This window comes from Syzygium oleosum, unplaced genomic scaffold, assembly GCF_021117445.2.
Source record: "Syzygium oleosum isolate NSW1041296 unplaced genomic scaffold, Sole_v2.1 Sole_v2.04, whole genome shotgun sequence".
Taxonomy (NCBI): domain Eukaryota; kingdom Viridiplantae; phylum Streptophyta; class Magnoliopsida; order Myrtales; family Myrtaceae; genus Syzygium; species Syzygium oleosum.
In genome coordinates, this window is record NW_026607488.1 from 13,607,985 (window position 1) to 13,679,120 (window position 71,136).

At 39.5% G+C, this 71,136-nt stretch overlaps 4 protein-coding genes and 2 long non-coding RNA genes across 8 annotated transcripts; 3 read left to right on the plus strand and 3 right to left on the minus strand.

Annotated features, from left to right (window-relative positions):
* Positions 1 to 3,194: 3,194 nt before the first annotated feature.
* On the minus strand, positions 3,195 to 4,463 carry LOC115681830 (uncharacterized). The gene is made up of 3 exons (XR_004005826.2): positions 4,099 to 4,463; positions 3,900 to 3,988; positions 3,195 to 3,803 (listed from the first exon to the last, which is right to left on the minus strand). It is a non-coding gene; the product is annotated as an uncharacterized LOC115681830 (long non-coding RNA).
* A 5,126-nt stretch (positions 4,464 to 9,589) lies between these two features.
* Positions 9,590 to 40,015, plus strand: LOC115681848 (protein NUCLEOLAR FACTOR 1-like). Of its 3 annotated transcripts, none has more exons than XM_030605936.2 (26): positions 9,590 to 9,652; positions 11,488 to 11,541; positions 11,832 to 11,939; positions 12,393 to 12,510; positions 13,097 to 13,191; positions 13,604 to 13,790; positions 16,419 to 16,557; positions 17,109 to 17,232; positions 18,152 to 18,252; positions 18,373 to 18,504; positions 19,581 to 19,661; positions 21,525 to 21,712; positions 23,095 to 23,167; positions 23,693 to 23,752; positions 23,868 to 23,906; positions 24,007 to 24,095; positions 24,192 to 24,256; positions 24,767 to 24,813; positions 31,419 to 31,478; positions 32,464 to 32,535; positions 33,882 to 33,911; positions 34,932 to 35,026; positions 35,164 to 35,269; positions 37,774 to 37,836; positions 37,992 to 38,063; positions 39,641 to 40,015. In XM_030605936.2, the coding sequence occupies exons 2-26, from the start codon at positions 11,514 to 11,516 to the stop codon at positions 39,713 to 39,715; spliced, it is 2,247 nt and encodes a 748-aa protein (XP_030461796.1). In that variant the 5' UTR covers positions 9,590 to 9,652; positions 11,488 to 11,513; the 3' UTR covers positions 39,716 to 40,015. The 3 variants fall into 3 exon arrangements, with proteins under 3 accessions (XP_030461796.1, XP_056166676.1, XP_056166677.1); XM_056310701.1 differs by lacking the exon at positions 9,590 to 9,652 and adding an exon at positions 9,671 to 9,727; XM_056310702.1 differs by lacking the exons at positions 9,590 to 9,652; positions 11,488 to 11,541 and having other exon boundaries at positions 13,627 to 13,790.
* Positions 28,481 to 29,434, minus strand: LOC115681849 (uncharacterized). Its single transcript, XR_008816398.1, has 2 exons — positions 29,140 to 29,434; positions 28,481 to 28,823 (listed from the first exon to the last, which is right to left on the minus strand). It is a non-coding gene; the product is annotated as an uncharacterized LOC115681849 (long non-coding RNA).
* Positions 40,016 to 48,083: 8,068 nt separating the features above from the next.
* LOC115681827 (uncharacterized) lies at positions 48,084 to 48,842 on the plus strand. The gene has a single exon (XM_030605900.1). It carries the CDS (start codon positions 48,084 to 48,086, stop codon positions 48,840 to 48,842), a length of 759 nt encoding a protein of 252 aa, XP_030461760.1.
* An 11,617-nt stretch (positions 48,843 to 60,459) lies between these two features.
* Positions 60,460 to 62,215, plus strand: LOC115681896 (60S acidic ribosomal protein P3). The gene is made up of 2 exons (XM_030605997.2): positions 60,460 to 60,762; positions 61,854 to 62,215. Exons 1-2 carry the CDS (start codon positions 60,565 to 60,567, stop codon positions 62,016 to 62,018), a joined length of 363 nt encoding a protein of 120 aa, XP_030461857.1. The 5' UTR covers positions 60,460 to 60,564; the 3' UTR covers positions 62,019 to 62,215.
* A 1,234-nt stretch (positions 62,216 to 63,449) lies between these two features.
* Positions 63,450 to 64,246, minus strand: LOC115681878 (germin-like protein subfamily 1 member 7). The gene is made up of 2 exons (XM_030605978.2): positions 64,092 to 64,246; positions 63,450 to 64,003 (listed from the first exon to the last, which is right to left on the minus strand). The coding sequence occupies exons 1-2, from the start codon at positions 64,207 to 64,209 to the stop codon at positions 63,450 to 63,452; spliced, it is 672 nt and encodes a 223-aa protein (XP_030461838.1). The 5' UTR covers positions 64,210 to 64,246.
* Between the last annotated feature and the right edge of the window lie 6,890 nt (positions 64,247 to 71,136).

Here is a 71,136-nt window from a genome sequence, read left to right on the forward strand (position 1 = left end):
ACACTCATAACTCTCTGCTCTCTTATCTCTGGACACTCATTTGATGGGTACCCACTTGATTTATGGATGATGTGGTTAATAGAACCGATCATAGTATAGGAATTGTATGGAAAGTTATGTTCTTTTTTTTTCTTTTTGTTCCATTGATCCGATGTTGGTCCACATATTTTTTTTTATTTGTCAAGGAAAACTTGGTGGGACCGGTTCGGTCCGGTCCGGTTCCCGGGCGGGTCCATGGAACCGACGGGCGGTCCTCGGTCCCAAAATTGAGGACCAACACTATGCGGGTTGGTCCTAGGGTTAGGGGGTGGACCGGCCCAACCCGGACCATGCTCACCCCTAGTGGCCACCCACTTTGAGCGAAATTTTATTTTTTTTAGGTGCCGAAAAAAATAAAAAAATAAAAGAAAAAAATAAAAAATTTCAAAACTTCACAAAATGGCTTAGAATACCTGTGGCCATCCACTTTAAGCGAAATTTAAATTTTTTAAGGTGCCGAAAAAAATAAAAAAATAAAAAATAAAAAAACTTCACATAATTGCTTAGAATACCTGTGGCCACCCACTTTGAGTGAAATTTAATTTTTTTTAGGTGTCGAAAAAAAAATAAAAATAAGCAAAAAAGAAAAATTTTCAAAACTTCACAGAGTGGCTTAGAATACATGTGGCCATCCACTTTGAGTGAAATTTAATTTTCTTTAGGAACCAAAAAAAATAAAAATAAAATCAAAAATACCATTTGGGCATCTAAAAAAAATTAAATTTTACTCAAAGTGGGTGGCTAGAGGTATTGTAAGTCATTCTGTGAAGTTTTGAAATTTTTGATTTTTTATGTTTTTTTTCACCTAAAAAAATTTAAATTTCACTCAAGGTGGATGGCCACATGTATTCTAAGTCATTCTGTGAAGTTTTGAAATTTTTGATTTTTTGCTTTTTTTTTCACCTCCAAAAATTAAAATTTCACTCAAAGTGGGTGGCCACAGGTATTTTAAGCCATTCTGTAAAGTTTTGAAATTTTTGAGTTTTTGAATTTTTTTGGGCACCTTAAAAAATTTAAATTTCACTCAAAGTGGGTGGCCACATGTATTATAAACTATTCTGTGAAGTTTTGAAATTTTTGATTTTTTGATTTTTTTTGGGCACCTAAAAAAATTTAAATTTCACTAAAAGTGGGTGGCCACAGGTATTCTAAGCAATTCTGTGAAGTTTTGAAATTTTTGATTTCTTGATTTTTTTTGAAAAAATTCAACAAATTTCCTATTTTCCCGAAATCTAAATTTTTTTTATTTTCTCGACATTTTGATGATTTTTTCTGGAATTTTTCAATTTTTTGGGATTTTCTGAATTTTTTTAAAGATTTTTATGAATTTTTCGGATTTTTTATTATTTTTATTCCATTTCTAAAAAAATGGATTTTTGTTCCTGGAAATAGAATTTTCTGTTGTTTATCAAACGGGTTTTTATTTCAGGAAATAGAAATTTTGTGCTGTTATCAAACGGGTTTCTATTCTAGAAATAGAAATTTTTTGTCATTATCAAACGGGTTTTTTTTCTCAAAAACTCATCCAGGAACCAGAAATAGAAAAATCTATTTCTGGTTCAGGAACTCATTCTGGAACAGAATGATTATCATTCGCTACCTTACTGGCCTCTACAAACAGTAAAATCGAAAACATGCTATCGTAAAAGTTCATCAGAAACCTTATACTACAAATTTTCTAATCATATTGAACACACAAATAGAGCAGCAGAAATCTTGCCCCCAAAGAAAATAGCAGATTGTACAGTCAACATCCAATTCAATGGTCAAGAAATCTATTGCATATACCATAAGGAAGATCTATAAATTGAAGAGATAAAAAATTCTAGAAAACTTTCAGCAAAACCTACAAATCTACGTAACGCAATGCAATCTACGTCCCTGTGTGTGTGTGTGTGTGTTACGGGGGTTGGGGTGGATGATGGATATCTGGATCAATAATCCTTATCTATGCTAATTCCAGTTAACATACCTGTCTTTAATTTTTGGGAATACCTGCACGAAGAAACTGAACTTACGAGAATAACAAGCTTATGCCTGACTTCAAAAGGCATGCATATAAATAATGCAAATTATTTGATTTCTGTACAGAAGCTTCACTACTGTACCCTAAAGGTAATAATCTGAAAAACAATCACAAATGAACGTGGGAAGGAAAATGTTAAGCGAGCTCCCTTTCTCCACAAAACATTTGAAAGGTAGACAATCATCCGTAGGTTGTCCTAGCATGAACCTACGATCTTTCCGGAGTATGTGATACAACACACTTTCAAGAATTCAAAAAGAAAAGAAGCATCGACAAAACCCGTGACGTCCAGAAATAAGACTGGACTCTAACCGCTTATGCATTATTCCCTGCTTATGATTTCGAAGCCCCTTATCCATCATAAACGCTCACTCAGAAACTGACTTCCATTTGGAACCAATAATGGATGCATGCAAACAAGGATTTACGGAGAAGGAAGCATCGAATCAAACCCGAATATGGGCTACAGCTGTGGAGTCTAAGCAAGGAAATGAAGGGCAAGTCACAAACTTAAAGAGTCAAAGACAGAACTGATTATATTGCCAACATGATAAGAAATACATGTAACATATTTTTTTAGAAAACGTCACTGTTTTCTTATAAATTTCATCACTGCAGCCATGAAAGAGGAAGAAAGTCATTCAGCCTAGAGATAGAAGAGTGGCAACGGCGCCAACACAACTTTTTGCAATTTAAGGAGAACCTAGGGAAGTTGACCTGTCAGTCATAATTCCAGCTTTCTTTCTACTTGTTAATTGCTTAGATATGGGTCATTCAGTTCACTTGTTTGGACTTATGCCTCATTCATTTCAATGGTGAAACAAGCACTTGTATTTATTCTTCAATATTCTTCAACATATATTTCCATTGGGCATGGTTATGCACCTCTTTCGAAATACTTTTCCGACAAGATATAAATTAAATCATCTCAGAGAAATTTGCGTCTCCAAACATTTCAGTATGTTTGCTCCAAGAATTAGTAGAATGAAAGAGGGACCTTAAAAATTGCATTCATCTCACATCCCTTCTAAACATAGCATCAAATTAAATGGTCTAGACATAGCAAAGGCCATGAATGCTTTGATAAGCACCTCAAAGGTTTACTAAGAAAGAAAATCTACATACCTTTCCCTCATAATTAAGGCAGTGATGATTGAACAGGGCATTCATATCTGCAAGAGTATTGTCAGGTTAGATCACCTGATATACTTTATCGAAGAGTTAGCTATTCCTCATCCTGTGCATCTGAAACCCAAGAAGAGCGACAGCAATTTGATAGCCCCAAAAACCTCACCACCCAAAAAGAACAAAATGGAAAAGAGAAAGTGAAATTTAACCACAGTGCAATGACCATACAAGAACATATACACACAAGAACTCAACATCCGTATGCTGCTTTGTGCATGACCACAGTGATTGCAGAAGGCCCTGTGCTTCAAGCAAGTACGGGAAATTTTGATGAAGAAATAATAGTGCGGCTACAGCTACATAACACACATCCTTTGTTACTTCAAAGGTTGTTCTTTCACTGAATTAAACCTGTATATAACTTACCCCAATGGAAAAAATTTGCACACATTTTGTACCTGTTATTTTTCACAAGACTTGCCTACTGTGATGTTTGTGGAAGATGACATTTGACAGGGAAAAATAGGAATTTGGGGTCTGACTTTCCTGGATTCAAAACATACCCAGGTACTATTGATGATGATAGAACCTTGCATATCCATCCCAGTACCTAGAAAAGAAAAAATGCGAATGTCACATTTAGGCCAATTAAACGAAAGAAAGAAAAAACCATAAGACTGCACAATAAGTACTTTGCGTAACTCACCACTGCCTCGTGCGCGTAACATCCATTCTGTGCTGCTTTGAGGGTAAGCAGTTCAGCTGCTCAACCACACTGTTTACATGTAACCAATTCTGGAAATTTTAAGCCAGCATGGGTCAAGAAGAAATATAATAGCTAAAATCTAAAAGTTCTACCACAATACAAGACATATCGTAAACAAAAAAGCAGATGCAAGCTGTACCTGCGTGGCAATGGTGTCCGCATGATCTATGATCAGGATCTGCACAGTAAAACATCCTCACTCATTTAACAGACAAAAACTGTACTAGCCTGTTAGAAAATAATTAAATTAACCACCAACAGACATGCAAAATAGAATGTGTAAAATGAACAAAGTCTATAGAAGATAGGTGTAGTCAACATCTTTCTCCTTCTCTCTCTCAGCCTCCCCAAATTTCTGTCATTCACAGTTCTGATGTCAATTGCATGATTTAATTTATTATTAGCTCAATCATTAACATTAAAAATCCCATAAGAAATAAACTTTCAATCTAACACAACTAATGTTGCAAACAAATAATACTTTCTCTACAGCTGCCAACCCTGTTTGGCTGGCCAATCAGATGTTCCCCTCAATGTATTGTACTTTATCAAGTGATTTTCCCCTCAATATGTTGTACTTTATCAAGTGAACCATCTCAAACCAATTAGTATATGAAAAGTTATTATAGGACCCACAGTTATAAGTAGAAAAGAAGATGGTAGGGACTCTAGAGCTTCTTGGCTTCTGACTTTAAGCGAAGGTTGACAACATAACACCACCTTCAAAAAGAGCCAGTTCTCTCTCTCTCCCCCAAACACGTTATTTTGTAAGCCAGCTGAACTTTTGTAGGACAAATCATTTATAATTTCCCTCATATGATCTTGTAAAATAAAACCATTGTGATATAAATGTGAAGTGATTGAAATAATTTCAATTAATCTTTCCTCTCCTTCTCAAGAAACATCTGGGAAAGTCTGCATCAGCTAGTTACACAAAAAATGCAAGAAACACCAACAGCCAAATATCCTAACTATTATGCCAGCAAATATAGAAAATTCTTAGAAAAGCTAAATCAGCAAGCACTAAAGAAAAAATATTAGTGGGAGATGCGTCAGATTGGGTACCTTAAGGTCTAATCATCCAATGGTACTGTGGTACCTGAAATAATTTAAAGGGGCTCCTAGAGATAGTCTACTAAGAAACATGGCCATTTTCAAGTGGAGGCACTTGGATATCAAAATAAGACAAACTAGATAACCTTGCTGGCGAGGGAGAAGAATTACGGAAAAATTAAAGAGAGCTAAAGCCAATCACAGGCCAGCAGGTCAATGCCAAAATATCACTTTAGAAACTTGATTGACAACCCACTTTAAACAGCTCTCCTTACATATCTGTTATGTTGTTCATATGAGGCAAAAACTCCAGGTAAATTCATAGTGACAGCTCTTTCAGGGAAAAACTTGCATTACATCTGCTGGACACTGCACACAGAGAAAGAGAGCCAGACAGAGACCCAAAAAACCTAACAGCGTCAACACAAGAAGATTGATGCAAGTGAAGGCAAATAAGTCTTTATCATCTTTTACACCAGACAATATCAACCAAAACCTCTATATTTGCCCCATTGTGGGGTAGTTCTTGACAGGGGTATTGTGTAAAAATTCTTAACATGTAAGGCTCAAAGGGGCTAACTATGGTCACCTGTAGTGTGCAAGATAGAGGAAAGAAATACCTCTTATCATTTTGATCCATGTACCACTTGCGAATGAATCCCTCGTCCTTAAACGACGTGAGTTTTCTTTTTCGCTCAACTCTCGAAGTGTTTAAGGACATGTTTAGGAATAGCTTGCCTTTCTTCATTCTAAGTATTTCTCATTTGGCATGATTAACATCTATTCTTCATATTGTTAAGATCATCTAATTAGATTAATCTCTACAGGGAATTTGATTCAAGATGAATGATCCGTCAAGCAAAAGGACAATTTTCAGATAAATAAGAAATTCGAAATCATTGTAAAAAGTTTGTTTCCTCTGAACATTTCCATTTTTATGTTCATTTTCAGGGAACACTAAAGGTTTTTTCTTTATGATGAAATTTTTGCTATTTGAATTTCATTTTTTATAGGGAGAAGGGTACTTACTGGCGGTATAGCCACTCGGTAACCTTGTAAGAATCAACAAGAAAATGTCTTCCTTGTTAAGCCAAAATAGATGCTTCTTTCATGCTTTGTATGTGAAAATAACTTGTAATACTGATGTAGAATTTATTAGTGGTGCGTTTCTGGACTGGTTGGACCGGCAGAAGTCCAAACGGAAGGCGAAATGGTGATGCAACTAGAACCGGTGGACCCGGTTGACGACATCGGGTCGGGCTCAATTTGGTTGTTTGAAGCGAAACAGCGGTCTGAATACAACTCACCGCCTTTGGCTGTGACTAACGATAGATTTTAGTGATTCGGGATTGTTTACATGGTTTTTTCTATTATTTTAATATTTTTTATGGGTTTTAATTTTAAGGGCAGTTTTGTAATTTTGATATTTTATGCTTTATAGTCCTAGTAGGGTTTGGTTTAGGGATATATAAGCTTGTTTTAGGGTTCTTTTTGAAAGATAGAACATTATCATCAATATTGAATTTTGAGATTTCTCTCTCTAAGCAAGGTTTTGCTTGAATTACTCGCTAAATGCTGCATCAAATACCCCATGTATACATGCCTTGTGCCAACCCAAGCTGACAAATTCATCATTGGATAAGCCAAATCCTCAAAAATCAAGCATGAAAATGGTGATATTAGACGGAATCAGAATAACAACAGCTTCACTTGCATCTGCACTACATCCATTGCATGATTTACTATAGTAAGACACTGAGATTTTACATGCCTATTTGTAATACAGCTCATATGTATTTTCTAATTATTCTAAATAGCCATCAAAATTATTTCCTTGGAAAAAGAATGAATCTTTAACTCCCTTAATGATTCCTAGCAAAGAAAAGCCATGGCATAGGAGACGAACCAAATTAAAAGTAAGAAAAAATAGGGTGCAGGCACAAGACATCTAGTCCTCCACAACTCAAGAGGCAAACTAAGTACTAAGGTTCTCTTGAGATAATGAAATTCGTGTCAAATTTACGACATTTTCTACCTGTTCCCATGGTAGTAAATAACACAAGGAAGAGGCGTTTCCTCCGGGAAAGGTGAAGGAGCATAATGACTACACTTCAGAGTATGGCCTCTTTTGTTGGTAAGCTGAAATGGAAGCATCATGACATAAAAGATCAGAAACCACCGAAAAATGTGCATTAAATTGTAGCGAAAACGAAAAAAACAATAGTTATTTTGTTGGTATTGTGGTCCATACTTGCCTCCAAATCTTGTCTTTCATATGACCTGCCTGCTAAAGTAAAATCTATTTCCCACAAGTATTGGTCAGGGTTGTACTCTGTCCTGTATATAGAGCAGTATGTCATGTAACAGAGGGGGCACATTAACCGTCAACATATTTTTCAAATTCTGTTCATTATTAAAAGAACAAACGCACACAAACTATTGATTCTAACAGAAAAACAGCCATAAGAGCTTTTTTCTATTGAGACAAACCCAAAAGATGCTACTCTCAACTTGTAGACAAGAAGAGATGGAAATCGTAATGAGTTTCTTAGACCACACTGCAAAATTTTGATGAGAGGGGTTCCATGAGGAGTAACCCAGTGAAATACAATGTAAAGATAACTCTAAAGTAAATGATAAGAGCAAAATGAAAGGATCTAGAATTCATTTAAGAATATACTTTCAGAGGGGAACAAACAGGTGGACGTCCTCATTTTAATAATGTAATGGTCAATAAGTGAAGTAATCAGCATCAAAAGAAAGCAAGGTCCGGCTTCAACAAAATCCAGTAATCAAAAGAAAGGCAATGGCTATGACAAGCTATTTAGAAACCATGATGGCGTTTAAGCCCTAGAGAGATATTATGTGATTCTCCTCCAAAGAGATCGAATGTTCTTTTCTCCTAGTGCCAAAGAAAATGTTCTTTTTCCTTTTTGTACTCCTTTTCTCTTAACTCAACCCGTATTTGTCAATAAGGAAAGTCAATCAGGATAGACTTTGCTATACTGTAACAGTGGTCAAAACAAATGAATCCTATCTCCACCACTTAAAACATTTGACAGAGCTAAAGAACATTCAATGGGAACTTAAACTCCGAGTTCTATTGCATCAACAAAACTAACCTACAGGCTAGAGTCCACGAAGTAATGATAAGATTGACAAAAAAATGGCAGAGACAACAAGAATGACAAAGTACCTAGGAGGCCGAATAACCAAATTGATGAACTGATCGATCATGATTCTGTTTACTCTTCAATTCGAGTCCATTTAACTATTTAACAGAACACGTACAATCCTAACCCGAAGATCAAACAAGAAAGAACCATTTGCATATCTGGTCCGAATCATCCAGTATCCATGTAAGCGCAATTTTCGCCGAATCTGCTAAAACCCACTAACTTGTCCAAACTATTACACCTCTCTGCACATGCCATTCCGGTCCCTAGAATGTCGAAAGCTCATATCTTTCGCCTCAACAAACATTCCGCAACAAATAGAGACAAACCGACCAGTGTTGCCGTTCATCGTCCTCAGACGACATCCTCAGACAAACAATTCTCTCCCAGGTAAAAGAACCCACCACCAAATAACAAAACCAAGATGCGGTTCGTGAAACAATTGGACAGGAAGATGGATCCGTCGAAGAACCCATAAACGATGAGAGGAGGTGCTAAACCAAACACTACCCATAAGAAAACAGGATTTCTTCAACCAGATGCTACAAAAAAATCAGACCCAGAAAGCAACTCGCCCATCAACAATCAAGTTGCTCATCAACAATCAATCAAGAAACAAAAGTAAAAAGAAAGAGATTCATACCTCGCTGCAGAAGATTTTGAAGAGGCCGTCGTCACGCGATAGAGAACGCGAGCTCCCAACGGTCATCTTTCACCACGCCCTAAATAATTTAAATTCTTAAAAAATAACGGTCAAAATATTAAGAGACAACGCAATAATATTTTTTTTTAAAATATGGTAAAGAGAAAATACGATGGCAAAAAATACAAAAGTATCCATATTTACATAAATGTACAGGAGATAATTTGTTTCCGTTAAATTGGATTAACACTACGAAAATTCTCAAACTGGTACATTTTATGACAAATGAATGGTAAAACTCTAAACCGGTACACTTGTCAATTGCCACGTTTCATCCAACTCAGTAAGTTAGTTTGGGTAAAATTTAATGGAAACTAACAGAGGGTAGATTTGTCACATGTCTACTAGATTGAGATTTTTGATGGTCAAAAAGTTAGTTTGGGGTAAATTTATCACACGCGTACCATTTTTGAATTTTTCGAGGCATTAACCCTTGATTTTAGTCATGTCGGGCCGAGAATGTTTGCTTGGGCTTGGGCCTATCTTTTGGGCTTGATTTTATTTATGTACGGGCCGGGTTCAACCTCTCAAGGGGAGAGCTCGGGTTAAACACATAACAATCCTCTCATAATTCTTTTTTTTTTTTTTAAATTTGAATAAATTTTAAATGGTTTTACTTCTCCTTTTTTTTTTCGGAAAATTGTTCACTTCAAAACAGCGTGAACGAGTAGCTCTCTCTTCTTCTGTCTGCCGCCTCCTCGCCGCCGCCGCCGCTCTGCCGCTCGTATCCCAACCTCGCGCCGCCGCCGTCAGATTGAGAGGTTCGTCTCTCTCCGTCTCTGCGCACCGAGTCTCCACTTCCCGGCCAGATTGCAGCTCTGTCCTGTGTCGGCCAGGTTGTGCGCGTCCGTCGATTCTTCTTCGGTCCTTGGGTAGAGAGAAAGCGTCGTGCTTGAATGATAATCAGGGCGACGATTTCTTCTCGCGTGCGAAGGACTAGGATGTCTGCTCGGTTGCCCCGGGCTGTTGCTTTTTACTGTTTTTTATGTCCGATTTCGATGCTTCTCTTGTAGTACGAGGAATCTTTGGTATCTGGGGGGCATCAGTGGGGGGCAATGCAGGTCGGCCTGTTTTGCCCCGGGGAGATGGGGATGAGAATGTAATGCTTGCTCTGAAGGGTGTGCTGTGTGGGGGCACTAGTGATGATTTGCGCGCGGGGGCAGCGGCGGCGAGACTTTGCTCGCGGATCCTGACCGGGCCGCCCTGTGGCCGTCCCAAACTGTGTCTGTTCTCCGTTCGAACTGCTTCTACTCGTAGTGTACACTATGGCTGTTAATTTCATTGTTGCCCGCGTCTTCCAATATCGCATCTGCTGCTGATGTATCACTTGAGTGTTGCTGGCCCTGCTCTCGCCTGCATTTGTGGCTCTAGCAGTCGCAAGCAGCGTGGCTCGTTTTCGCTTGGCTAGTTTAAATTTTAGTTACTTGTCTTTGTTTTTCTTTTTTATAGTCTTAAGGCAATATGACCTATTACACAACATGAGGCAAGCTGGCGGATTATTTATAGAGGGGATTAATCACGTTTGGTTCGTCTTCTTTCTACCTGGAGTATCTATTATGGAAATTAAATGGATTTTTGTAGAAGAATGTGGCGGTTGGTTTGACCCAACAAGGGTTGACGCTGAATATTGTTGATTGCTTTCCGCCATGGTCAAGCTGTGGTTATTTTTGTCTCATTTGTGGTGGTTTTTGTTGGCAATTAGAATTTTCTTGGTTATGCATTTTTGTAGGAAGACTATTGCTTGGTTGTTACTTAGCGTTACTGAGGTATATAGTGGTTTCGCTGCCAAGCTGACTCTGCATTTTGTTGATTTAGTGGGCAAGTGCATAGGTTTTGTGAAGGAGGCGGACTTTGTGCTTGGAAAAATTCTATTTCTCCGGCATTCGTGCATTGCTGGTAGACATTCAGTATGTGGTTCTAGCTTAGAAAGTGAAGGCGGTGCTTATGATATTACTCTAATTGAAAAGGACAAGTTCAATGCTTGTATAGTATCATGACTATAGTACTAAAAAATGTACTGAGGTACTCCTAAGATTATATAATTCATGTTAACAGATTGTAATGACTAAATAACTAGTAGTGGCAACCATTAAGAAGACCATTGTTTTCACAAAGCGTTTCCTACGAACAATTGGAGCCTAATGACGGAATTTACGGCAATGCTAATCACTATGGATGAATAATCTAGAGCACCAAGGATGTAAAATGACCTAAGACATTAACAGCATTTTCTGCTCTATCTCTCTGATTTTAATGGTTGCCAAATGGACGAAAGTATTTATTTTCTTTAAACAAGGGAAAACCACCCTACTAAAAACCAAGCCCATTTTAGATGAGGATGCTATGATTTTTAATTCACTTCATACTATGGGAAGTCCATGATATTTCTTTCGGCATAAGTTGATGCTAGCCTGTCTATCCTAAAGGGTTGGGATTCAACAATTGCTTCCCCACATATTTGTTCCTGCAACTATATTTTCTGTCTTTCATGCTGTTGTTTGTATGGGGAATTTTAATTTATTACCAATGTGTTGTTTTCTTGAAAAGTAGTTCACTGTTGGTAAAATTCGACTGAAACTCTTTATGCATCTGTCAGTGATCGGAGGTGTCTTTCTGATCCCCATGGGCAAGAGAAATCGTCAGAAGCATGGTACATTTCTCTGGCTATATCTTGTTTTTATGCTTAACACGCTTTAAGATAGTTGATTGCCTACAACAGTTTATCCAAGAGAAGGTTTTCGATAAGTTATAGATTGCAATAGTCTGTTTGCATTACATTATTCTCCTTTCGGCTCTCCCTTATTTCTAAATTTGGTCTCACAACTTTAATCATTCTCTCTTTTGTCTTATTCACATTTAGTTTTCCTTTTATGTTTGGGTTGTCAAGTTCTTTACAGCGAAGCTGAAGCGTATTGTTGTTTACTTTGTACTGTAAAGCAGGATTTAAGAAACCCAAGACCCCTGAGATATCTGAAGATGGTGGAATTGTGAGAAAGAAGCATAAGGTTGAAGAACACACTTCACAAAGGATATCTCCTGATCCTGCAGGCATGTGAATGCAGCTTTATTACTATAATATGCATAAATAAACATCTTTGGAAGTTTTCATTATCAAACTATTCATTCTATAATGTGCTTTTTAATTTTCAGTCAACTACTGTTCTTTTCTTCTCTAACATTCTTTTTTAAGTAATTTCAAGGACTTGTTTAGATACGGCACTCCTCTATGTCATCTCATGAAGCCTTAGTAGAAATTATTCACACTTCATATGAGATTTAGTTGTAGAAATTTCCTTCATCAGGATATCTCTTACTTTTTTTTTGGTTGAAATAGGATATCTCTTACTTGATGACTCTATCTATGCTTGACATGAGATATGAGACCAGCATCCTTGAGGATCAGTTAGTAGACCTTCAATCTAGTTTAAATTGAATGGTTGTAAGTGAATTGGATATTCTACCTTAAATTTAGTATAATTATACTGCTATCACTTGCCGCAGAACTCAGTAATGTGGATAACGATGATGAAGCAGTTTATAAAGAGCCTTCTGCCTATGACAATTTGTTAGTGACTCTGGGGTCTAGCGGCAAATATTTCTCTGATGCTTATAGAAGAAGGTAATGGTACTATTCTTCCTTCCTCCCTTCTTTCCCTCGGTGGAATCAATTGCAAGATAGATGTTCTTACTACATTTTTGCTGAGGGCATCAGACAATATTGCTAGTCGTACTATCATATCGTAGTGTACATGGGTGATTATATCTGGGTAAGATGTCCGTATCTGTGGTTTTTTGTAGATTAAATGTCGCTGCCACTCGTGCAATGTGAAATAAGTTTCATTAGATATTTACTGCACAACAGCATGTCTTTCTGGTGAAAATATAGGAATAACCAAAAAGAGTATAGAAGATCACTTTGGAAATGACTTCACAGAAAGAGTGTTTATTAAACAGGTCTCAAGGAAAAATAGAAAAGAAAATATGGTGGAAACTTTTTTTATTTTTTTATTTGAGTTTTGACCCATGGTAACTCATTACTCGTAAAGCAAAATGTGTTTCATGCCCTCCTACAACCTAAAAGTTCACAATCTTTCATACAAGTGAACTTTTGGATGGTTTATAGCATTGGATTTATGTTCCTAGTCTAGTTGTCATTCTTGGACACTAACAGAGTTTTTGCTGCTGGAAACTCTTACTGTGAACAGACAGAGAGAAGAAGAAGGTAAAAGTGACAGTGAAGAAAGTGAGTATGATGATTCTGATTCACTTAGTGGATCTGGCCGGGATGATTCTGAAAGAGGTGAAAGCTTAAACTTTAAGTATTGCACATATTTATGAGAGTTCCATGTCTTTAAATTCCATAGCTTAAACTAACTTAAAGATTTTGAACTTGTATTTAAGTTCCTGGTTTTGATTTTTCTTGTACACATATATCTTACTTAACCATTTTAGAATTTAAAGCATGGACTTTAAGATTGTGCTAAACCCTGTGGAATAGTTCTCGACTCTAGACCAGGAATTTACAGCTCTGTTCTCTATGGCTTTGATATCATTACAATTTTTTTTATGTTTTAGGAGCGTAGTATTTGAAAGCCTCAAAACCAGCGTTCAAATATTCAAATTTGAAGGGTAGAAATAGCGGCACATGATGGCCCTAGCATGGGTTGCGAAACCTTTTCTCTTTTAACTTGTATTTCATGCTTGGCTTGTAGGAACTGACGATGAGTCCCCTAAGATTGATGCTAGGGAAAGTATAATAGAAAAGTTTGGTGTAGTTGGTGCTGGAGAGGAGGGTGAAGATGCTGAAATGGAGAATGATCGAGAGACATCTGAGTCTGAGCAAGAGCATGAATTAGACATCCATTCTAATGCTGCTGTTGAGGCATCAGGCATTGTGAGGTTTGTTGACAAAAAAGTCTCCATTCAATAACTGAATATCTTTGTTTGGTTGTATTTTATTTATTGGGACTTATAAGTGGTCACATGAATTTCGATGTACTTGTACGGTGTAGGCACCCCTTGGCCCCATATAATGATTCTTTCTGTAAAAATGGTGGTAACATGCCTGTACATTGTACAGTTTCATTAGTGAGCATTACTTTATATAAGTCATATGTTATAGGAGCTTTTGTCTTCCCAAATATGATGGCTTGTCACATGGACTTCTCATTTCCTCGAAACCACGGATTAATGCTTGTTGACTTATCTGAATGAAGATCATCTATTTCAGCTTTATTCTTGAAGCCCAGGTGCAATATTATGTATTGAATTTGAGCTAGCTGTTTGTGAAAAATTTTAATTTGAATATTTAGCTTCTGCTATGTTGCGGGCTGCTGCATGCATATGATTGATTGAAGTTGTGGTTTAGTGGGAAAAGGGGAAGAAGAAGAGTCATTGAAAAGTGAAGGTTGCAGTTTGTGCTAGCTTCCTGTTCCTTTAGTTATATATATATATATATATATATATATATATATATATATATATATATATCAATGTGCTATTAAATACGGGATATTTTAAAATATAATACCGGTCAGCACTCATAGAAAGAACAGGATACCATTATCAAGGAGCAATCTTGGAACTCTGTCGTCCAGCCAGGGATCAAACAATTCACAGTTTGGAGAACATTACTTTAATTCAGGTCTTGCATGCAGTCAAAAGTGATGTAAGATACAAAATATGTAGGGAGAAGAAGAGTAGACTTGCTGTTACTCCTTATAATTTTAATTTGTTGTAATTGGGGTATTCCTTGTTGACGTTTTATCTTTTACAGGGGCTTGTAAAGCAGTCTTGGTTACACACACACACCCCTCTCATGTGTTTCCTTGTCCAAGTGCTTATATGCTTTATGTGGTCGAACTTGTGCTAGCCTATTGTCTTTTCTTTAAATAATATAGCATCAGTCTGCGCTCAAGTAAATACAATAATAATTTCTTGTCCCTGTCAATATGTTTTCTTCAAGTAAATGCATCTTATATATGCATATGCTCAGACACATTCTTGCAAGTGTCTGTGTAGAATTCATATGTGATCTGCTTGCTATAAAAATAAATTCTTGAATTTCCTGAAGGTAAGGCAAGATACCAGATTAATTTTCTGGGTAGATTAATGGTTTTGTGTAGACAACATGGCATTTACCTGGAGTTTTTGCCTCGTATGAACAACATAACAGATATGTGGGGCGAGCTGTTTAAAGTGGGTTGTCAATGAAGTTGCTAAAGTGATATTTTGGCATTGACCTGCTGGTCATGATTGGATTTAGCTCTCTTGAATTTTTCCATAGTTCTTCTCCCTCGCCAGCAAGGATATCTCGTTTGTATTATTTGCAAAAATAAGTGCCTTCACATGAACATGGCCATGTTTCTTAGTAAACTATATCTAGGAGCCCCCTTAAATTATTTCAGGTACCACAGTACCATTGAATGATTAGACCTTGAGGTGCCCAATTTGGCGGATCTCCCACAAATAGTTTTTCTTTAGTGCCTACTGATTTAGCTTTTCGAAGAATTTTCTATATTTTCTGGCTTACTAGTTAGGATATTTGGCTGTAATTTTGGTGTTTCATATACTGCAATGTTCCATGGCCTGGTGTGTACTTTCCTGTGCTTTTTGTGTAACCAGCTGAGGCATAGACTTTCCCAGATTTTTCTTGAGAAGGAGAGGAATATATTAGTGAAAGTTATTTGAATCACTCAGCATTTATAACAAAATGGTTTTATTGGACAAGATCATGTAAGGAAATTTATTTCTGATTCGACTTACAAAAGTTCCACTGGCTTACAAAATAATTTATTTGGGGGAGAGACAGAACAGGCTCTTTTTGAAGGTGAAAGTTATTTGAATCACTCAACATTTATAACACAATGGTTTTATTTAACAAGATCATATAAGGGAAACTTATTTCTGATTCAACCTATAAAAGTTCCGCTGGCTTACAACAAAATTTTTTTTTGGGAGAGAGAGAACAGGCTCTTTTTGAAGGTGGTGCTAGGTTGTCAACCTTCGCTTAAAGCCAGAAGCCAAGAAGCTCTAGAGTCCTTACCATCTTCTTTTCGACTTATAATTGTGGCTTCTATAAAAACTCGTGATATGCTAAAAGGTTTAAGATGGTTCAGAAAAAGTCAAATATCTCTCTGTCTTTAGAGTGAGTTTTTCAAATTAAAGCATCTTCAAATAAGCCTTAGTTGCTCATGAAAGAAAAAAGTTACTTGAGCAGAAGTCGAGGCTACAGCCAAGTGCTGAAAGCCACATATAAACCAAAAAAGCTGCAACCAAAAGATCAAAATCCATTCCCAACTGGCTTAAGTGTCCGAAACTGACTTATCAGCAGCTGTTGGAAGGAGAGTTCATTTTGTGGATGTGTCAAATGTGACTAACTTAATGTTCTCTAAAAGATGATGCTGTAGATGTTGGCCGACTGTTATCTATACTGGACTTATATATGCTCATTTTGTTTTTCCCCCTGTTTGTTGTTATTTCTGACCTAGTTTGTTCATTGACCTTGAATTTTCTTTTTGGGTGCAGTTCATACGCTATGCACTTGGGTCATCAGATATCAAAAGGAGAGATTGATGAATTGTCAAAAAAACGATGGAAATATAAATGGGAGGTGTCTGCTGCTGAAAACTGCAAGTGGGTAGGAACTGGAGAGTGCTTTATGAAGGTGTGCCTTTTATATGACCTGCACATTTTTGCTTATTTCTGAGAGTTATAACCACCAATATATCTTTTTAAACTTCTTGTTGACAAGCCTACTATTTTAGACCTTCTTTGTTAAAATTCTGCATTGAGGTAAATGACATTAGTAGCAAAGAAGTGAAGGGGATAAAAAAGGAGTTGATTGCAAACCTTATTTATTTCTTTCATCGTTTCTTGCTTTTTGACAAGAGACAGCTTTGCCTAGTAGCTATAGGCCTGCTATGTTGAGACAGTATTAGAATTCACTTCATATTTCCCAAACGGAGAATTGATACTGAAAAGGCACATTCGAGAAGTCATTTGAGGATCACATCTCAAATGACATCTAGTTGCATGAGTTGTGTTGGTGTGGTTACTAGTTTTAACATTACTTTCTTCTTCTAATGTATTGTGTCGTTTATATGCATACATTTTCTGGGTTTTTGAACATTAATAAATTTTTAAGGCATTTGATGTTGCTTGTATGCGCTTTCTTTGCAAATTAATACACAACCTAATATAAATTTTGCTTTGTAGGATGACAACTTAAAACCTGGGTATGGTCTGAAGCCAAGCTTGTATAGATGCTGGTTAAATATCTATGAGATGTCTGGAGGCAGTGATTTTCATACGTCAAAAGAAAGATTGTTCTTTTCCCTCTGTAAGTTGGGATCCTGTAGTTCTTTTTCACTGTTTTTCTGGATTTATTATAATCATTGAATTTTTTTTATAATTCCTTCATGTTTGTCGATCTCTTTTTCCTTCAATGCTTTGTGTTTCTTTGGTCAGCTCCTTCAATGCCTTTTTTATTAATCATGGCTGTTTGCGGCAACTTTTTTGGTTATCCCAAACCTGATATACTATATAGCGTCCACACCAGTGGAAGAAGAGAAGGGGGGGGGGGGGGGTGGGGGGAGAGAGAGAGAGAGAGAGAGAGAGATGTGCTTGGTGGTGGTCTGCAGCATTTAATGCCAATGATTGTACAGCATAGTTGGGTTGGCTATTGTTACTGCAATTTTGTGTACTTGTATTTGCATTTCTTGTTTAAAAACTTTGCATTGTTTATTCTTTTGTTTGTACATTCTTTATTCTGAGTTTATGTGGGTGAAGATGATTAGCTTACCACCTTCTCATGCCCCTAAAATTTCTCAAAATCCTAAAAATCTCCCTGGAATTAAATTTTTTGCTTTGTGTTTTTATAGCCAAAAGTCACCACCATTCTGTTTGTAGTAAAGTTGAGGTTGATTGACAATTTAAACTCCTCGGTCTGGATGTGTAAGTCGTCTGATTGCCTCAGCACGTTTGAGTTGCTGGTCCATTTAATAACCTAGCAAATCCCTTTCTTGCGTTTGGTTATGTGTGGCGAAATGATAAGCAATCCCACTGTCTCCTTAGTTTTTTTTCTCTTTCTCCTCTCCTTTGTCATCTCTTGTGCTTTGTTTTTCAGTTATAACAGAATATTGTTTTGTTTACCTCCGTGTGTACTTGAATGTACCAGGCTTTTGTCTTCGATGAATTTACATCACCAGTGGGCAATAACTATGATAATTTGAAATACTCAAATTACTTATATATTTTAGGCAACAGCTATCGAGATATACTGAACTGCAACAAGAGGCCCTTTTATCACAAGGGCAATGGAGAAGACTCAAGTACCATGGACGCATACATCATGCATTCTGTGCGTGCCTACCTTCCCCGTACTCGATCTTTTGATTTTCTTTTGTTGAGAAATCGGTCTTTTTTTCCTTTTTAAGTCGTAGTATTATAACCTTTACAGTTTGTGGGATGTGTTTGACAGTTGAATCATATATTCAGAACAAGAGATATCGTGACTCGAAATGATAGAAAAATGGCCAAACACCAAGAAACAGCGAAGGATGAAATACTTTCTGGTGGTGAATTCCTTGATCATGGCTTCACTCGTCCCAAGGTATACTGACAAATGTCACTTCTGCTTTGCATGTTCCAGATTTAGTTGAGTTATTTATAGATCAAAATGTTGGAAATCCAGTCACCAAATGTGTATCTATTTCATTTTAGTTGGGCTTCGTTTTTTTGTGATATGACCTTTAGTCACTTTGACCTTCTTTAGTCATAGCTCTTAGTAGTAATGCTATGTATTGTGAGTTTACTACTAGGGACTTTTACTTAGGCTTTTTGAGACTAGTTTTGAAGGTTCATTGTACTAAGGAGGCAATTTAGGATATTTATACTTATCTTGGCATAAGCCAATGAGTTGGACACAAGTACTTTCAGGGAATCAACTACGGTTGGGTGTTCCTGCCCCTCTTGCTATGACTTGCTCATAACCTCTTAATTATACTACCCTGCTTGTGTTCGGATTTCTGGGTCTCTCTCTGTCTCTGTCTGTCTGGTTCTCTTTCTCTGTGTGCAGCATCCAGCTAATGTAATGCAAGTTTTGCCCTGAAAGAGCTGTCGCCGTGAATTTTGATGATTTGTGGAATTATTATCGAAATGTACCTTCTATTTTTAATCATTTTTCATGGTGATGCTTAAAATGAGTTGGTAGTAGTGAAATAATTGTTTTCGTTTGACATAGGGCAGTCTATAGGTACTTACTATATTTTATGACTGCCCTTGCTGCTTACAATGGCTCGAGCAAAATAACTTCTTCTGCTATATAAGAATCTTTTCCCCAGACCTTTCAAAATATCTTTGATATGCATTTCCAGATCCACCAAACTCTTATTTCCAACATGAATCTTGAGTTTGTCGCTGAAAATTCGGTCCTCAATCTTGGAGGCTCATGTGATAGAAATCACGCATTTTGCATTGTGCAAAGCTAATTGTGTGTGTTTCTTTGCCCTTTGAATAAATGGTTAGTTTGTTCGTTTCCTTTCTGTGTTGGTTTTGGTGAGCTAATGAATACAACTTTGTTTTCTTTCCCTTTAAGAAAACAAAACTTTGTCGTCCACTCACACATATACTTTGTCCTTATGTTAGGTTTTTAACTTGGTTGATTTGCTTTTTCATAATGCTTTACAGGTTTTGATCCTTTTGCCACTTCGTAACATTGCATTTCGAGTTGTTAAGAGGCTAATACAGCTGACACCTTCAAATCACAAGGTACAATTTAAGTTTGTTTATTGAAGTTGTTGACCTAGTGTTGAAAATTCTACAGTTGATTTTGCTGCATTGTATTTTATAAGTGACGAAAATTCAAACCATTGGGCCAAAAAATCAAAATATCTATTTTTGAATTAAGATCTAAAGATTGTTACCCTCTTACAGTTCACAGTATTATCCTAGACACGACTATAATGTGTCCATCACAATTTGGCATTTTGATACCTTATAAGTTTTTTGACAGTGATATACCAAGTTAAAGGTAAAAAGAGAATCATTCAAGTTCTGAACAATGACAATAGACACTCATGAAAATGTAAATGGTTTTAGTCTTCATTCAAGTTCAAACTGTCCTATTACTGTCTCCTGTAGTCCACTGCAGTTGTCATTTTGATTTTAGTTTCTTTGTATAACTCTCATCATAAACAGAACCATAGAGATTGAGTCTGATGCATCATTGTCAAGAACTATTTAGCTCCCCTCCCATCTCTTTTCTCTCACAATTTGAATAAGAGGAACTATGAGTTATGTTTGTCGTGTTTTATGTATTTTATTTAGAGTGGAGTTGGAATTTTGCTATGAGTACATTACACCCGGTCATGGAGTCAACAGATCTTTTAATGGTGGGATTTGCCATCGCTTAAATTTAAATAATAAAAAGAAACATCATAATCACTTTACATTTATATTTCTTCCTCATTGTCAATTATTCTAGCACTTTTACTTTTTCTTGATAATAATAATAATATTATTTTTATTTTTATAATAATAATATTACTATCATTATTATTAATGTGTTGCTGCATTACATGGGTACCTTGCTACTCCAAATGTTTAGTGGCTACTTAAACAAAAGAAGTTGAAACAACGAGGAAAGTGGTCAAACAGAAAGATAATCAGTTGAGTGAACATTTAAAATGGGCCAAAATTACACAATGCCATCAATACATAGAAAGAAATAAAAGGAAATGCACGTGAAGTATGGCAGAGCGATCAGGAAAAGATAAGGTTAAGGTCTCTATGAAGAGAAACAGCTAAAAAGAATAAGAACAAATGTCCAGAAAATCTCTACCTTAGTAGTTTTTATAACGAATATCCCAAACTTCAAAACTTAATTTTTTGGTATCAAATATAGTTTCCATTGCTTCAGTGAATAAGAGTGCTGTTAAATTGCTGATGTGGTGATTCAGGGCTAACCTGGCACCATGTAAGGCTGACGTGGAGCCACATCATACCTATATCTCACAAAATATTACAGAAATCAAAAAATTAACCTGTAGAATTTTGAAAATTAAAGAAAATAAAGCGAAAAGTATAGAGAGGGTAGGTGGTCCATTCAGCAAACATTGCTGCCTTGTCGAATCATGCCAGTCCATGACCAGGGTCACACCACCCTCACCTGGGCTAGTCAAGGCCTGATGTGACCCTTGTGAACTAAGGCAAGGCTTGTGCAGCACTTGCCCGGCCTTCTGCAGGACCTTGACTCAACCACAGTGAGGGTCGCAACCCTATCATATTTAAAAATTCAATAATATTAAAAAAATTTGTGTTTTTCCATGAAATATGACTGGTTTACCTTGGCGTCTGGCATGAGTCATTATCTTGCCTCAACCAAATGATTTACAGAAGCAGATCCCTATCATAGCGTGTGCTAGACAAGGAGGGGCTCCTCATTTCCATACTTCTTCCATTTGCCTAAGTGTGTCATGCTTTACATAACTTAGGGTTGGCATACCCTTGGTGCCACTTTGTTTTTAAAGTTTTTTGAAACTGGAAGAGTTCATTCAAGGGCCTTTTCCCCCCCTTTAAATGAAAACCTGTGTCACGTTCTGTTTGAATAATGGAAGCATGGATTGTCCACAGGTTAATGTGGAATACTTGGGACGGTTCTCTGATGATTTTGGTGCTGGAGAGGCTCATGACAATGAGGACATTGAGGTGTTTCAGGATGTCCATGGCTCTGGTCAGAAGTCTTCGAAACCTACTGACTTTCGTGCACTATTTGATGGAAATCCTGATGATCACTTTATGGTTGGAATTAAATTTACAAGGTATATATTTTTCCTTGTAGGGCCAGTTTTTTTTTTTTTTTTAAAGTTCCATACTTTTTCTATTTACTGTGATCATTGTTGATTTTATGAAGTATACCTCTCTGTTGTTTATTTTTTAACATAAATTAGAAAAATTATATGAAAGAGTTTTCCAATGAAAGATTATGATTTGATGACCATAGGGAGGATTTTGCGACATTTTCCACCAAATCATGAAAGCAAGAATATCAGAATGTAACCAAGCCAAGAGAATAAAAGAAGTATGCCAGAATGTAACAATTACAGCAATTGTGGTTTTGATGTTATCTATTTATTTCTTTTTCTTTTATGAGAACCTGCTGAAGGAAGAGCCACTCTGCAACTCATACTGGTCAGTTAACTCTGGCCCTTAGGAAGTACCCTTACCTTGGACTGGGCAAACTTTGCTGGTGTAAATCCCTTGGGCAGGAATCAAATACCTAACATCCAGCTCTTGGGACAAAGCCCTTGCAACCAGGGCAACCCTACAGTGCTGATGCTATTAATTATGTACCTTTTGTTTCAGATGAGGAAAGCCTAGTGGAGAAAAAACTTCTTCATGATCTTTTCCAGACATAAAAAGTGACACTTTTGCTAATCTTAAATAAATTAAAATGTGATACCCTGTAAGACTATTTTCTTGAACACCATTTTTTGTCATTGAAACATTGAGAGTTGGGGCTTGATAATTATTCAGCCTCCTAGGATTATTTTCCCATTTTAACCTATGACAGACATTAGGATCCGTCTTAAGCAGGGTGGTTGTATAGGCCATCTTTCATTTTATAGACTTGGCAGGGTTGTGTATTTTGCAGTTAATTCAACAGTTCATATAATAAAGAACTTCACATTAGTTTCCAGTAAGCAGATGTTCCTAAGGCATGCTAAACTGCTAACTAAACTGTGTCTATCTAAAATGCCTTCTGTTCAAGCAAACTAGAACATGACAATTAATGATTTTCTTTCTCCTTTTCAAATCCCACGGCATAGGATGAAGATCCTCTGTTCCTCTTTCTGGTTTTGGGTTGATTTGCAAAAGAGCGATATATTAGGGCCTTTGTAGGGGAAGAAACTTTTGTTAAGGAACTTATTGAAAATTGGTTAACTTTTTGTATAATGGGGTTTATTCTTGTATGTAAATGCTTTGATTAACATTGTGGATTCCTGGTCTTGCAAATTAGTTTTTTTATGGCTTTTAGCTCTTTTTTGGCTTTGGGCTCATTATGTAAATGAGTTGGCACGCCCTTGGTTCCTGATAGTGATATTTTCTTTACCTTTAAAGAGGAAACATTTTGTTTTCTTTTTAAAAAGATTTATCTGTTCTTTTGGTACTAATCTTCCTGTTTTCTACTAAATTACTACAGGAAAAGCATAAAGCTGTACAGCGACTTCTACACATCTGACATGATTGTAGCTTCTCCTCTCGGTTTGATTACAGTAAGCAAATATTCTCATGCTTAAGGATTATTAAGTTGTTGGAAAGATTTACATTTTCATTTTTTATCACTCCACACTCTTATTGATTGACAATGAAGTCACATACTAGCAAGCATATCAAATTAGAAGGCAGATTTTACTGTTGGCTAATTCTTATTGTCGCTATAAAAGAAGTTATTGCAATTTTAGAACAGCTCCTTTCATCAGATTGGAAGAGGATTGTTCAATTAGGATATGCTGTCTACAAAGATACACATCTAGGAGCCTGTGCTTACATGAGACCTTTTTTATTTCTGTTGGTGAGAATTTCACTCGATAAAATCCAACACATTGAGGTGAACAGCTGATTGGCCAGCCAAACAGGGTTGGCAGCTGTAGAGAAAGAATTATTTTTTAAAATGATCACTTGTGCGTTGGATTGAAAGTTTATTTCTTATGGAATTTTTAATGTTAATGATTGGGCTAATAATAAAGTTTCTTGCTTTTAATAAAGCATGCAATTGACATCGGAACTGTGAATGACAGAAAATTGGGGAGGCTGAGAGAGAGAAGGAGAAAGATGTTAACTACCTATCTTCTATAGAGGTTATTCCTTTTACACATTCTATTTTGCATGTTTGCTGGTGGTTAACTTAATTCTGTTTTTGGAGGCTAGTACAGTTTTTGTCTGTTAAATAAGTGAGGATGTTTTACTCTGCAGATCCTGATCATAGATCACGCAGATGTCATTGCCATGCAGGTACAGCAGGCATCTGCTTTCTTGCTTATGATATATCTTGCATTCCAGAAAAATCTTTAGATTTCAGTGATCTTGACCCATACTGGCTTAAAATTTCCAGAATTGGTCACATGTAAATACTGTGGTTGAGCAGTTGAACTGCTTACCCTCAAAGCAGCACGGAATGGATGTTATGCGCATGAGGCAGTGGTGAGCTATGCAGAGTACTTATTGTGCAGTCTTATTGTTTCTTCTTTCTTTCGTTTAATTAGCCTAAATATGATATTCGTATTTTCTCTTTTCTAGGTACTTGGATGGACATGCAAGGTTTTACCGTCAGTCAATAGTACTTGGTTATTTTTTGAATCCAGGTATGTCAGACCCAAACTCCTTATTTTTTACACTGTCAGATGTCTTCTTCCACAAACACACAGTAGGCAAGTCTTGTGTAAAATAACAGGTAGAAAATATATACAAATTTTTTCCATTGGGGTAAGTTAAATTTAGGTTAATTTCAGCAAAACAACTTTGAAACAAAGAAGGATGTGTGTTATGTAGCTGTAGCCGCACTATTATCACAGTTAGTTTTCTTCATCAGATTTTCCTGTACTTGCTTGGGTCACATGGCCTTCTGCGTTCACTGTGCTCATGCACAAAGTAGCATACAGATGTCGAGTTCTTGTGTGTGAATATGTTCTTGTATGCTCATTACACTGTGGTTAAATTTCACACTCTTTTCTGTTCTGTTCTTTGTGGGTGGTGAGGTTTTGGGGGCTATCAAATTGCTGTCACTCAATGGTTTCAGATGAACAGGGTGGGGAGTAGCTAACTCTTGGATAAATTATATTAGGAGATCTAACCTGACAATAATACTTTTGCAGATATGAATGCTCTGTTCAATCATCACTGCCTTAATTACGAGGGAAAGGTGCGTAGATTTTCTTTCTTAGTAAACTTTTGAGGTGCTTATCAAAGCATTCATGGCCTTTGCTATGTTTAGACCTTTTAATTTGATGCTATGTCTGTGGAGCATGTATATTCTGGTGCTAGAAGGGATGTGAGATATATGCAGTTTTTAAGGTGCCCTGTCTCTTTCGTTCTACTAGTTCTTGGAGCAAACATACTGAAAAATCTTTTGAGATCCAAATTTCTCTTAGAGGGCGATGTCCTTTTGCTGTGGGGATTTAAGTGGAAGTGCAAAGTCTCAATAGCTTTTCTCATAGCGTATTGTTAAGAAGCATGAATTGTCTTTGTTTTCATTTCTCTATCTCCATCAATGACTTGCTTATACTTTTTCCTCCGCTTACTTTTTTTCTGCTTTTATAAAGGTTTTTTAACATCTACTCTTTTAAACACTATGCAAATATTGAATGCATAATTGTGCGCCAAGGAATTAAATCTAGTCAAATTCACATGATAGTAACTTAACGAATGGCAAGAAGCAGGGTGACACAGACATTACATAATGCGTTGTGTGTGTCATAGCCATGAACTGATTCTTATTGTGCAAGAATCAGCGTCAAGCAAATACCACACTTCTAACTTCAAACATTTGAGTGCTAATACATAAGCAACAACGACAATAAACCAAGTCTCTGCTATATGAATACTTTCATACAAATGTTCGATCCTGTATTAGATCCTCTGTAAGCTTTAAATGCTCCATGTATTTGCTCATCTTCTGGTTCCACATCTTTCCAGATCTTCCCTTGCCCTTTTCAACAGTGTTTTCATCTCTTGCTCACCTCGTCACTGGAGCATTCGAATGTCTTTGTTTTAACATGACCAAACCATCTCAAAGGAGCCTCTATCATCTTATCTTCGATTGGGGATGTTACTAAGCTGATTAGAGAACCCGCAGAAAAATAACGAGAGAAAAGAAGAAAGAGAGAAGAAAAAGAGAGGAGAAGAAGAGAGAAAGAAAGAGATTGTAAAATCCAAGAAAGGGGCTTTTGGTTCTGTGTGTAACAGAAACCCTACACCCATCACGATATATTTATATTAAATATGAATTGTATATGATCATAATGCCCTTATATATGTAAAAAGGAATAAAACCTAGAAAATAAAATAATTCTACTCTAACACTCCCCCTCAAGCTGGAGCATATAGGTCACCCATGCCCAGCTTGGAACAACCAGCAACAAAGGCAGGACGAAACAACGCTTTAGTGAACATATCAGCAAACTGATCTCTAGAGGCAACGTAAGGAGTGGCAACCAACTTCTGCTTCACAGCATCACGAACAAAGTGACAGTCAACTTCTATATGCTTAGTTTGCTCTTGAAAAACAGGATTTCCAGCAATATAAATAGCTGCCTGATTATCACACATCATGTCAATAGGATGATTAATAGAAAATCCAAGCTCCTGGAGAAGAGATTTCAACCACAGCAATTCAGCCACAGTTTGTGCCATAGCACGATATTCAGCCTCCGCACTAGATCTGGCAATGGTAGTCTGTTTTTTGCTTCTCCAAGTAACCAAATTACCACCTAGAAAGGTGCAATACCCAGTCGTAGACCGCCGATCACACTTTGACCCAGCCCAATCAGCATCAGAATAGCCAACTAAGGTGGAAGAACCATTCGGTTTATAAATTAGTCCCTTACTAGGAGAGCCTTTAAGATATCGAAGAATGCGACAAACAGCATCCCAATGAGCCTTCTTGGGTGATTCCATAAACTGACTCACCACACTAACAGCAAAAGAAATATCGGGACGTGTAACAGTAAGATAAATTAGTTTCCCAACTAGACGCCGATACCGATGTTTATCTTCAGTATCATCTCCATCATCAACTCCAAAATTTTGATTTGGATCCATAGGAGTCTCAACTGGCTTGGAAGCTAGTGTACCAGTCTCAGATAAAAGATCAAGAACATACTTTCGCTGAGACAAATTAATACCTTTCCTACTTCGTAAAACTTCAATACCTAGAAAATACCTAAGAGCTCCCAAGTTTTTAATTTGAAATTGCTGTTGAAGAAAAGATTTAACCTCAGAAATTCCAGTCGCATCACTACCAGAGACAATTATATCATCCACATAAACAACAAGAATGACCACTCCCGACTCCTTGCGAACAAAAATAGAATGATCAGAATAACATTGGTGAAAACCACACTTGGAAATCACTGAACTGAATTTCTCAAACCATGCTCTAGGAGATTGTTTCAACCCATAAATGGCTTTATGTAGCCGGCATACTTTACTGCGATCCTCCCCCTGGGCAACATACCCAGGAGGTTGCTCCATATATACTTCTTCAGACAAATCACCATAAAGAAAAGCATTCTTGACATCCAATTGATATAATGGCCAATCAAAATTCACAGCAAGAGAAATAATAACACGAAGAATTAAGACGTGCCACTGGGAAAAAGTCTCAAAATAATCCACTCCATAAGTTTGAGTAAAACCTTTAGCAACGAGCCGAGCTTTGAGACGCTCAACTGAGCCATCCGGGTTATACTTGATAGTGTACACCCAACGACACTTCACCACATCTTTCCCAAGAGGAAGATCAACCAAAGACCACGTTTGGCGGGACACCAAAGCTTCCATTTCTACATCCATAGCTCTCTTCCACTCGAGATGAGACAAGGCCTCAGTGGTAGAAGTAAGAATTGTGTGAGTATGTAATGATAGAGCAAAGTCATGTAATGGAGGAGGAAGATGTGAAAGAGACACATAACGCTCGATAGGGTAAGCAAAAGAGGATTTTTGTGTACAAGAACGAGTACCTTTGCGAAGGGCAATCGGAAGATCGTCCGGACCAGGAGACAAGGAGGGAGATTGAACGGAGGGCACGGAAGAGCTGGAGACCGGTGGTGCCGTAGACTGCTTTCGCCGCTGATATACCTGCAAGGGAGGAGGTACGGAAGGACTAACGGAATCTAAGGGAATAAGTTGTGGAATAGGAGGATCAGCTACAATGTCAGTTGAAAATTCTTTACCCTCAGTAGAATAGTATGGTGTGCCCTCGAAAAAAGTAACGTCAGCACTGACATATTGAGTACAAGTCATAGGATCATAACACCGATATCCCTTTTGAGTACGTGAATACCCGAGAAAAACACATTTAGTAGCACGAGGGGATAGTTTATCATCACCAGGTCGTAGATTATGGACAAAGCAGACACACCCAAAGACACGCGGGGTAAGAGGAAATAACGGCTTGTCGGGAAATACAATGCGATTGGTATTGTTGATTGAGGACAGTGGAAGGCATACGATTTATGAGGTAACAAGCAGTAAGGACAGCATCACTCCAAAATGATTTTGGGACATGCATATGTAACAAGAGTGAACGAGCAACTTCTAGAAGGTGACGGTTCTTTCTCTCGGCCACACCATTCTGCTGAGGGGTATAAGTACAACTTGTTTGATGTATAATGCCAAGACTAGAGCAAAACAAAGAAATTGATTTTTGTGAGTATTCTAGAGCATTATCTGTTCGCAAAATTTTAAGGGATGTATTGAATTGATTAGTAACCTCACGATGAAATAATTGAAAAACATGTAAAAAGTCAGAACGATCATTAAGCATATAGAGCCATGTTAGACGAGAATAATCATCCACAAAAGTAACAAAGTACTTAAAACCATTTCTATTAGCAACACGGGAAGGTCCCCAGATGTCCGAATGAACAAGTTCTAATAAAGTAGATGCACGAGAATCACTACGACTAGGAAAAGAACTACGATGATGTTTCCCAAGTTCACAAGCCTCACACTCGAGTAGAAATTGATTTACACTCGGGAATTATTTGCTGTAACTTAAATAAAGATAAATGCCCTAAACGGGAATGCCATAATAGGGGGGGTAATAGGACTAGCAGCTAGACCATTGGCGTCAGCAGTGGAGACACCATCCAGATAATAGAGTCCATCATGTTCATGCCCTCCACCAATCTTCTTCTTTGTTTGAAGGTCCTGAAAAATGCAATAGGAGGGGTAAAATGTAACAGAACAACCAAAATTTTTAGTTAACTGACTAACAGATAACAAATTCAAAGGAAGTTGGGGAACATGTAAAACGGAGGACAAGAATAAGGAGGGTGTAAGTGAAATAGCCCCTGATCCAACCACTTGAGAAGAGGAACCATTAGCTAGAATAACTTCAGGTGAAGGACTAGAGTTATGGTGGGAAGAAAATAATTCTTGCTTACCCGTCATATGACTAGAAGCTCCTGAGTCAATGACACCCACGAGGTGCCAGGAGACAAAGTAGAGAAAAAGGCCATGTTACCTGTACGTGCAAGAGTGGCAGTGGATGAGAAATTGGAAGCCTCCAGTTGTTGGACACGCTTGATGAGTTGTGCGACCATATCTTCCCGAGACGCGGACTCAGAAGAACTACCCCCACTTGGGATAGATGGATTCGTGTCGCCGTAAGACACATTTCCAGCACTCCCTTCAGACATAGCAGCATTTGCAGTAACTAATCGCTGAGCCCACTCAGGCTTGCCATGCTTGGCCCAACATGTGTCAACAATATGACCAGATTTGCCGTAGTATATACACTGACGGCTATCTCGATCAGAATTTTGTCCACTACGTCCACCACCACGATCGCGACCTCCCCCTAAACCACGACCTCTATTAGAAAATCCACCATGACCACGAACACCACTACTAGCCACAAATGCTGAATTATCTTTAGATGATGTAGAAGACGGAGGGACAATGCGCTGAATCCGACAAAATGCTTCATTCATAGAAGGAGCTCTCTCTCCAGCAAGAAGCTGCCTCTTCATAGGCTGTAAGTCAGCAGTCAAGCCTGATAAAAACTTGGCCACCTGAAATTCAGCTCATTGTGTCTTTAGTGTCTCAAGATCAGTAGTGATGGGCTGATAAAGATTAAGTTCTTCCCACATGCCTTTCAAAGCACTATAATACTCTCCAAGAGACTTGTCCCCCTGTTTAAAATTAAAGATCTTCTCATAGAGCTCATAAACTCTAGACATGTTTTTGTCTTGTGAGTAACTCTCCATAAGATCATCCCACACTCCCTTGGCAGTTGTGTGGAACATGACATTAGCAAGCAATGGATGGTTCCATGCTATTCCATAACCACACCAAAAGTGTATCATTCTCTCTCATCCAGTCACTATAGTCTTTAGAGTTTTCAGCAGGGGGTTCTGTAGTAAGATAATTAAGTTTCCCTTTGGCATTAATATAAACCTTCATAGCTTGAGCCCATAGCAAGTAATTGGAGGATCCATTCAATTTAATGGTGGTAATCTGAACATTGACACTGTCCGTAGAAAACTTAGTGCCATTCATGGTGAAAATCTCAATATAAATACATCTACCACCGATCAAAAAGGCCGAAACTTCAGTGCAAGAAATAAAACAGCAATACCAACATATAATCAGATGCGATTGGCTCCATCAATCAAACAAAGGGATGCTGAAATCTTATAAATATAGGCTGCCTGATCCTTGAATCTGCTGATTAGGAAGTGTTGTAATCCATTGTCACAAACAGAACCTGATAAATCTGATTTCTCCTGATCTTATATGTATCGGGACTTGAAGAGAAAATAGGTAAAAATTGCAGCTTTAGGTGGCTACGCACCAGAGAAGGAATAGGGTTATTAGGGGACTCTCAAACCAGCAATAGGACTAGGGAATCAGATAGTCAAACCGTGCTCTGATACCATGTTACTAAGCTGATTAGAGAATCCGCAGAAAAATAACGAGAGAAAAGAAGAAAGAGAGAAGAAAAAGAGAGGAGAAGAAGAGAGAAAGAAAGATTGTAAAATCCAAGAAAGGGGCTCTTGGTTTCTGTGTGTAACAGAAACCCTACCCCCATCACGATATATTTATATTAAATATGAATTGTATATGACCATAATGCCCTTATATATGTAAAAAGGAATAAAACCTAGAAAATAAAAATAATTCTACTCTAACAGGGGAAACACTTACTTTTTCCTGGGTAGTTCATTTCTAGTCGTCTTTTCTCCGGTGCCCATACATCCAACAATACAATCTCATGTCTGCCACACTCATTTTATACTCTAGTTTAAATTTTTGTACTTGAGCAAATCTCATATTTAATGAAGTCATTAAAAATATTGTGGTACGGTACCTGAATAAACATTAAGAATAGGTAGTCTGTTGGTTTTCCTTTGTGTTACGATGTTCAATTTTGTGTTTCAAAGATTAAAATAAAAAGAACTAGGAATATTAACAGTATATGGGGGTGAGTTGGGGCCAGATCTTTGATGAGCCATCATGAGTAGCGAAGGAGGCGACATAGGGCTGGATTGGAGTTTTACTTTAAAGGATCTCATACGTGGGTTCCTATTTGAGAGAAGAAGGCCGATCTATGTCTAATCTTCTTGTGATAATGATGTGTGAGAGCCTTTCATTTGTTTTTGGTTCTTTTAGAATGCTTAATGTGGAAGGAGAGAAATTGTACTTTCCAATGTTCTCAGATGTTTCGCACAATCTTAACCAAAGAGTCTGTTCTGGCTCTCAATGACTAATTAATTTTCCAATGTGTATTAACTTGTGCAGGTGAAGTTGGTCTGCGAGTACAAAGGAATTCTGCCTAAAGTGTTAATCCAAGCGCGTCAAGTAAATGGCTTTGCTATACTCATTCTTGTGTGTAATATGCAATCAGATTCACCTATCTTACATTAATTTGATTGTGTTTGTACTTGGTATGACATCTCTGTTGCAGGGTAGACTTCGTCGTTAAATCAGAGAAATTCCTTTTATATTCCTTCCATAAACTTTGTCCTTCAATCCTAAAGATTCATTTTTATAGTCCCTCCATATGGTGCAGAGGAAGTGACCCATACTAGTCAATATACTTCAAGAGCCTTCAGATGACCAATTTAGTTTTGTAGCTACTGTTATTGGACATAATTAAATGGCTCTTTCCCATGAATTCTAAATACATACTGTTAATAGAGTAACCTGATGCAATAGGTATGAAATGTCACAAGTTCTGATTACTGTGAAATACTATCATATTTTGTTGAAATTTTTTTATTTCTATAGTTAGATATCAAATAAGCTAATTAGGGATTTGGTATTAAGTGGATTTTGTATATATATGCGCTACAAAGAGAGCCTCTACTTAATATCAAAATTACTCAAGTAAAGATGTATTTGGACAAAAGAAATGAGTAAAGATGTTGCCTTTTGTGTTTTCTCTCTCCTCTCTCTTGTGATCGCTAAAATCCTAACCAAATGGTTGTGAGAATATTTGTGTTGACTTTTACCATATTAATTGCAAATTTGATCGATAAGTGCTATGGCGTTAGTTGTTACTAGTTTACTCTTGCCGTTATCTGCTTGCCAGAGTCAAAATTATTTGTTTTTGGACAAAGTTTTGGATAATTAATAATTGCCTGACCTAAGTAGTCTTCATGAGAAGTAATGTTCCATACAATATTGGCTCTGTCCAACTTCCTGGTAGCCTTTCTTTTTAGATATACAGTTTTTGACTTTTGCTTATTTCATTTTTATAGATTTACAATGTTTCATATTCTTTTCTTTCATTGGATTAGGCGGGCTTCTTCCTCTGATATTAAAGTTTCTTCATTCCTTGCAGATCTATGAACGCTTTGATGCTGACTCAATAGCAGAAGCTGATGATGCACGGCTTGAATATTTTACTAAGGAAGTATGGGCGTGGTTATTTTGCTATTTTGTGAGCTATTATATTCATTTTATTCAGGACATTTAGTAAGCCGTGTAACTTAGGCCACGTCAGTCTGTCGCATTTATGCATCAGTTATATGTGCATTTTGCTTCATTGAGTTCTTTGTAGAGCAATGTCATTTGCTGAGTGGTTGTTTGTCCATGTGTTGGTTGAAGTTTGTTTTGGCCTTTCTCTTGCTGCTCTGATTCCGTCTTTTGGGCAAAGTTGATGTTGATCCATAATATTTTATTTTGATCTAATTCGTTTTATTAATTTGTTTTACATCCATCTCTGTATTTAAGTTGCATCTGAATTCCCTATTCCATCTTCCACCTCATTAAAATTGCATAATCTTTCCATTTATCCTATGATCTTCTGAATGTTCCTTTCCAAAACGGCCTATAATGTTGCTCCACAATACCTAGCCACCTAGCTAAGTTTTTGAAGATTACTTTAATGCACTCTGGAAAGTAACATTAAATTATGTGATATTTCAATAATGCTGCATATCCGTAAATGTATGTGATACTTCAAGTGTTTTTTTGGGTTAAATTTCTGGGAATTGTTACACAGTAATCTATGAGTTTCCTTTTGTTTTTCCTTGATGAACTGCATTTCATGCCGATATCTGTCTCTCGATACTGTGGTCAATTGATTTCTAATTTACGTCAACTTTGTGACTGTTAGGTGTCTCTAAATGTATGGCAAATTGACTGAGGTTACAAGTGAAATCTTGTGACTGTTTAATTTAAGACTTTTGTGCACTCTACAATCTGAATAATGAAATTTCACGTATGAATGTGTGCTTTATAATTTTCATCAAATCAATTGAAGAGGACAGCACCAAGTATGAACGTATTTGAGCATAATTTATATATAGTTGGAAAAGTAAATTTGAAAGAGGTGTGTAACCATGCCCAATGGAAATATACGATGAAGAATATTGAAGAATCATACGAGTGCTTATTATACCATTGAAATGAATGAGGCATAAGTGCAAATAAATGAACTGAATGATGCATATCTTAGCAATCAACTAGTGGAAAGAAAGCTAAAATAATGACTGAGAAGTCGATCTCCATGGGTTCATGCTAGGAAAATCTACGGATGCGTGTCTACCTTTCAAACGTTTTGTGAAGTTAAGGAGCCCGCTTAACAAACTCCTTCCCACCTTCATTTGTGATTGGTTTTCAGATTATTACCTTTGGGGTACAGTAGAGATGCTTCTGCACAGAAATCTAATAATTTGCTATATTTATTGGCATGCCTTTTTCAAGTCAGTTATATGCTTGTTTTTGTTATATTCTAAGTTGAGTTTCTTGGTGCAGGTATTCCCAAAAATTAAAGATTCAATACAGGTATGTTGACTGGAATTAGCATAGATAAGTGACAGGCATCCAGACATCCATCATCCACCCATACCCCCAAAACACGCACGCACATGTACACTCACACGTACCCGCGCACGCACACACCCGCGCACGCACGCACCCGCGCACGCGCACACCCGCACACATGCACACGCCCGCACACGCACCCCCGCACACGCACCCCCACACACGCACGTGTAGATTATGTCATTGTGGAGTTTGCGGTGAAGTTTTCTAGATTGTTATCAGATTTCTTCACAATAAATAGATCTTCCATATGGTATATGCAATAGATTTCTTGGCACTTGTACTGGATATGTTGACTATAGAATTTGTTATTTTCTTTGGCCACAAGATCTCTGCTGCTCTATTTGTGTGTTTAATTCTATTAGATTATTTGTATTATAAGGTTTCTGATGACCTTTTTCCATTATCAGAATATAATTTTTTCCCTCAGATTCAGTTTCCTCTCCGACTCATATTACTTTCATGACAAGAATGCAAAGCCAGAAAAAGACATTAATGACCTTTTAAGAAAGCATGTTTTCGATTTTAATGTTTGTAGGGGCCACTAAACCTACTTTAGGTCAAAATCAATCTCCTTTTTCTTGTACCTGATGACAGTTTTCTTTTATCTGTGTATGTTCTTTATCCTCACATTTTTCCTCTCCAGCTTAGACAACCTCTCATGGCAAAAGATGAAAAGACTTTGACGACCTCTTTAGATAGGATTTTCTCGAGGGTAATTTTATTAGGGGACAGTATAACCTTCTTTAGGACAAAGAAAACTTACTTTTTCTTAAACCTGGACCACTTTATATTTAGAGTATATTTTATTCGTCACATTTATTTTGCTCTTCAACTCAGATGACCTTTTGTGGCAAAAAAGGAAAAGGACTTTCATGATCTTTTAAGATAGCATGTTCTTAACTGTAATTTTTGTAGGGGCACTTTACCTATTTTAAGAAAAAACCCCTCGTTTTGAACCTGATGACTGTTTTTATGCAGGGTGGGATCATGCTTTTTATCAGTTCCTACTTTGACTTTGTAAGAATTCGGAACTTTTTGAAGGCACAAAATGCCTCTTTCTGCCTATTGGGGGAGTAAGGACCTTTCTACTATGTCATAATTACTATCTATGTCGTAACATCTTACCTCTTCTAAGTTAGAAGGCATTAAATTTGACAATGAGTTTTGTGCATTCATTTGAAATATGTGATCGAATTATTTCTTACTTTAGGTACACAAAGCAGAGTGATATTTCTCATTCACGAGTTTGGTTCTTCGAAGGTACGAGGAAGATTATGCTGTACACCGAAAGAGCTCACTTTTACCACAGATATAAGGTTATGTGACGCATGCCCTTTCATTTGTGTTGTATATTAAAAAATGACATGTCCATAGAAATCCATGTGGCACTTTTCACAAGTCAATAAAAGCCGCTGCATGCAAGAATAGGCAATGTATTTGGATCCAATATGAATGTAAAGTCGGCATTATAATCGAAGAAAGAACTGGTACTTGACTATGTATATTAATCTAGCCCAACATTTCAACTTCATTAAAATGATACATGCAATTTCAAATCCAGCTTATGTTAACCAATTGTTACTATATCTTTGAAATCGATGACATGATCGGATGCTCATTTTCTTGTTGCTGTGACTACTTCCTCCTCCTCCAACACCCCCCCGCAAAAAAAAAAAAAAAAAAAAAAAACCCCTCTCTCCTACCTTTCGGAACTTGGTCATTGGAACTTCAAAACGTCATTTAGTTCAACTTAAATAATAAGTTCATTGGGTTGGTTTGCAATGAGAGCTGGTGATAGATTGATGTGCCAATCAAGTTCTTGGTTTGTAAGGCATTTTGATTTAGTCTTGAATTGACATATATTTTATATCAATGATGACTCCGTTTGCCTTCAAATTTCCCACTAGATTTATTTTGGTTTCATCTTTTTAGAATCCAACTAATGTGAGAACTGATTATATTTTTTGAGTTAGCCTTTTGTTATGCTGCTGGGCAATTGCTGGGGTCATAAACAAATTATCTTAGTAAATATTGGAAAATATGTAATCTAGCAACCATAGCACCAAGAAATGATGTAAGAGCTTGCTCTCTTCCATCCTTGAGGACTAGGGTTTGCATCCCAACACTATGTTCCCTGCATTTTATCAAAGCACATGGAATTGATAGAGAATTGAGCTTGCAAAAGACTTGGTACAAAATCGCAACAGTGTAAAAGGATTCATATAGCCAACCCCGACCCACTTAATGGCTTAAACCTTGGCTTGGTGTTTTGTATGTGGAAATGATAAATACGTTAAGTTATAAAGCAAACGATATATGTGGTGGATGGAGTTCTCCACCCACATGTGTGCACAATGCTTGAGTCCTTCAACTCGAGCTTGCAGACATATATTTACAATTCACAATATTGCATGCCATTTGAATTTTTTGTTTGATTGTTATTTGCCTCGTTAAACGTCAACGTGGGTCCAATCCTCATTCTTGACCTCAGTTGACCCTGTTAGAATGTCTAATCGTAAAGTTTAAGCTTTTAGATAGAGGGATAACACATGTATATATGGCCTATATTGACCCCATAAAAAAGCATTATGGGATATACTTTCACACCCTTTCTCACATGTCGAGACGGATCAAGAACAGCATGTGGAATTAACGAATGGGGAGCCTCATGGGAGATAAATCTAGGGCGAACTTGGCTCTCATACCATGTTAGAATGTTCAACCTAAAAGCTTAAGGTATTGGGTGGAGGGAGACATTGGCCTGTATAAATCCCATTAACAAGCGATGTGGGAGTAATCCCAAATAATCAAGTTGAACCAGATTTGGACCTAGTTCCTGGACTGTCTGTTAGACCGGCAAGTTTGGTTAGTTTTGCAAAATTGGTTCATGAAGCCAATGTGTAGACATCTTTCCTCATCTGTCCACAGTCTATATATACCAATAGATATACATATACTTCTTTATAGTTGCCTATACACACGTGTCCTTGAGCATGTGGATGCAGTTCTTCGTGCCTATATACATACAGAGACAGTTGCAAATGGATGTACCATACCATGTCAAGGTGATAGCATTCAACGACAAACCCATCTGATTATCCTAACCAGAGAAGCGTGTCAAAATCTAAAAGTACTTTTTGACTGGTGGGATGTATTCCAACAGATTTTGGTACGAGCCATTGCTACAATACCTCTCTTCTCTTATGTGGATTGCGTGTGTTTATCTGTTAAAAAGATTGTGGCTGTCATGAGTCAATTACGACTTTTTTGGCCTATAAGGTTCATTGCCCGTTAGGCTTGATAAATAATCTAGGTCGTATTAGGGTAGGATTGTCTTCAATGCATTTTAAATGATTCTTCATATTGTGAGTGAAGATGCATCTGGTCGTAAGAAGAGGGTACTACAGAGAAACTCTGGAGGTGCAGTTACTGCATTGCTGCTCATAATAACAAAATATGCTAGAAAACATTTAAAATAAATGAGGCAAGCTTTTGCTTTAAATGATTGCACCAGCTGCAATTACTGATATAATACATTGGGCAGGCCCATTTGATGCCCTTTTTGCCAAAAACTTTCTCAAGAGAACCAAAAGAATTGCAAGTGGATGAAAAATTCTCTTCTATGCTTAATCTAGATAACTAATGTTTGGGGGACATACAATAACCTTTTAAGTGACAATTACATGCTTACATCGTTCTGCTTACTGGTTTGTAAAACTTCTGATATTACATTCTGAGTCCTCATTCATCGTCTCTCTTTTGATACTTTCGTTTTGTTGATGCATACTGTTGAACAATTCATCTATCTTTTGGTCCGCAGATCCGAGGCATGCAAAATTTAATAATCTATTCTTTGCCTGAGAGGAAAGAGTTCTATCCAGAGGTAGACATTTGTTTTCCACGCTGCTTTTTTCCCAGCATCTGATCATTGTACTGTATTGGGCATCATTTGCATACTATGGATGCAAGCTCAATATATGTTTTCTTTAATGATTCGCATTAGTTTTTTTCTGATGTGATTTTATTTTTTGATGACAGATTGTAAATATGCTTGAGGGGTCTCATGGCATGACATGCACGGTGCTTTTTTCTCGTTTTGATCAGCTCCGGGTAATGTGCTGTTCCTATACTGTCCTTCATTTTACTTTTTGTGAGATAATACGTCGAGGAATGGATTATAACTTTTTCTGGTCTTGCTTGTTTTATCATGTGATGGTGTGTTGGGTGGTTGTGGGTAGTGATTTCATATGTTGAGTTAATAGGAGTGTTTGTGCGTGACATTGATGTGTTATAATGCAATGGAATAAGAAGATTAATCCAGCTCATATAGCTTCCCCTACTCGGTGAGTAGGGAAGATTAATGCGTATTAACTCTATGTCCTCAAAACATAGCACTAGAACACAAGCTCGATTGTGTATCAGTTCATATACGTTTGCTCACTAAGTAGGGTACACTATATGAGCTGCATTTATCTTCTGATGACATTGCTGTGTTTAGCATGAGACGTTTGTCTTGATCCCATTACTCAAGATATTGTTATATGGACTTTCATGTGTTTCTCTTCTCTTTTGATATGCAACCAATCGTAAATCTTTTTCATTAGTGCATGTGATGGTCATCATTTTATGTGTTCAAATCAGCTTATTCTTGTCTTATTCTTGATCTAGCTATACACGTGCTTCCCCTCGAATATACTCCCATCTGATCCGATCTGTGACTGTCCACGCTTATTTTGTGCACAGATCGGTAGGGCTGGCTTTGATGGTACCACTTTTTCACAAGACACGTAATTAGTGTTCAAGTTGACGTTGATCATATTGGTTTTGCTTAACCCATCTATAAATTCCTTAGCTTAAGGTGTTGTGTATAGATCCCGCTTAAGCCATTTAACAGACGCTTGAGACAAATTTTGGTTCTCTAAGATCCTACTAGCCATTCCTTGAAGAGAACTAGCCGTGTATCTCCAATGGCGTGTGCTTCCCAGTAACTTGTTCCGATACCTTGTTTAACTACTTCCTTTCGAGAAAAATCAGCACTTTAAGGGTTTGTTCCTTCTTTTGATTTCAAAATTTCAAGAACCTATGCTGTTGGAGCTACATGGCTGAAATCAATTTGCAACGACCTTTTCTTCCCCTCGATGTGGATTTCTGAGGATTTTGGTGACATCTAATTAGTTTTTACATTGGTGTGTAGCAGAAAACTATTTAGCTCGAGGTTCATACCATGGCTAAAATTTCAACCTCAAGTTGGTCAATTTTTATTGTCCAGAAAAAAAAAAGGGGGTTTCACTTCTTTCACTTCTTGCGGATATATTTTACATTGGTGAGTAGCAGGAAACTATTTAGGCTTAGTTGTGGCTTAAGAGGTTCATATCATGGCTAAAAATTCATACCCTCAGGGATTTCACTTCTAATGGCCAAATAAAAAAAGGTTTCACTTCTTGCAGTTGAGTCAAGGACCAAGTGTTCCTATCAGTGCTAGTTCTTTGAGATCAGTGACGTTTTTATTATTTTATAATAGTACTTTATTTCAAACTGTTCAAATATCAGTATTTTTGGTGAACTGGAAAGACAGTATATTCTCGAGTTGATTCTTGTGTCATATTTAGTGTAAAGATAATGCTCATGTGCACTGTGCATTAGCAATTTGCTGCCTTATTCTTATTCTTTGTGGTGATTATATTCAGCTGGAGGGAATTGCTGGTTCCACCGCTGCGAAGAGGATGATAACATCAGAGAAGAGTGTATTTGCTTTCTATTAATTGATTATGGTCGATAGTAGAAGTGAGTATTCGATACCATTTAATTTTTTCTATTTAACCAAAAGAAAATAGTTTAGGATTCTAGGGTTCAAGGAGGCATATCAAGCCAATTTTGTGAAATAGACAGAAGAGAACGAAATGAAGATCCTGAGATGGATCAGCAGTTTTGCCTAGGAGTTTCCATGTCTTTCTTGTATGGAGCTACTTCAGAGGAGCCCTAACTTACAGCAAACGAAGTGTATTGTGCATATTTGGGCAGTTTTGACCTCGAGCATTGGAAGAATGTCAAATGTGTTGTTTGAAGTTCAGATCTGCAGGAATTTGTTTGTGTCGACTGTTGTTTTAATTCTATGTTCTGTTTCCCATTTAGCTTCTGCTATACTTTGCCAAGAAGCACCGGGCGTTCGACCTTGATCCTTTTGCAGGCATTAGCCGGTTACTTCGCATCAACGACTTGGCACTGCAAAAGTTGACATTACTGTAGAGGTTTGGTAATTTACTTCGTCTTCAAATAATGGTCGGTTATCTTAAACTCGGAAATATGAAACATTAGCAAAAGAGAAGATTTTTACCCCGAACAAGTCCACTGAAAAATCAAATTTGGCAAAGCAAACGGGCATGTAAGGAAGTGTAATGTCATGTTCCATGCTCCGAGAAAAGAGCCTGTCAAATTGCTTATGTAGAGAAATTGTCACCTATGCCCAACGCATTCGATCTACTGATTTTAGAAAGCAATTTCGGGGTACTTGTATCATTTCATTTCGTGTGCGTGAAAGTGAGCTTGATGATGGTACTGACGCCGCTGTCGCCTTCGAAGATGTCGATTTGGTTGACCAAATGGGCGAGCTCTTCCTTCTTCATCTGTTTCAGCTTGAGGGTGGCATGCACTTTGCTTGCACCCAGTGACAACTCTACCTGTCGTAACCTAAATGAGAATACTTGAGAGAGACTTCTGAAAAAAAAAAGGAGTTTTTCTAAGATCTTTCGAAGTTAGGTTCACGATTTAATGATGAAAAGGATTCTCTAAGGAATCGCTATCGATCAATTCAGAGCTAAGTCATGTAAACCTAATGTTCTAGTTCTCGATGCGACGGTCTAGTCATCTAGGAACATGTTAGCTAATAGTTCGCATATTGCCGCACGAGACTGGTTGGTTCGAGGGTTCAATTATGCACACGAGGAAATGTTAATCCCCCCCCCCCCCCCCGCGCGCCGCGTAGGACTACCATTATATATAGGCTACACAAATTTGCATGATTTAGCCCATAATCTTTCATTGATTTCTGGACAACCCGAATTTTGCATTGTAAATATTTAGCGATGACTCAATTAATAGTTGGGTTTATCTAGATAGATTTATTATTATTATTATTATTGATAACCCACCAATCAAGATTCATGGGAGGAAAACAATGAACCTTGAATTTCAATATAATTTGGTAAACATCAAACAATTTTAAAGATGACTCAAGAATTAAATTTGATCACACTCGGAAGAATTGGCCCAAAAATTCAGCCCCAGAGGTTGGGTACAAAAGTCACATGGAAATGAAAATTTGATAGGTAAAATCTCTCTCTCTCTCTCTCTCTCTCTCTCTCTCTCTCTCTCTCTCTCTCTCTCTCTCTCTCTCTCTCTCTCTCTCTCTCTCTCTCTCTCTCATGAAACTACTAAACGAAAAAAGTTTAAAACCTGAGCAAATATAGTGCTGGTTTTCCTTTAACTCAATTTTGTTTTGTAACAGCGATCAGATGGTGCTTTAGTCAGTTTTTTGTGCACATCTTTTCAAGGATTACACTTCTTCATATCAATTTAGTAATTTAGAAATTTACTCTTGAATTGCTCAAAAAAATTCTACCGAAAATTACAAAAAAAAGAGTAAAATCAATTGCCAACTAAGCAAACCCCAATTTAAGGCTATGTTGGTTTCGCGGAAAACATTTACCTTGTTTTCCGGGTTTTGGTTAGTTAGGAAAATGAGTCAATGGAAAATGTTTTCCTAATTAACGGAAAACCTATGCTTAATTCAAGAAAATGATTTCCTTTGTAAAAACCCAAAAACATTTTCCCAATATATGATTAGGTATTAGCGTTTGGACCCGAAACTCTATGCTTTGGCACGGAAACCCCAACGCTAGTGTGATATCCTGAAATTCGATCATTTTCGAGATATATGAAATGATTATTTTATCGATGCACTGTTAGTTAAATCTCGCTCTAAATTGATTACTCATGAGAAGACTAACCAATAGGGAAAGACGGTTAAGGAATTAAGTATGCACGACCTGAGAACTCGACCATGGATTGACAATTCGACCATAAGGATTGACGAGGGATAATTTTGAGCCATTATAGACCGATCAAGGAACGGTTATAGAATAATTCACTAATGGTATATAATCGGATTACAGGTGATTACGCCTGATCATTGTATAGATTGCGAACGACCCTAAACTAATTCTTAACGATCGTGTACTTTGGAACTAACGATTGACTTCTCGCAATTACATGACAATTGAAGTCACCCATGACTCGAAAGAGCTTAAATGTGGTTTGATATCAAATCAACCACGGGTCGAATACATGTAACTTCTAAAAGCTGCCCGTTAGTTTGAGATATACTAAAGTCGCAATTGATCGATTGTGACCATGAATTAGAATCCGAATTTGGATATCGAACTTTCAAGGATTTCAAGACTAACCTATTGGACGTTGCCTCGTTAATCCTCCGATTTATTGGTTTGCTCGAAATTCTCGGAAAAGAAATTTTGGGCCGAGAATTAGAGCCCACGAGGAAGTGGGCCGAGCTAAGGCCCATTGGGCCTCACGTCCAATGTGTGCTTCGGCCATTGGGCCCAAACAAGTTCAAGTGGGCCCAATGAGGCCCACTAAGCCCACTTTACCATTTTAAAAGCCCAATTTGAGCCTGTAAACTTTTCAAGCCCATTTCTATTCAATTGGGCCCATTCCAAGGCCCATATCTTGACTTTGGCCCAAGGGCAAAATGGGAAATTTGTGCAAAATGTGAAATGACCAAAATACCCTTCTTGCATTATTGAACAAAGAGACAAAGGAAGGTTAGGCATTGATGAGTGAAGACTTTGGGGGAGTTGTATTGATGAATGAAGACTTTGGAGAAAAGGATAGTATCTCCCAAACTCTCTCTCTTGTCTCTTATTTCCTTCTCTCTCTCTCTCTCTCTCTCTCTCTCTCTCTCTCTCTCTCTCTTTTCCCTCTTATTTTCTGCCCCCTCTCTCCCTCCTCTTTCCCCCCTTCGGCTGAGCTCAGCTTCACCGCCCCCTAACTGCTGTTTGGCGCCATGGAGCCACCCGCCACCACCAGTCGCACGCCGTGACCACCTGTCGCCGTGCGTCGTCCGTCCGAGCCGCTCCCTTCGTTGGTTCGTCTTCACCGCAAGCCAAACCAGCCCACAGAAGCTGCTGAGCGGCTGTCCATGCCATCGCCGCCACCTCGTGTCGTTTCCGGACAGAGCTGCGCGTAGCCCTCGCCGCCGCCGTCATGCCTGTGTCGTCGGAATCGTTAATGGGCGAGTTAACGCTCTAATCCCTCGATTAGTAAGTTAAACTTAATTATGATTAGTTTATATTAAGTTAATTAGGTGATTAGTGATTAATGATGATTAAATTAGGGAAGCATGCATTTTTAGGCATGAAAGTTTGACGATTCAATTGTGTGTATATGATCATGTGTGAATTTATTACTGCATTTTTAGGCATGAAAGTTGTAGTATTTTGATGTGTGAGCACAACCACGTTTGCATTGGTTAAATGAGGAGAAATGAAATTGGCTTGAGTGGTTTAGGTGCTTGCATGATCATATAATGAAAACCCGTTACACCCGATTGAGTGTGGGCGTGCCTTAAATGGAAGTGATGAAACCCCCGCTTAATTACGAGCGTGCCTTAAATGGCCGTGATGAGACCCTTGATGGATTTCGGGCGTGTCCTGAGTGGTCGCGAACAATACTCGGTTAAACCAGAAGACCCCATGCGAGGACGGGTGTACCCTGAGTGGCCGCGATAGATGTCGGTCATGTTGGAAGACCGCCAAACCGTAGGGTTGTGTCGTGGCCCTGAATGGTCTTAATAATTGGAACACGCATGGGTACATCGTGCATGGGAAAGTTGTTATGTGTTCTGATTATGTTATATGCTTATTCCATTATTATGGCACATAATGATTTATAACGTGCAGGGCATGTGCCAAGACAAGGTAAGGATGCCTGTGATTGTGTGATGACATGTTTGTGTATGCTGTGCTGAGTTGCTTGACACTGTGTATAACTAAGGCAAAGCAAGAGGTTGCATTGCTATTGATCTGCCATCATTATATCACTGTATGTTTTAGGTGCATCCGAGACGAGTTGACTTCCTAAACGAGGCTTAGATTGTTAACTTGTTGAGATTTATATATTATTTTGTTGTTGTTAACTGTTTTCCAGGACCTAAGCATGGTGAACCGCCTGGTGCGGTTTGGGGTGCCGCAAGATATGGATAGTGTGATATTCTGAAATTTGACCTATTTTCGAGATTTATGAAATGATTATATCATCGATGTACTTTAGTTAAATCTCACTCGAAATTAATCACTCTTGAGGAGACTAACCAGCAGGGAATGGCTAGCTAGGAATTAAGTACGTGGACCTAAGAACTTGACCGTTGATCGACACTTCAACCATAAGGATTGACGAGGAGATATTTTGAGCCATTATAGATCGATCCAAGGATGGTTATGGAACGATTTGCAAATGTTGTATAATTGGATCGCGGGTGAAGTCGATTGACCATTGTACGGTTTTCGAACGATCCTAAACCTAATCCGAACGATCGTGTCAATTGAAACTAGTGATTGACCCTCACAATTACATGACAACCGAGGTCACCATGGCTCAAGTAAACTTAGATGTGGCCTGATATCGAATCGGCCACGAGTCGATACGCGTAATTCCTAAAAATTACCCGTTAGTTTCAGACACACTAAAGTTGCATTTAATCGAATTTGACCATTACTTGGAATCCAGACTTGGGAATCGAATTTCTCGAAAGCCACGACTAATTCATTGGGCGACGTCACATTTGGCGAGGCCAACCTTAGGGCCACTCGGATTTGTCGGAAAAGTGAAATTTGGATCGGGAGTGGAAAAATGACTATTTTGCCCCTGGGATTATTAGAGTTCATTTGAAAAGTGGAAGGGCATTTTGGTAAAGATGCTGCTCCCATGCTGGCCGAAAATATTGGACCATAATGCCCCTCTTTCCTCTTGCTCATTTCCTCTTTTGCCTTTGGATATTTTTTGACTTTCTTCTAGAAGTTTTAATGTGAGCCATTGGATCTTTAATGAGATTGACTAGTTAATCCTAGCACTTGGTTGAGTCATAGTGGGAGTAGTTGACCCACTCAAGTCACTCAACTCACCATCTCACTCTCTCTCTCTCTCTCTCTCTCTCTCTCTCTCTCTCTCTCTCTCCTTCATTCCCTCCCTTATTCGGCAGACCATCTCCCCCCCTCCTCTCTTCACTTTCAGCGACCACTCCTCCCTTCCAGCCCGACTAGCAGCTTCGCCCGCCACTCTCAGCCACCGTCCGATCACTGTGTACGCCGCCGTCTGCCTGCCTGGTCGCTGGAGCCGCCGTCGATCGCTGTTGCTGCTCTCGCCTCACACCACCGCCATTCTCTCTCATTCTCACCCTCATCACCCTCATTCTCAGCCAGCTTCACCCCTCACCGTCACCACCACCACGTGCCCGTCCCAGCTGTGGTCCGCCAGTGACCAGCGCCGCAACCAAGCCACCCATATGTCTGCTGGAGCTGCTGCTGCTAGGCGTGACTTGTGCTGCCCTTCTTGCTTGGTTTTGCTTGCTTCGGCTTTGAGTATATGGCTTCCTAACCCTTGACTAGGCTAAGTGGTTACTAATGGACATATTAGGGGTCGATTCATGGCTGTGGATAGTTGGTTTAGTGGTTAGATGAGCTTGAATTGCTGAATGGTTCATGTTGGTTGATTCTCGGATTCGTTACTGCTATGCGTCTGTGTTTTGCTATTTTTGTAGAGATCTTTTTGGGCCAAATTTGAGGTGGTGTTCTTCATGAAAGTTGACCCAAACATATTGAAGTATGTCATATATTAAATTTGGAATTTTTGGAGACCTTTTTGGGGTATTCGGAAGTCCATTTTCGGACCGTCACCACTCTGCCGGATTTACTGTTCACCCGATCAGCGTGTCTTTTTGAATTTTTATCAAATTTTTCAGACCTCTATTCAACAAACTCCCTTCATGAAAGTTGTTAAGGAGACTTGTGTCTAGGAAATATAAAAATTTCAAGGTTTTCCAATGAGATTTGGGTACTGATTAAAAGGGATTTCTAAGGCCGAGCGGTCTGCCCAGGTGGACAAATTTTCAATCTGACTTTGAGTGACAAAAAGAGCTGTTTACAGTTGGAATTGGATTTCGTGTCCTCATGAAAAATGTTTATCAGGATGTTTTCAATGACATATCCAAAATTTATAATTTTTGGGGTTGAATTACTATTTATTTCGAAAAGCACAATTGCCAAATTTTAGCTCGATTTTGTGCAAAATTGGTTTGTCTCTCTCGGGAGCTTTTTGATGTTGTTGTTGCACGTGACGGCGTGGCTGGTTGTGAGCTGACCATGAATTGAATGACAATTGGCTAATCGAAAGATGAGAAATTGGTTTGAGTGTTGAATGCCCGTATGCTCACATAATACCCTGTGGCGTTTTACACGGGGTTGTAACTCGTCTTGATGCGTTTTACGCAAGATAATGCCCGATTTATTTGATTCCCAGCAGGTGACTGGATGCCAATCGCGGTGGAGGCCGGATTGATACTCCTCATGGAATGCCTTCTTGATGTGTGTGGCACGGGACGATGCCGTCGCCGACGTAGCGGGACGATGCCTGGTTATGCTAGAAGCCCTATAGCTTGATACGTTTTACGCGGGTTCGGGGAGCCCGAGGGGCCGCTAATAATCTGGACCTTGTGATTGGGATATATGCATTGTGGTATGCTATGTGAGATTATTATTGGGCATGTTCGGATTATTAAGTGTGTTGTGCATGTGCTTGCCCCGATTTGGGTTGTTATGTGCGATGAATGGTTACCATGTTGTGACTGTACACTAACGTGCAGGGCTTGTGCGTGTGCCAAGGCGAGGTAAGGTCGCCTGTGATTGTTGTGGCACGTTGAGTGATAATCTTGCATGCTCTGAACTGTCCTGCGATACGCGTTAGCCTAAGCGAGGCTTAGGTAGTGACTTATTAAGATTTATTCTCATTGTTGAATTACAAACATTTCAGAACCCCGAGCCTTATGATGATATGGAAGATCCAAGGATGCTACCATGGTTCCATGGGGATGATTAGTAGGTTTAGCGATCCCGTCTTTTGGAGTACCCCTTATAGTAGAGAAGCTAGGCTAACCAACCACCGATCCTTTTTGAATGTATGTGGTTTGTAGTGACGGCCTCTAGTAAGTTTTGTATGATGTGAATTTTGTAAGTAACGCTTTGTCTATAAAAATATTTTGTTGATGTGATTCAGTTGTCTCCTTACTACCCGTTTAATTGTATGTTATATGGAGAGTTCGATTTGCTTCCACATGTGCTGCTCTTTTGTTTGTTCGTGTGAGTTGGCGACAAAACCTAGGATGTTGCATTCTTAACGATCGTGGCGGGATGATGCGTGCCCGTGGGGATCGGGGCGTGACATCCCTGTTGAATTGGTATCAAAGCGAGGTTAGCTCGATCTAAGTTGGTCGGAGCCTAGAGTGATAAGGAGCGTTGACCTTTGGGATAGTTAGTTAGGGAGACCTTCGCTAAACGCATGTATAAGTTGTGCTATGAATGTTCAATGGGTATCTGTTTGTGATCGCTGGATGATTCTATGCTTTAACATTTGAAATGCAGGTGCGGCACTTGAGGTAAGTGCACGAACCCTGTTGATTATGACCTTATGCTGCTTGTGAATGGTTGCCTGCTTTGTGAATTGTTATTGTGATTCATTGCCTAGGACTATAGACTTGAATAGTTGGCCTAGATCTCTAATTCTTGGATGGAATTAGAGGAGGTAAGTGGGTGGTGAGAACCTTGTAAGAATGAGCAACCGAGGAAGATGGACAAGAGGTCGATTGGGTCCACGAGCTAGAGTTGCAGAGGATCCCAGAGTGGATGGGATATTGAGGGCACTTGAGGAAGTTGGAATTTTAATGGGTAGACAGACCCAAGAGCGAGCTGTTACTGCTACTGCTGCTGTAGAGGCTGCTGTTGCCGCCGCCAACGGAATGGAAATAATGGGAACCTTGGAAACAATGGGAATAATGGAAATCGCCAGATGCATCAGTTGGTGGAACATTTTTTAAAGCTAAAGCCTCCTAAGTTTGATGGGAAAGGTGATCTAGAGGCTGCTTCCCTCTGGGTCGAAGAGTTGGAAAAAGCGTTTGCGCTACTGAGGTGCACAGAAGAAGAAAAAGTGACCCTGGTGGTGTATCAACTTCAGGGGAATGCAAATGACTGGTGGAAGGCCACCCGGGGTAGAGTTTTCCCTACTGACACGACCCAGAACTGGACTGCTTTTACTGAGGCCTTTAATGGAAAGTATTTCTCGGAAAGTGCCCAGGTGCAAAAGATGGCTGAATTCTTGAGGCTTCGTCAAGGTAAGATGACTGTGGATCAATATGAGGCAGAGTTTGCAAGGTTGTCCAAATTTGCACTGAAGATGGTAGATGACCCATTGGATAAAGCCCGGAGGTTCCTAGATGGGCTGAAGCTGGAGCTCCGTAGTCAACTGATAATGTTGAATTTGAGGGATTATAACGAGTTGTACGAATGGGCTCAAGCGGTGGAACGAGATATGATGGAGAGAGCTGCTGCTTTTAGATCGCGGTACGCCCCGGCTAGGGAAAATCGCATTTTGGAAAGAAACCTATGGCGGGAAATAGGCGCTTTGTCCCTCCTGTCAGAAAGAATATCGGGAAGCCGGCTTACTACTCAAATGTTGTATGTCAGAGTTGTGGGGGTAGACACGGAAATGGACCTTTCCCGAGTAGGGGTGGAGCGTGCTTTGGATGCGGTAAATGAGGGCACCAAGTGAGGAATTGCCCTAACCGACAAGCTGGACCGCCTGTGCAGCCGCAACCGCCCTGGAATGGAAATCAGATTGGAGCTGTTCAGCCGGCTAATTAGAATAGGCCGTCGGCCCAAGGAAGAGTGCATGCTATGGCGAGAAGGGAAGCTGAGGATGCGCCTGGCGTGGTCACAGGTACAGTCTCTCTTTGTGATCATGCTGCATATGCTTTGTTTGATCCGGGGCCATCGCACTCGTTTGTATCTAAGTAATTCGTTAGATTGTTTGGAATTGAATCGAAACTGCTAGAAGTTATGTTGTGTGTTACTACTCAGTTGAATGATAAGGTGCTGATTTCGTTAGGATGCCCAGGCTGCAAGATTGTTATTGCTGGTAGGGAGAATTTGATTGATCTGGCTGTCTTGGCTATATTTGATTTCGATGTTATTATTGGTATGGATTGGTTGGTTAGACAGAGGGCTGTGATGGATTATGGCAGCAGGGTGATTTAATTTAATCCGATTGATCATCCTAGTTATAAATTTGTGGGAAACCGAGGAGAAACCTCGATTCCCTGGATTTCGTCGCTTGAGATGTCTAAGTTGTTAGATGAAGGATGCCAAGGTTACTTAGCGACTGTGGTTGGTTCTTCGATCGAGGAGCCGAGGCTAGAGGACATAGCTGTGGTATGCAATTTCCCCGATGTCTTTCCTCAGGAATTGCCGGGATTGCCACCTGAAAGAGAAGTGGAATTCGTAATTGAGTTGGCGCCTAGGACGGAGCCAATATCTAGAGCGTCCTATAGAATGGCATTGTCAGAGTTGAAAGAATTGAAGGTTCAGATGCAAGAACTACTGGATAAGGGATTTATTCGTCCGAGTGCATCACCGTGGGGAGCACCAGTGTTGTTTGTGAGGAAAAAGGATAGGTCATTGCGCTTATGTATTGACTATCGGCAGTTGAATTAAGTGACCATTAAGAATAAGTATCCACTGCCAAGGATAGATGACCCATTCGATCATTTACAAGGGGCATCAGTGTTCTCTAAGATCGACTTAAGGACTGGTTACCATCAATTGAGAATCAAGAAGGAGGATATACCAAAAACGGCGTTTCGGACGAGATAAGGGCATTATTAGTTTACAGTGATGCCGTTCGGATTGACTAACGCCCTTGCTGCCTTTATGGATTTGATGAATCGAGTATTCAAGGAATTTCTAGCTCAGTTCGTTATCGAATTCATCGACGACATCTTGGTATATTCGAAGAGTCCTAAGGAACATGAGCAACATTTAAGAATGGTTCTACGGACCTTAAGAGAACATGCACTCTATGCCAAGTTTAGTAAGTGCGAGTTCTGGCTGAATCGAGTGGCATTTCTTAGACATGTGATCTCCGGAGATGGGATTTCAGTGGATCCGACTAAGATTGAAGCAGTCACGAATTGGCCAAGGCCTATGACAGCGACAGAGGTTCGAAGCTTACTAGGACTTGCGGGCTATTATAGAAGATTCGTGGAAAGGTTCTCTGCGATAGCCACTCCTTTGACGCGTCTACTAAAGAAGGAAACGAGATTTGAATGGACGGACAAGTGCGAAAGGAGTTTTCAAAAACTCAAGCATAAGTTGACTACCGTACCCGTGTTGACAATACCATCGGGTCCCGGAGGATATGAGATCTACGGTGATGCATCGCTAAAGGGATTATGATGTGTTCTAATGCAACATGGAATAGTGATTGCATACCCATCACGACAATTAAGGCCTCACAAGCTGAACTACCCAATGCATGATTTGGAACTTGCGGTTATCATCTTTGCGTTGAAGATTTGGAGGCATTATCTTTGTGGAGAAAGGTTTCAAATCTACACGGACTATCAGTGTGACATCCTCAAATTCGACCCTATTCGGGATGTAATGAAATGATGATTTTAATCGATGCACTGTTAGTAACTCTCGCTCTGAATTGATCACTCATAAGAGACTAACCGATAGGGAAATGATGTTAAGGAATTAAGTACGCACGACCTGAGAACTCGACCAGGGATTGACAATTCGATCATAAGGATTGACGAGGGACAATTTTGAGCCATTATAGACCGATCAAGGGATGATTATAGAACGATTCGCCAATAGCATACAATCGGATCGCGGGTGATTCCGCTTGACCGTTGTATGTATTGCGAACGATCCTAAACCCATTGACTGATGATCGCATACTTCAGAATTAGCGATTGACCCCTCGCAATTACATGACAATCGAAATCATCCATGATTCGAGAAAACTTAAACGTGGTTTGATATCGAATCAACCACGGGTCGTATACGCGTAACTCCTAAAAGCCGCCCTTTAGTTTGAGATATACTAAAGTCGCAATTGATTGATTTTTACCACGAAATTGAATCCGAATTTGGGTGTCGAATCTTCAAGGATTTCAAGACTAAAATATTGGGCATCGCCTCATTGATTTATTTATTTAACGGTTTACTCGAAATTTTTGGAAAAGGAATTAGCGGGCCGAGAATTTGAGCCCACGAGGAAGTGGGCCGGACGAAGGCTCATTGGGCCTCAAGCCCAATGTGGTTCGGCCATTTGGGCCCAAGGCTAGCCCAAGTGGGGCCAATGAGGCCCATTAAGCCCAATTGCAATTGAAGCCCAAGTTTAAGTCCATTAGCATTTTCAAGCCCATTCCTAATCCGTTTGAGCCCAAATTTGATTTATACGAACCCATACAAAATTCTAGCTCGTATATGCTTATAAATATTTTTATACGTTGTGAAATTACCAAAATGTCCTTATAGCATTTATGATCTTGGGACAAAAAGGTTTAATGAGGGAGACTTTAAGGGAAATTGGCCATGATGAGTGAAGACTTTGGGGGAGAGAAGAAAAATCAGCCAACTCTCTCTCTTATCTCTCATTTTTCTCTCACTCATTCCCTCTCCTCACTCCCTCTTACGCCCACCCCTTCCTCTCTCTTTTCTTTATTTCATTTTCACCTCCATTTCCCCCTTCTCTTCCTTCCTCACGCCATCACCATTTCCAACCACCACCAAGCTACTTTCCAGCCCCTTTAGCTGCTGTGTTGCTGCCGTACCGTAGAACCACCAGCAGCGACGCCGTGACCTCCCGCCACCGTGAGCCACTCATCCGAGCCTTTTCCGCTGTTCAACCGAGCCTCGCCAAGTCAAAACAGCCGCCCACAGCTGCTGTCCAGCTGAGACCCAGCTGCCGTCGTCGTTCCGTGTCGTTTTCGGACCGTGCAACGCGTAGCTCTCGCCGCCGCCATCGCGCTCGTGTCGTCGGATTCGCTAACGGGTGAGTTATCGCCCTAATCCCTACTTAGTAGGTTAAACTTGATTAGAACGGATTAGTTTAAGTCAATTATGTTTAGTGTTAATTAATTAGAAATTAGTTGTTAAGCTGTTGGAATATTATATTAATTTTTGGGAATTAAATAATAATATTTTATTGATTTTCGGAATTAAAAATATTATTATTTTATTAATATTTTTGTGGAAATTCCGAAATTAAATTGTGTTTATTTTAGGCTTAAATTGTGATGCCTAAGCTAGAATTTGCCTTATATATTGGTTTGTATGCCAAATTGAATTGTTTGGTTATGGTGAAATATAGAATTACGGGTATTTAATTAATAAACCCTGAGGTGTCGGGTTTATTTGTTAAGTTTTATGTGAGAAATATGTTGTGGATACTTAAATATAGAAGCATGCCAAGTTTGGGAATTTATTGATATGTGCATAATCATGTGTGAATATTTTAGTACATTTTTACGTGTGGAAGTTGCGATATTTTAACGTGTTAGCACGGATCATGTTTGCATCGGCTATTGAAAATTATAATGATGGAACCTGAGTGTTGCTATGTGTGCATGATCACCTAAAGGTTCCTTTCGTGCCCGGTTATACCGAAAAACCGTATACCGGATGACCGCCAACCTAGGGTTTGGCCGTGGCCCTAACCGGTGTCCCAATTTGGTAATTGGAAGCCGTCGCTGGTAGCAGGGGAGACGTAGTCATTCGTGAATCGGATTCGGAATGAGCCCATTTATGGGATATACCGTCATTGTGGTAGGGTGAGACGATGCCGCGCTCGATGGGGCGAGGCGATGCCCGGTTATGCCGGAAGACCGCCAACTTGAGGCGAATATCGCGGGTTGTGCCGTAGCCCCTGGTGTGGCTGTAGTAATTGGAATATGCGTGAAAGATTGTGGTGGCATTGCGCTTGATTATGGGATGAAATTGCTAGGCACGGTATGGGACAGGCCGAAGCGGCTTCACTTTATAATTAGGACACGTGTGAATGCATTGTGCTTGAGAAGGTTGATGCGTATTCTGATTTCAATGCTTATTGCATTATCATGACATACGGTGAATTATAACGTATAGGGCGTGTGCATGTGCCAAGGCAAGGTAAGGCTGCCTGTGATTGTGTTGTGAAGTACCTGTATGTTCTATATTGAGTTGTCTACCATCGATGTATCGTTGCATGTGTTAGGTACATCCGAGATGAGTTGACCTCCTAGTCGAGGCTTAGGTCGTGAACTTGCTGAGATTTATCTCATCCGTTGTTGTTAACCACTTTTCAGGTCATCCGATATGAGTACACGTACCGTTCCTTGGGAGCCGGCTTTTTGAGGGAGAACACCTTTTAAGGTTATCCTCGTAGATAGAGGAGCTAGGTTAACCCCTACCTGTTCTGGTTGTAATCGGGAAGGTCCGTGTGGCGGACTTGTAATATATTAACCCGATGTATTGCTGATGATGTTGTTTAAATTGAGGTGTGTTTTCCTGACTATCCCTATTATTGTGATTGGGAGTTTTTAGTTCGCTTCCGCATGCATTTAATCGTTAGTAATTCGATTGGGTCGGCGATGCATCCTGGGACGTCGCATTTATAACGACCTTGGTAGGATGTTAGCGCGCTTGAGGTTCGGGGCGTGACAATAAGAGCTTAAAGTACTTGTTTTCCCAAAAGGAGTTGAATATGAGACAATGCCGTTGGATGGAACTTCTTAATGATTATGACTGCGAATCTTGTACCACCCTGGGAAGGCTAACAAAGTAGCGGATGCCCTTAGTCGGAAGTCGAGCATCGCGCACATGATAGTGGACTCTACTCGAAGGAAAACGGGATTCGGAATTCAAGTTTGAGGTATGACACCTCTCGAGTCTATTGGCTACTTTGAGGGTCGAGCCGGAAATTCAGGCAAGGATTAAGGTATTGCAATCTACGGACCCTGATATTCAAAAGATTTTGAGCATGGATGCAACTAAGAGGAAAATCAACTTTCGAGTCTCCGAGGACGGAATCTTAAAGTTTCGTGAACGATTGTGCGTGCCAGATGATGCGGAGCTTAAGGAGGAAATCTTAGCAAAAGCTCATTGAAATAACTATAGTATTCATCCAGGCAGTACGAAGATGTATCAGAATTTGCGTCAGCATTACTGGTGGAATGGAATGAAAGTGGACGTAGCCAAACACGTGGCAAAGTGTTTAACGTGTCAACAAGTAAAGGCGCAGCATTGCAAGCCTACTGGACTGTTGCGACCATTGGAAATCCCAGAATGGAAATGGGAGCATATCACCATGGACTTCGTCATGGGTTTATCGAGGAGTCAGAGATGCCACGACTCAATTTGGGTTATCGTTGACAGATTAACTAAGTCGACACATTTTCTGGCAGTGCGAAAGCACTTCGCAATGGATAGGTACGTCGAGCTGCATATGCGACAAATAGTCCGTCTTCATGGAGTGCCAGTGACGATTACGTCAGACAGAGACCCTAAGTTTATAGTCACGTTTTGGAAAAGTCTTCCGACTGCTATAGGAACGAAGCTACAATATAGCATGGCTTATCATCCACGAACGGATGGTCAGTCTGAGAGGACGATTCAGACACTTGAGGACATGTTACGAGCCTACGCAATAGATTTTAAAGGAGGATGGGAAGAACAGTTGCATTTGGTCGAGTTCGCCTATAATAACAGTTATTAGTAGAGTATCAGAATGGCACCGTTTGAGGTATTGTATGGCAGAGCTTGCAGAACTCCAGTTTGTAGGGACGAAGTTGGGGAACGAAGTATAACGGGTCCAGAGTTGGTATAGCAATCAGTTGAGGCAGTTAAGATCATCCGAGACAGGCTTAAGACTGCTCGGAGTCGTCAGAAGAGTTATGCAGATTGGAGACGTAGACCTTTGGAGTTTCAAGTGGGAGATCATGTCTTCCTTAAGGTGTCGCCTATGCGAGGAACGTCCCGATTTGGCAAGAAAGGAAAGTTAAGCCCAACGTATGTAGGTCCGTTTGAGATATTGGAACAGATTGGGACTTTAGCTTATCGACTTGCCTTGCCGCCGAATTTATCTCAAATTTACAACGTCTTCCACGTGTACATGCTGAGGAAGTATGAACCGGATCTGACCCACGTACTAAATTATGAAGAAATAGATGTGGGCGATAGGGTGTCGTATGTGGAGAGACCTATTCGGATAGAGGACAAAAAAGAACAGGTTTTGCAGAATAATACAATTCCGTTGGTTAAAGTACATCATGGTACTGAAGGAGCTACATGGGAAAGTGAAGAGATCATGAGGCGTCAGCACTTCCATTTATTTGAGTAGTGTAGTTGGTTGTAAATTTCGAGGACAAAATTTTTGTAAGGGAGGCAAGGTTGTGACATTCTGAAATTTGACCTATTTTCGAGATTTATGAAATGATTATACCATCGATGCTCTTTAGTTAAATCTCACTCGGAATTGATCACTCTTGAGAAGACTAACTAGTAGGAAATGGCTAGCTAGGAATTAAGTACGTGAGCCTAATAACTTGGCCGTGGATTGACACTTCGACCATAAGAATTGACGAGAAGATATTTTGGGCCATTATAGATCGATCCAAGGATGGTTATGGAATGATTCGCAAATGTTATATAATTGGATCGCGGGTGAATCCGCTTGACCATTGTACGAGTTTCGAATGATCCTAAACCTAATCCGAACGATCGTGTCCATTTGAACTAGTGATCGACCCTCGCAATTACATAACACCGAGGTCGTCATGGCTCGAGTAAACTTAGATGTGACCTGATATCAAATCGGCCACGAGTCGATACGCGTAACTCCAAAAGGCCACCCGTTAGTTTGAGATACACTAAAGTTGCATTTAATCGAATTTGACCATTACTTGGAATCCGGACTTGGGAATCGAATTTCTCGAAAGCCACGACTAATTCATTGGGAGATGTCACATTTGGCGTGGCCAACCTTAGGACCACTCGGATTTGTTGGAAAAGTGAAATTTAAATCGGGAGTGGAAAATGACCATTTTGCCCCTGGGATTATTCGAGTTCATTTGAAAAGTGGAAGGGCATTTTGGTAAAGTTGCTGCCCCCATGCTGGCCGAAAATATTGGACCATAATACTCCTCTCTCCTCTTGCTCATTTCCTCTTTTGCCCTTAGATATTTGTTGACTTTCTTCTAGAAGCTTTAATGTGAGCCATTGGATCTTTGATGAGATTGACTAGTTAATCCTAGCCCTTGGTTGAGTCATAGTGGGGGTAGTTGACCCACTCAAGTCACTCAACTCACCATTTCACTCTCTCTCTCTCTCTCTCTCTCTCTCTCTCATTCATTCCCTCCCCCATTCGGCACACCAGCTCCCCCCTCCTCTCTTCACATTCAGCGACCACTCCTCCCTTCCAGCCTGACTAGCAGCTTCGGTCGCCTCCCTCAGTCATCGTTCGACCGCCTGGTCGCCGGAGCTGCCGTCGACCGCTGTTGCTGCTCTCGCCTCACACCACCGCTATTCTCTCTCATTCTCACCCTCATCTCCCTCATTCTCGGCCAGCTTCACCCCTCACCACCACCACCACCTCGTGCCCGTCCGAGCTGTGGTCCGCTAGTGACCAGCGCCGCTGCTGAGCCATCCGTATGTCTGCCGGAGCTGCTGCTCCTAGGCGTGACTTGTGCTGCCCTTCTTACTTGGTCTTGCTTGCTTAGGCTTTGAGTAAATGGCTTCCTAACCCTTGACTAGGCTAAGAGGTTACTAATGGACATGTTAGAGGTTGATTCATGGCTGTGGATAGTTGGTTTAATGGTTAGATGAGCTTGAATTGCTGAATGGTTCATGTTGGTTGATTCTCGGATTCGTTACTGCTATGCGTCTGTGTTTTGCTATTTTTGTGGAGATCATTTTGGGCCAAATCTGACGTGGTGTTCTTCATGAAAGTTGACCCTAACATATTGAAATATGTTATATATTAAATCTGGAATTTTTGGAGACCTTTTTGGGGTATTCGGAAGTCTATTTTCGGACCATCACCACTCTGCCGGATTTACTGTTCACCCGACTGGCGTGTCTTTCTGAATTTTTATCAAATTTTCAAGACCTCTATTCAACAAACTTCCTTCATGAAAATTGTTAAGGAGACTTGTGTCTAGGACATATAAAGATTTTAAGGTTTTCCAAGGAGATTTTGGTACTGATTGAAAGGGATTTCTAAGGTCGAGCAGTCTGCCCTGGTGGGCAAATTTTCGATCTGACTTTGAGTGACAAAAAGAGCTGTTTACAGTTGGAATTGGATTTCGTGTCCTCATGAAAAATGTTTATCAGGATGTTTTCAATGACATATCCAAAATTTATAATTTTTGGGGTTGAATTACTATTTATTTCGAAAGGGTTTCGGTTACTGCGCAATTGCCAAATTTTAGCCCGATTCTGTGCAAAATTGGTTTCTCTCTCTCGAGAGCTTTTTGATGTTGTTGTTGCACGTGACGGCGTGGCTGGTTGTGAGCTGACCATGAGTTGAATGGCAATTGGCTAATCGAAAGATGAGAAATTGATTTGAGTGTTGAATGCCCGTATGCTCACATAATACCCTGTGGCGTTTTACACGGGGTTGTAACTCGTCTTGATGCGTTTTACGCAAGACAATGCCCGATTTATCGGATGCCCAGCGGGTGACTAGATGTCGATCGCGGTGGAGGCCGGATTGATGCTCCTCATTGAATGCCGTCTTGATGCATGTGACGTGGGACGATGCCGCGCCGATGTAGCGGGACGATGCCCGGTTACGCCGGAAGCCCTATAGCCCGATGTGTTTTACGCGAGTTCGGGGAGCCTGAGGGGCCGTTAATAATCTGGATCTTGTGATTGGGATATATGCATTGTAGTATGCTATGTGAGATTATTATTAGGCATGTCCAGATTATTAAGTGTGCTATGCATGTGCTTGACCCGATTCGGGTTGTTATGTGCGATGAATGGTTGCCATGTTGTGGCTGTACACTAACGTACAGGGCTTGTGCGTATGCCAAGGCGAGGTACGGTCGCCTGTGATTGTTGTGGCACGTTGAGTGATAATCTTGCATACTCTGAACTGTCGTGCGATACGCGTTAGCCTAAGTGAGGCTTAGGTAGTGGTTTATTGAGATTTATTTTCATTGTTGAATTACAAACATTTCATAACCCCGAGCCTTATGATGATATGGAAGATCCGAGGATGCTGCTAGGGTACCATGGGGATGATTAGTAGATTTAGCGATCCCGTCTTTTGGAGTAGCTCTTGTGGTAGAGAAGCTAGGATAACCAACCACCGGTCCTTTTTGAATGTACGTGGTTTGTAGTGACGGCCTCTAGTAAGGCTTGTATGATGTGAATTTTGTAAGTAACGCTTTGTCTGTAAAAATGTTTTGTTGATGTGATTCCGTTATCTCCTTACTACCTGTTTAATTGTATGTTGTATGGAGAGTTCGATTTGCTTCCGCATGTGCTGCTCTTTTGTTTGTTCGTGTGGGTCGGTGACAAATCCTAGGATGTCGCATTCTTAACGACCGTGGCGGGTTGACGCGTGCCCGTGGAGATCGGGGCGTGACAGATAGTATTATTACTACCCATCATTTTCCCGGCAAACCACATCTTTTTGAACGCCACCTGTTTACTGTGTGGGTGGATGAGGGCCTAGCTTTGTGGGTCCCTCATAAGTTTCAGGCATGGTTCATCCATGAGGGCGAGGGCCTGTATGGTGGTCTGAGGGGCTTCGATGGTCCTCCACATGGGAGCCTTAGGCAGGAGGTCTAGAACCCTATGGACATTGACCCACCTGATGGGTCAGTGGAAAATCCCGAGACCAAACCTGGTCCTGTGTACCCGCTGGATTACGAATTGTCGGAGCATGATCCTGACTTGCCCTATTTTGACTCGCCGAATCACTATGTAGGTAGTCCTTGAAGGACATGCCTGAGATCGGTTCTTTTTGGGATGGCCCACTTTTGGATGGAGTAGATTGACCCGCAGCCCAGTATCTTTTTGGTGGGCTTGTAAGGAAAGGTGCCCTTGAAGGGATTGTAAATGTGTTTCCTTGGGGTTAATCTAGTAATTAAATAAAATGGCATTTTGGCATGACTGTTGTTGATTGTTAGTACTATCGTTGCTGTTTACTGTTATGACTTGGTGATTGTTGTCGCTTTCGCTTGTGTAATTGAAAGATAAAATGAAAGGTCGGCGACGAGTCTTGGGACGTTATATGCAAATGACCTAAGTGAGTAGGGGTTGTCACGTGCTTGAGGGTCGGGGCGTGACAGTTAGTATCCAAGTCCTCGGCGTTCAGGACCAGGTTTCTAGGGCTCGGGCCTAGGTCCATCGGGGCCGAGCCTAGAACCCCAATGCCTAGGCCCGATGCCCCGGTGCCTACACTCGAGTCCATGGAGGATGGGCCCAAAGCCTAATGCCCGTGCACGATGTCTTGGCACCTGAGCTCAGGTTCATAAATGTCGTGCTTGGATCCCCGATGCTTGAGCTTTGCTCTTTAGCACTCAGGCCTTGATTCACAAAAGCCGAGTGTGAGTCATTGGCGCTTGGGTTCGAATACGTAGTTAACGAAACATTCATTCTCACAAAATATTTTTTTAAAAAAATAAAAAAATAAAAAATTTAAATTTTCTTTAATTTTTTTCTTCTTCCTCGACCGGTGGCCGGCCAACGAACAACAACAAGTGAGAAATGAGCTCTCGCCTTATTTCGACAAGGTTGAGCTTGCTAGAGGCCTCGTGAGTCACAGCGAGCTCGACCTTGCTGACCTTTGGTGAGGCTTAGCTTGTCGATCTAGCGAGGTCATGCTCGAGCCTTGTCAAGCTGGATCCACCTCGCTCAAGGCTGGCGAGGCTCGGCACGCCGGAAATTGGCGAGCTCAAGGCTCATTGGCTTTGGGCGAGCTCATCCCTTGCTTGTGGTCGGTCATTGGTTATCGTCATGGCCAGTCACTGGCCAAGGAAAACGAAAATAAAAAAAGAAAAAGAAAGAAAATAAAAAATCCAAAATTCAAAATGTTTTAGTAATTTTTCAAGAAAATCAAATTAGATTTTTTTATATCAAATGGAAGAAAATATTTTATAGTTCATTTTAAAGTTTCAGCGAAACCCCAAAAAATATTGTCAAAACGGCTTACTATAAAATATGTAATATTTTTCGCGAAACAAAGCAAACGTGAATTAAAAGTTTTTGAAAAGAAAAGAAAATTAGCATGTCCAAGCTGGGAAATACTCTAATTAGTGGAGGACAAAACCGTAAATTCCCCTACAACTAGGGTTTCGCCGCACTCTCCAGATATAACCCCCCATTCTTTCACCCACCCCCTACACACAAACCGCAAAGCCACCGGCCGTCTCCGATCTCCCTCCTCCGATCTCTCCCTCCGCCTTCTCGTTCGCTTCTTTCTTGAAGAAGAGACAATGGGCGTCTTCACCTTCGTCTGCAGGAGCTCCGGCGGCGAGTGGACGGCGAAGCAGGTCTCCGGCGACCTCGAGGCCTCCGCGGCCTCCCCTTTCGAGCTCCAGCGGAAGCTCGTCCAGTCCGCCGTCGCCTCCGACTCCTCCGGCGGCGTCCAGTCCTCTTTCTCGCTCGTAACCCCTTCCTCCGCCGTCTTCCAGGTCTCTGTCGGATTGTATGCGCGCTTGCCTTCGATTGGTTCATATCTCGTGTCGAAACTGCTGTGTTTTTGTAGCCGATCTGTACTTGAAGTGACGGTGCAAGTGTTGAGATGGTATTCGGTAGAGATTTGCGATTTTTCTTTTGGGGGGGGGGGGGGGGGGTTATATATGTTTTGATGCTCTTTTAGTGAGTGAAGTACCGGGTTGTTTCGCTTGTTGTTGTTTCTCGGATTGTTCGTGAAGGTTTTGCAAATCTTTACTGTTTCTTGTTGCCTGTCGTTAGATGCTCGTAGATGCTGTTCTGTTAGTAATCATCAAAGTGATTACTTATGTGTGTATATGCATACTGAACTGTTGTTAAGGAACTTCTTGAGCTTATGTACATTTGGGTCAATAGATAATTGTTTGAAGTATGGTTTGAAACGAGGAGATTGCAAGGATTTGCTTAGTCGAAATTACTCCGAGGAGTGAATAGTCTTTTGAGAGAATGGTGATATACTAAGGTAGTAGTTCTTGATATTGTGATGTGGAGACAGTTCATTGGGGTGTTTAGTTGGGCATTTGCTCTTCGTTTCTTGATATCGGAACAATGCGATATGTATTTGAGATATTAGATGCAACATGAAAGTTATTTTTGAAGAACATGGGTTATTGAGTTTTATTTGTTTTACATGTATACTGGGGCTATGGGATGTCTCTGTGTAACATATATGCAATAATTGGTTCATGAACGGTATTGAACGTTGTATGTTGGGGGTGCTTTGTCATCATGGGCGACACGTTTGTGTTTCTATCTTTCCTTTTCTGGGGACTTCTTATGTAGTCTATTGGGGCTATGGCTTGTCTCTGTGAAACATATATGCAATAATTGGTTTATGAGCGGTATTGAACATTGTATGTCAGGGGTGCTTTGTCATCATGGGCGACCCGTTTGTGTTTCTATCTTTCCTTTGCTGGGGATTTCTTATGTGCTAGAACTTTTTTAAGTATATGTTGGTTAGAAGACCACAACAATCATATTGACTTGTGCTAGCTCATCTTGTGCTGAATGCATCATTTTCTGTACTGATTCGAACTTGTTCTTGCCTCAGGTGATCATTGGAGGCGGTGGTGGCGGTGGTTTCATCGGAGGAGGTGCAGCTGCTGCAGCCCCTGCAGGTGGTGCAGCACCAGCTGCTGAAGCACCTCCAGCAGAGGAGAAGAAGGAAGAGAAAGAAGAGAGTGACGACGACATGGGATTCTCTCTATTTGATTAGGGCAGTTTATTTGTGCTTCCATCTTTACATTAGTGAATGCTTCTTTTTCATGTCTTGCTGGAAACCCCCATGTCGACCATATCCTAAATAGCACGAGAATTTTGTTTGGATCTCCAAATTTCTATATTTTTGTCCTCTTTGGTTAGAACGTTGGATCGCTGTGAACATTTTGGCAATGTGAGTCATATTTAATAGTATTTACTCAGAATTATCTTCCGTAGCATGTTTCCACGTCTGAGGCTTTTCAATTTAGTCCTCTCAAACCGAGTCCATCTGATGTTGCATTGTATTTGTTCGGCTTCTTATCCACTTAAGTTGTTTCGATCAGACTCATGTCCATCTCCATGATATGTCTCAACTTGTTTTCGGTTCAATTGCCATATAGTCTTAAATCGTTCCAAGCTAAGGTTGAGAAGCAACTTAGCTTTCTAGTTCTTTCGGAAACGGTCAAAATAAGTGCATAGGAAGTAACGCATTCGTGTCTCTTCCTTTCCCCGTTATGTCCATTGATCCGTTATGTCCATCGATGGTCTATTTGAGATTGTGACATTGATTGCTTCACGAAAGAGATCGATGCCTTCCATATCTTATTCAAGGTTTTGACTATGTCCATGCATACACATCTATAAATGATATTTGTAAGCTACGACATTCCTGAAAATAATTATCCAGCTGGACCTAACCCGACAATTCGAAGGAAAGGTTTTTCTTCTGACCATACGAATGAAAAAAGAATCATTATTTGTAGAATTTAGTATGGTGGTTATAAAATGTCATCATCTGTAATTTAACAAATTTGAATTGAATACCCTAAGGAAATTGACATATTGTAGTGCAACTTCTCCTTTCAGGATAATGATGGAAATATAAGCTGTTCTATTTTCTTTTTGGCCACCTGAGGGCCGGATGTATAAAAAATCGCCCTGATGATTTCTTTAAACAGTCTCTTACCCAATCAAAAGACTATTTCAAATCAGAATATTCACTAGGGGTGGGCATTCTTCACATGATACCCTTTTCAGAGTACAAATTCCTTTGATATGGGAAGCAATATTTAATCTTAGCTAACATCCTTCCAAGATTCGCATTCTACATAGCTTAATGTTATTGCACACTGATTTTCCATTTATGGACATTTAGTTGAGGCATGAATCTGGTTATCTTGTCGAGAGAGAGAGAGAGAGAGAGAGAGAGAGAGAGAGAGAGAGAGAGAGAGAGAGAGAGAGAGAGAGAGAGAGAGAGAGAGAGAGAGAAGTAACAATCTTTTATTAGAAATCAGTCGGGAGAGTTAACAATCTTTATTCGAAATAAGACATACATGTGGTACATAGTTTAGTTATGTGTCTAAAGCAACCGCTTATTGAAATAAGATTAATCTCGTAATTCTCATAATTCAATTATTTTGTGTAACTTATGATAGATTCGATTCATTTAGTTGTTGTCGTACCAAAACTGCGCCTGGAGGTAGTCGACAACCTTCTTGTCCACTTGGAAGGCCTTGGTGAGAACATCAGCAGAAATGGGTGGCTTCGCTCCGAAGACAGCATTAGCAATGGTAATGACTCCTGGGTTCTGGCCGCTAAGACCGGAAAAGGCCAGCGCATATGTGTTTCCGATATTCAACTGGAAGTGAATGAGACCAATAGGGAACACAAACACGTCCCCCTTGTATAGGACTTTGGTGAAGAGTGTGTTGTTTAATTGGTTGGATGTGACAAAGCCAACAAGTAGCGTACCCTCCACCACGACTAGAACCTCGGTGCCACGAGGGTGAGTGTGGGGAGGATTTAGGCCGCCGGGAGCGAAGTCAATGCGAGCCATGGATATCCCAAGAGTGTTGAGTCCTGGAAATTGGTCAACAAAAGCCTGTGTGACTTTTGATCCGAGCGGATTCGATGTGTTTCCAGGAGTTCTGAACCCCATAAAGAGGAAATCATCAGCTGTGGTTTGTTTCGGGTCCTTGCAAAACTTTCCATTCACAAATACTGCATAAGAAAAATAATCGGTGTTTCAGTTTCGGCATCATAAGCCAGAAATGAAATACATGACTAATGCAAGAATTGAGGAACCAACCTCCAGATTCCACGTCATTGGTTGCCACGCATATGTCCTGAAGAGGACTCGGGTCGTAAGCTAAAGCAGCGACAGTTGCTAAAGCCAAGATGAGAAAGCTAATGGGAAGAAACTTCATTGTGGTTGTGAACAGGAGTTGGGGCCTTGATCGCAAGTTCCAATCCTCGCACAGACTAGTATTGCTTGAGGGAGGAGTGAGGACTTGCATGGTAACATCATCTCTCTTTATAGATGAAAATGTTTGACTCAGTATTTAGTTTGTCAGCATGTTTTCATGCAGATTACCAAGTCTTCAGAGGTTTTATGTAATTTCCCCTTCTCACCCTATAACAACTACGAGGACTTGGCGATTTGTTTCATATCACCTGATATTGAAATGGTCTTTCATGAATTTTGAATTCGCGTGCCATTTCTTCTTCGTTTCTTTTACGACTCTTTTACCCCTCAAAGAAGACAGAAAATATCTAGAAATGCGCTCTTTTGTCGCACAAAAGTTGATGAGCTTAGTAATTCAGATATGATATGCTCATCGATGTTGATTTGATCATTTAATACAAGTTTTCTTATTTGTCATATAATACTTTTAGTAGAATTTTCTTTTTCCCGAGCATGGTTCGTGGGAGGTGGGAAACAAGATCCTGTTCTTTTCCCAAGCTGGCACTTCTCAGCAGCCGAATGAAAAGAAGGTTTTTAGTTCCACTTTCTTTATAAGACTTGACTTACTGAATGATTAAGAGTGCAATTATCTTGAGATATATAGTTTATTGAGGAAGTTACCCTGCATATTACCAAGTTTTTAGAAGTGGAATATATTGTTCACCTTCTCAAGTCCTAGGATGAACTGCTCCATAATAAATACAATGACTCGGTAGATTTGTTTGATTTCGTCTCCTCCAGCTTGAAGACGGCACGTCGTCTGATATGGAAGTGGTCTTCGATAACCTTTACATCCTTGTACTGTTTCTTCTTCACTTTCTTGTGAAAAAAGGTTAACTCTCTGGCATCATCAATGCAGCATGATAAAGTAAAGATCATTTCTTCCGAAACAATCAGATATCTCGAAAGGATTGAACTGGTTATCTAGATTGCAAAAGGAGAACAATATCCATATCCATCTTCATCCTGAAAATACTCTTGTTATCGATATCCCCCATCTTTGTTACCCAATACCAAAGTTCTTAACATTAACTTGGCTGCATTGCACTCTTTCATTGCACAAAAATGGATAAAATAAGCATTCCTGCATAAATGATAAGCTCATTACTGCGGTTTGGCCATTTGATGTCATTGGTGCCTTTTTTTCTGTTTTCCCGAGCATGGTTCGTGGATTGTAGGTAATAAGAGACTGTTCTTGTCCCAAGCTGCCACTTCTCTGCATCCTAATGAAAAGAAAGTCATAGTTCGACTTTGTTTGTGAGCATTTAATGATATTCCAGTGGCTTCTAGAGCTTATAAGTCATGGCTTAGTTGAGGATTAAGGGTGCAATTGTTTCTTTTCTGGGCTGGTTGCCATAATATAAAAACAGTACATTGTTCTGAAACTAAGATCGAGCAGTAACTGACTCTATTGGTTTTTTGTCTTAGTACGTGCACAGAAACCTGAACCAGAGTACTGGAAGTAAAGCATCGCATGAGTTCTAGTGGGCTTCCACTGATAAGCGCACTTATACCTCTGTTCACTCTCATCTTCCCTCTCTGTTCACTCTTATCTTCACCTTATTTATCAGAAAAAAAGGGGAAACATGTGAAGCATCCGTGTCCCCATATACCTCTAGTGGCCATTTGTATTCTGATTGGAGCCGTAATGGGGCAATGCTGAACGTATCTCATTCCAGGTTTTGATCGTGTCCTAAAAACATGCATGCACCTCAGTACGAGTTCGAGTGCGGGTTCAATTCGCGCTCCATGGTTTGAGAAATACCATGTGATGGTCATTTTTGAGGAGAACAAATTCAGCTGACTTTGAGAGCAGGTTTAGATTGGCCTTCAACCAGGCATTTCAATTCTCTACTGTCAATGAAAGGCCACTGTAGCAACACATTTCGTTCCTTTCGTCCTAATGAAGTACTTGAATCATAAGAGCTTCCACCAAATTGCTGCGGGAACAGTTTTCACAGATGCACAGAAGTCGAACTATGAAAGAAGTCAGCAACAAGCATTGATTTTGATGACAATGCTGAGTGTGGATTGGGACTAATGTGCTCTATAAGTTGACAACAACATTTTAATGATCATTTGGAGGCTGATCCGGTTGCAATTGTTTTCACTTAATTAATAGACGTATTATCGGAACCTGAACGACAAAGAAGCATGTAATTACTAATTTATCATGGTAAAACGAATGCAATTGCAGCCATTAGACGTGATTTAAGAATTGCGACAATTTCAAGAATGACAATCTTTACTTTATCGATATATCGAGAGAAACATAGTGGCCAAATCAAGCATTTCGATGTTAGTCCATTATGATCACAGAAGCTTATTAATATCGCAAGAACGATTTGAGGGGTTTGTGGAGAAAACCAAGAGAATGGGTTTGAATCCTTCCACTGCAGACTGCGTCGTGGCTATGGAGGCCAATATAAATCTGAAGCTTATAGCAAGTGGGGTAGGTCTAGGGAATCAATATTCAATTTGGTTCGGAACTTACCCATCACAACCAGTTTCCAGTTTTCTGAACCAAAAACCTACATGTAGACCTTGGAACCGACCCTAGAACCGAATTTGTCGGTCCGATCCGATTCTAGGGTCTATTGGGAAATCGGCCAATCCTTTGTTTTTTTCATTCCTTGAAAGGACCAACTTTTCTGGTTAGTTTAAAAAAGGACAAAATGGTGAGAAGTAAAACATTCTCTTATTTAAAACCGAGACAAATAGCAGTTATAGCAAAATAGTCGAGCAAAAAAAACGACGAGAAGTAATATATCGGTACAAAACAATGAGAAATATAAAACAATAGAGAAGTGTCCAGCTCACCCTAGCTCACCCCTTAGTCAAGCAGAATGGAAGTTAAAGCAACAACGGATATTCCCATCCACCAAGAACAACAATCCAAAAAAGATGAGTACGGAAAATAAAATGAACAATAAAAAGTTCAAAACACGTAACACAAAATATGAATTATAGAAAATTAAACATTGCCGTCACTAAATTGAAACTGATTAGAATCAAGAAAAGGAAAAAAAAAAAGAATTACCGAACCAAATATCACGAGAGAGCAATGATAATAATATTATCTTCTTTTTCTAACAAACCCCAAGTCAACTATACAGTACTGTCATTGATTATATTTTACGAATTGATGTAATGTTAATCAAATAAAATAATAAGTAAATACATTATTAAAATTAGCAAATTTAATATACTTTTTCTTTAATTTACACGAGTTGTCACGCATGAGCTACGAGCATGCGCGGTTATTTTTCATTCCCTATGGATCGTCGGAATGACTTAAATAAGAAGATTAATAACTTTACTTGGATGGAGAAATAGAATAATATTATCTTCTTTTTCTACCACTAGATAGATTCTTTTCTAGAAAGTAAATACTGAATCGGCATTTTGCTATTCTTCCAAATACTAAAGATTAACATTTATTCAAAATCTAAATAAAAAAAACTGAAAGAGCAAGAAGTCAGTTATTGCACCGTGTGGTCGATTTAGAAATTTCACTAAATGCAAGATTTAATAAAAACTGGGATTTAAAAAAAAACCTTTTTGTCCTTATTTCTGTGATCAATTTTACGTATTTGTCTTTAAATCTAAATTCCATTACAAGAATTAATACGTAGGTTGGGGCTAAATATGAAATGTAAAAATGAGACTAAATCTACTTTTCACTTAATATATTAGATGCAATTAACTGTTGAAAATGTGAAGTCATATTTTAAATTATAGAATTGAAGCTAATATGATATACATGAAATAGCTATTCTTTAGTCAACCCCAAGGACTGAAGGTGTGGCTTGAGTTCAAATGTGTAACTAGAGTAACGGATGCCTATTTCTCTAAAATTACTACAAAAGGAGCACATGCACAGCGAAAACAATGAAATTAATAAAATATGAAATAACATGTTAAGATTTTAATCTATTTTCCCTATATAATTTGTGTTGTCGATAAAAGAAAGATGAAAGATTTATGACATCTTTGATAAATATTTCAAATTCGAATACTTGCATCTATCTTGGTTATTTTATTTTATAGTTTTGTTCATCTATTATTATGGGAAAAATTTCAAATAAGGGCCCAAAGTGGATGATTTTTCTCAAAAAAGGGCTCAAAATAAACGTTGTCTCAAATAAGGGTCTAAAATGTTCATTTAGTTTCAAATAAGGGACTAAACTTGCCGACTGATCAAATCTTTGCTAGCTAGCGAGTAAATGCGCATTCCGATGAAACAACTAGGGGAATAATCGTCCAAAGACATTTCTTTTTCTTTTATTTATGTTTTCATTTATTTTATCTTCTTCCTCCTTCACCCATGTTTCTTTCCAGATCTGGCCATCTTCCATTGCCGTTGGCCTGCATTTAGGCGTCTTCTTAGCAGGCTCCTTAGATCTGGCTGTCAATGGCCACAAGCACCAAACGAGCCGTTGTTGCACGTGGCCATGGCTTGAGCTGATCTTAGTTTATCACGAACTCCTTCATGAACAGGTAGTCCTTCATCCGCTCTCACTTCAGCAGCCAGAAGTTGCACTTTGTCAACAGCATAACGGTCTAGCCTCACAGCAGCCTCCGGCCCCGTTTACTTCTGCCGCTTTCGGTTTGACATCCAAGGCTAGTGCCGCCGGCTCAAACTGTAATATTTGGTTTAAAAAAAAAAGAGAAAAGCCAAAAATGTTGAAAAGTCAAAAAGCAGCAACAGTGGACGCTCAGCTACTTTCTTTTTAACCGAGAGCTTGCGCAAAGCAGGGGAGAGAAGGGAGGAAAGAAAAAGAGAGAAAGGGAAAGAAAGAAAAGGGGGAAGAAGAAAGAGGAAGGGCTCACATCACGGGAGCCTCGCCAATTCTGATCAACTAAATATCGCAATGCCCAGTAAGTATTCTTATCTCTCGTTCGTCCAATCCAAGTATTTTTCGGAACTCGGGCATAATTTCGGAGTTTGGTGAAATTCAAGGCGCGAAGTCCGATTTTTGAGTCGCTGAGCAGCGTATATACATAGAATTGATAGTTTAGGGTGTCGTGGAGCCGTGGGCTTTTACGGAACTCGATTTGGACTTACCGTTTGCCCGAAACGAATATTTGAAGTTGAGCACGTGTGGTGAACAGTGCACGATCAGCGATTTTTAGGCCGGTTTTCATTATTTTTCGGCTCGATTTTGGGATGGCCAAGTTGTGGGTCTTCTAGTGCTTTGAAAGATCTTTCTTTTAACTGTAAGCTAGCTTGGAACGGGTTTCTGCGGAGAGAGTTATGACACGATCAAGTTTCGCATTCAAGCTTCGCATTACGGATGGCTTTGAATAATCGCTTTGGACGAGGGATGTGTGTGCCCATGGGAGTCGTTTTGTAGTGTAACTTAGTCGAGTCGTTAGTTAAAATAGTGTTTTACTTGGTTTTTACGTCAATTCTCGTTCAATTGGTAGGATTACGAGATTATCGGTGCGTTTAGCCACGTTGTTTGGTTTTGGGGCATTCCCAGGTGAGTGGTGCTATCTCTTTTATGGATTTGTAAACTCATACCTTGAAAGTAATAAGGATTTGAGTATCGTACAAGTTATTAAATCATGTTTGTTGCATAAAAGTTTGGATCGGGCAGTTACTACCTCTTAATATTTGATAATGGTTTTATGAAAGGTATTGTGAAAGATATATATGTATCGCTTTGCGAACTAATTTATGGAATGAGTTTTAGATGATTTGGAAAACGTTTTTATGAAAAACATTATGAAATGTTATATATATATAGAAGGAATTTATGAATAATTCTGAACTGAAGTAAGAAATGTCATGTAAAATGCGTTCAGTTTGACGAACGAAGTGGAGAAAGATTATGTCTTTTGTTTTGTGAAATCAATTGGTGATATTGATTGTGGATTTGATTCCTGATATTGTAGGATGTGTGTTTTGTACTCAACATCGTTGTAAACCCATTGAGGGGTTTGGGGGTATGCATATCGGGTTAGAATATCATTTTGGGCTGACCCATCGGTTTTGTAGGTGGCGACCTTGCCTAGCAAGGAATCTTGGTAGCCTTGTCACAGGCTTTGTGTCGTGACCATGGTTTGATATTGAGCAGTAGATTGGTTGATGGAATGGACCATCGATGTGTGATGTGATATGAGATTATTAATGGAATAGACCATTGATGTGTGCTTTAAGATTGGTCAATGGAATGGATCATTGATGTGATTTTTAATGGAGATTAATCAATGGACTTGACCATCGATGGTTAATTTGATATGGTAGTTTAAATGAGTATTTCTTATTTGTGTAAAGTTTTATTGAAACGAAACAACTCTTATGTGACTCGATATGTATTTTATATCTTGAGTTGGCTTATGAAGTTCTGGTATTGATTTGTATATATACATAGTGGCTGCTCGATCTGTTTAGAAGAAATACGCACTACTTACTGAGCTGTGGTTGCTCGCCCCTCTCTTTCTTAATCTTTTCAAGTTCCTTGGTTAGTAGCCAATAGAGCGAGAGCGATATCATGGGGATTTTTGGAAGTTAGATTTCTTGTTGTGGTTTGAAGTTGCGTTCTTTAGGTGGAATGACGGCCGTGTCATCCCCTATCCTAATAGGTTTCAGGGTGTGACATCTTGTGGTATCAGAGTTTAGGTTATGATTTTTGGGGTATAGAGTCTATGGGACGTTGTGAGCTACTATGTTAGTTTATAGTGCGCTAGTCTTTTGTTAGGTACTAGAATGTATGTTTCATTTTGGATCCAAGTGGTCATTCTGATTCAGAGAAGTATGCTTCACCCATTAAGAGAGAAGAAAGGCAAGCGAGTTGTTAGCTTTGATACTGGAAATGTATCTTAAGGTTCTCGAGGAGCGGTTTTGACAAGGAGATAAAGAGGGTCATTATGATCTAAGTTT

What these genes read in the sequence shown, in the direction of transcription:
- LOC115681848 (XM_030605936.2), top strand. Translation starts at nt 11,514, where the DNA reads ATGGGCAAGAGAAATCGTCAGAAGCATG. An exon ending in GATATCTCCTGATCCTGCAG is followed by an intron (nt 11,940 to 12,392) that starts GCATGTGAATGC and finishes CACTTGCCGCAG; the next exon opens with AACTCAGTAATGTGGATAAC. An exon ending in GAGGCATCAGGCATTGTGAG is followed by an intron (nt 13,791 to 16,418) that starts GTTTGTTGACAA and finishes TTTTGGGTGCAG; the next exon opens with TTCATACGCTATGCACTTGG.
- LOC115681827 (XM_030605900.1), top strand. Translation starts at nt 48,084, where the DNA reads ATGCATCAGTTGGTGGAACATTTTTTAAAGCTAAAGCCTCCTAAGTTT.
- LOC115681896 (XM_030605997.2), top strand. Translation starts at nt 60,565, where the DNA reads ATGGGCGTCTTCACCTTCGTCTGCAGGAGCTCCGGCGGCGAGTGGACG. An exon ending in CTTCCTCCGCCGTCTTCCAG is followed by an intron (nt 60,763 to 61,853) that starts GTCTCTGTCGGA and finishes TTCTTGCCTCAG; the next exon opens with GTGATCATTGGAGGCGGTGG.
- LOC115681878 (XM_030605978.2), bottom strand. Translation starts at nt 64,209, where the DNA reads ATGAAGTTTCTTCCCATTAGCTTTCTCATCTTGGCTTTAGCAACTGTC. An exon ending in CAATGACGTGGAATCTGGAG is followed by an intron (nt 64,004 to 64,091) that starts GTTGGTTCCTCA and finishes TTTCTTATGCAG; the next exon opens with TATTTGTGAATGGAAAGTTT.